Source organism: Cornus florida, unplaced genomic scaffold (genome assembly GCF_030987335.1).
Source record: "Cornus florida cultivar Cherokee Brave unplaced genomic scaffold, ASM3098733v1 CherokeeBrave_3.0.0_Hap2_Chr01, whole genome shotgun sequence".
In the NCBI taxonomy this organism is placed as follows: Eukaryota; Viridiplantae; Streptophyta; class Magnoliopsida; order Cornales; family Cornaceae; genus Cornus; species Cornus florida.
In genome coordinates this window covers 93,304,285-93,376,373 of record NW_026775571.1, presented here as the reverse complement: position 1 = coordinate 93,376,373, position 72,089 = coordinate 93,304,285, and the positions used below count along the sequence as shown (strand labels likewise).

The window sequence follows — 72,089 nt, the reverse complement described above, 5'->3', positions numbered from 1 at the left end:
TGCTTTTATCTCAGTCATCTGGATCCATATCTATGCGTGCTTCTAAGTTTGATTTTAATAAATTTCGTGAGTTAGTGAGTGCTGCTATCATTATGCATGATCTGTCATTTCAATTTGTTGAATATGAGGGCAATAGAAACATGTGTCGTTATTTAAATGAGGAGGCTCAGCCTGTAAGTAGGAACATAGCCAAGGCTGACATATTAAGGATGCATAAAAATGAAAAGGGTAGGCTTTGACATATGTTGGAATCAACAAATGGGAGGATTTCTCTAACATCTGATCTGTGGTCTTCTCTGATTACTGATGGGTACTTATCTCTTACTGCACATTTTATTGATGTGGATTGGCGCTTACAAAAAAGAGTTTTGAACTTCTCTTACATGCCATCACCACACAATGGTGTTGCTTTGACAGAAAAGATTTATGCATTGATAACTGAATGGGGGATTGAAAAGAAACTATTTTCAATTACTCTAGATAATGCTTCTTCAAACTGTTCATTTGTTAAATTGTTGAAGTCTCAACTCAATTTGAATGATGCTTTATTAAGTGGTGGGGAGTTTTTTCTCATTCGTTGTTGTGCACATATTTTAAATTTGATAGTGCAAGAGGGGTTAAAAGAGGTTGACGAATCTATCATAAAGATTCATGAGAGTGTTAAATATGTCAAAGGTTCTCAAATGAGGAAACAAAAATTCTTGGAATGTGTCTCTCATGTTTCCTTAGAATGTAAAAGAGGGTTAAGGTAAGATGTTCCTAAGAGATGGAATGCAACATATCTTATGCTTGAGTCTGCTATTTATTATCGTCGGGCTTTTTGTCATTTGCAGTCGAGTGATTCAAATTACAAGTTATGCCCATCTCAAGAGGAGTGGAGTAGGATAGAAAAGATTTACAAGTTCTTAACTGTTTTTTATGATGTTACAAACATCTTTTCTGGATCCAAGTATCCCACAGCAAACTTATATTTTCCATCTGTGTTTTCGATTCAATTGACATTGTGAGAAGAAATGGATAGTAAGGTTCAGTTTACGAGCAAGATGGCAACTCAAATGTATTCAAATTTTGCAAAGTATTGGTTTGATTATAGCATGATCCTTGCTATTGCTGTGATTTTAGATCCTAGATACAAGCTTGGGTTTGTTATTTTTAGCTAGAACAAGCTTAATAGTGATAACAACATTAAGAGCACACTAGTTCGTGATGCATTGTTTAACCTTTTTTGTCAATATTTGTTGAATTCTCCTATGGCTTGTACCACCAAATCCACATCTTCACCAAATGATGAAAGTGGGCACCGGCAAGTTGATGAGGGACAGTTAATTAAAAAGTTCATTGATGTTATGAAGGTGAATAATACTTTTGTGAGATATTAAATTCATTTAATGCCTATTTTATTCATTACATCTATTTGTTTTTCTACTTTTACAATTGTTTGATCTATTTGTTTTTCTTAATTACTGTAATATAGGAATTTGACTCATTTGAGAATGATAAATTGCTTGGAAATGCCTAAAAATCAGAGTTGGAACTCTATTTTGATGAACCAAAAATTAATAGGAATGCGAACCTTAACGTGCTTATCTATTGGAAAGCCAATCACTTTAGGTATCCAGTGCTTGCTCAAATGGCTCGTGATATATTGAACATTCCAATCACTACAATTGCTTCTGAGTCTGCGCTTAGTGTTGGTGGTCGGGTTTTTGATCAATATCGTAGTGCACTTAAACCAGAAAATGTGGAGGCTTTGGAATGCACGAGGGACTGGCTTTTTGGTTTGAAAGGTAAATAACTTATAATAAATTTCAAATTATATTTTTATTATTGCAGAAAATAGTGAAGTAATAAATTTTTTGTGTATGTTTTACTATAGATACAATGAAGCTTCAAGTGGATGACTTGATTGATAATGTGATGAAACTTAATATCAACAATGATGACCCTACTGAAGGCCAATGTTTTACCAGTGTTAGCGTGACTGAACATTAAAATCCAGCTAGGTAAAAAAGCCCTCTACATTTGTTTTATTTTTCACATAATTTGTTACATGCATTCTTTTATATATCAATCTGTTTTTATTATTATTATCTAAACTTATTTTATACTTACCTATTTTGTAGGAATTTTAACTTTTGGGTGTTTCAGAAAAGAGTGCAAGCAAATTCCAGAAGGAAGTTTTTGAGTTGTGGATCTTTGACTTTTAAGAAGATTGCATGCTACCTGACATTTCTATTAAATATTTTTATTTTGGTTTGTAATAACTTATGACTTATCTTTATTTCGGTCTGTAACTTATAACTTTTGACTTAATCTTTATCTTTGGCTTTTAATCTCTCTTTTGGACTGCATTACTACATTACAAAATTTCTAGTAATGTTTGCTAGTATTTTAATCTGTGGCCACTTTAAACAGGTTAAGCGGGTAAACATGTTAAACAGGTTAAGCGAGTAAACATGTTAAATAGGTTAAACGGTTAAACAGGTTAAACGGATAAACATGTTAAACAGGTCGTGTTTGGTGTGTCTAACACGACACATTTATTAAACGGGTTACACGTGTCGTGTCCTATTACCCGTTTAATAAACATGTCGTGTTCGGGTTTAGGATATGTGACACGATTATTAATCGTGTCGTGCTCGGGTTGACCAGTTTAGTGTTATACCATTAGTTCGACACGACACGATTATGACACGCGAACCCAAATTGCCTAAACTGATGTATGGCAGCCTTGGTAGCTTCCACTTGGCCAAATTCCAGACTGCCAAGTGCCCCACGTTCTCTTGGCAGTTGTAACTTCCTCTTCCCATCTCCTTCTTCCTCTGTCGCAGACTTCTTCCTTCTTCAGACACGATTTAAACCACTTTCTTCAACAACTGCTTCGGTTAGTGGTAGTTTCCTTAAGAAAGAAATTTCACCACTCTCAACTAATGTTTTCTTGTTTGGCCAAGTGTCCTACGATCTCTAATAGTCTTCCTCTTCTGTGGCATAACTTCCTTATGTTGAATAACATTCTAAATATATATGTATATATATCAGAGATGTATTATTTCCCACGTCCATTTAACTTTGGTAACTTCCCATTGTAGGTATTTTCCTTTGGAGCTTGGGAATGTATGGCGCCATGAACTCCTGAATTTTAGCAACTTCCCTATCATGGGTGTTTTCCAGAATATATATATATATATATATATATATATATATATATATATATATATATATATCTGTACATAAATATTCTGCCCACCATGTTCCCTTAATTTTAGGCTGAACCTTCCATACTGTCTTCATGGTGTCATGGTCACTTTTATTCTTCCACTGAGTTTTCATCGTGGGTTGCAGTTGTAATATACTTCCTTAATTTTAGTAACTTCCCTTCAACCTTACCTTATATGGATTTAGAACTCAAGGCGTCTTGGACTCCTTTTACGGTGATTACTTCATGGTAGGTTAAGTCTAATAAATATATATATATATATATATATATATATATATATATATTCATATATATATATATATATTTATATAAACTAAACAAACTCCCACGTCTCCTTCCTTTTAGCAATGTTGTCTGACTTGACTACACCATCGTTGAAATCCCTTATAAATAAGGGAACTATTAACCCCACGCTCTCCTTCATCTAACTGAGTCAACCTTTATCTTACCAAACTTGGTAAGTTTTGATTTATTGAAACCATAATAATCATTCTTTAAAAGAATTGATATACTATGGTCAGAACTATGGTAAACTCAATGGAACTCGCCAAGTGTGGAAAAATGGGAAAAAATGCAGGCCCTTGCTTTAAAAGATGGCAAGTTCTAATTTGGACTCGCCTCTTTCTATTTTAGCCAAAATAGAAAACTTCATGTAACAAGAATGGCCCACCCATCCAATTACTACGTAACTTTGAATAAATTCCAATAATGATTTATAAAAGTTGCGATCCAGTGTGGTAAGTTTCATTGGAACTCGCCACATATTTCCTCCTTATTGGTGGGTAGAATCAAATCAACCTTCAGCAACTCCAAATCATGCCTCCTCTTTTGGAAATTCCCAGTAACAATCCAGTGTGGCAAAGTCACCAGAACTCGCCATATGTCGCCTTTTTATTGGGCCAAAAATAGTGGACCAAAAATATGCCCCCCAAATTCCATGCCATGTGGAATAACTTGATGATAAGGCATGGGATTTGAATTCCGCCATCATGACCCACTTAAATTCCAACTTCCTACTTTCATACGGCTCACTACTTGGTCCCTTCAATATTAATTCCTTCCATATCTAATTTGTAAAGCACAACATATCTTAAGAAGATCTTATCCATTTATAGCAAAGAAACCTTATTCCTTTTCTCCTTAAATTTTCCAAACAAACTCCCTTAAAAACCGTCATTGGATTTGTCAACCCAAGTAATGAAGAGTTTTTACACAACACGTTATGGGCTCCTGATAAGCGCCGAATATTGCATATTCAAGCGCCCTTATTTGCATTAGTTAAGTCCATTAGTTGATCATATTGTATATTTTAGTTTCATTTGCATGTTTTTGTTTACTTTCAGGTTGGTTCCCCAAAGATAATTAAAAGTGAGGCTTTGTTGAGTTCTTGAAGAATTGAAGCATGCCGTTGCCAGGAACCTTCATTTGGCTGAGCTAGTGATCTATTGGACTTATGTTTTTACCTGTAAAAAGTGCTAAGGAGGTGGTCCAGACTAAAGCCATTGCAAGAATGTATTTTAAAGCCATCTCCAGCATTACGGGCGCTCGCCATTTTGGGAAGAAAGTTTTGGATTTTGTATGGGCCTGCAATGCATTGCAGGCCCTCGCCAGGTGCCATGATAGGCCACCCACGGGCGCCCGCTATTTTGGGCAGAAACATTGGAATTTTGCAGGGCCCCGCGGGATACTGCAGGCCCCCGCCGTGTGCCGCAGCTCACCTCCACGACACCCCGCGGGTGCCTGCCGATTTGCAGACAGCAGGCCACCAACTGCTTTGTTTCTTCTAATGTTGTCCCCTTGACCCAATGTGTGGCTCTGTATCTTCTAGGGATGGTGAGCCACGAAATTAGAGTGGTTGGGAGGCTATTTTTGGTATATAGAAGGCTTGATGCAATGATGAAATATTGTTCTAGAGAGGTTTTGGGTTGGAGCTTGCTTTAGGTGCAAAATGGAGGGGCTGAGCATCTTACCTCCTTCCTCCTTTGTGTCTATGGGTAACTAACTCCCTTTCTAGGGAGGTGATGAAGCCTCTCCTTGTAAGTATGCCTTAGTTTTGGTTTATTTTGGGGAATGATGAATATATATGTGGTTGTTTCATAATCTAAAACTTGCACTTGATTTAATGAACCTAAATTGATATAAATGATCATGTTGAATCTATTATCTTGTCTTAGATTGTATGTTCTCATGGTTGTATGGCTTGCATTTTCATAGTGACAATGAAAATGAGATTATGGAATGGTTTTAATGGCTTGGTGTTTGAAAAGCTTGATAATCCATGGCTTAAGTCTTTCCTTTGATGGTCTATTCTTGATTTTTAACTTCATGTGCTTGTATCATTTGATTGAAGGCTTGATAATCTCTAGTTTAGTGAGCATGTCTAAGGCTACACCATAGTTTAGGTAGTTCAAGCATGTAAAACTTTGATAGGTTATTCTTGCCTCTTGATTTCATGAATTTCTTGAAGATAATATAGCAACCTTGTGTTGCTACATATCAGGGCCACTTATATATGTTGTTTACCTAAGTAAATCATATTCTAGCATGCTTATATGGTAGGTAGTGGATTCACTTCCCTAGTCCTCTCTACCTAAGTTTCTTTCTTTTTAATTTCCTTCAATATATTATTTATGCACAATTTGATTCCAAGTACCAAGTGACAAACCAAATAAAAATCTACACCTCCTTCATCAAACTAAAAGTGATTTTAAAGACCTTGGTTGCCATAAACTAGCAGTCCTTATGATTCGACTTATCCCTACGATAGCCCTATTTTACAATAATTTGTGTTATTGCAAAGGGTTGATTATAATTGTAATCGGATCGATCCGACCAATTTTTGGGGCCGTTGCAGGGGATTGTAGATGGTTTTGTAACCAAGGTTCAAATATCAACTTTGGTTTGATTGTGAATATTGTGTCTTATAAATATTTTCTTGTTAGTTTTGGTGACATTGTGTTCTAAGTTTTCTTGTGAGATTCTAGGGACTCAAGGCTTGCCGAGGGAAAACTGAAAATATCATAAGTCTAGAGGACTTCAGGTAATTTTTTTGAAGTTCTAGTTTCAAAATTGTGAATATCTTGCATGTGGTTAAATTAGAGATATTTGATTATGGAGCCCTTCTCGAGGCTATTCCTGTTTTACTGTCTTACAAAGCATCAGTTCTTGTCGTGGCCATTTATTTTTTGTTTTGTTGATAATTGAGGAGAAAGGGAACATTGTATGTGGATGTTATGGTGAAGAAGTGTTGTGGTTATTGTGAAGGGTGTTGTTGATGTTTGGCCGTAGGTCATTATCTTTACCAACTCTTGAATCTCCCATTGACATAAATTCGCTTGAAAGGACTCTTAGAAGAAACTTTAGGGAATCTGCAAACATAAGAGGAATTGAACTTGAATTTAATACAATGGCCAGTAATGAAGAAAATGTCGGGAATGAGGGAATTAATAATGATAGGGCTGAAATTCCTAATGTGACACCATGACTCTTAGGGACCATTTCATCCCTACCACTTATGCCTCTCCTTCTTGCATAGTGATGCCAAACATCGAGGCAACCTAATATGAGATCAAATCTAGCACAATTCAAATGCTTCCATCCTTTCATGGCTTTGAAAATGAAGACCCCTATAAGCATCTTGACGAGTTCCTTGAAATTTGTTCTACCATCAAGCTGAGGGGCTTCCCTAAAAATGCTCTCCATTTGCATCTCTTCCAATTAGCCTTAAAAGATAGGGCAAATTATTGGTTAAACTCCCTTGCTCAAAATTCCATCACTACATGGGCTCAATTGCAACAAGAATTCTTAAAAAAATACTATCATGTGAGTAAGACCAACCAAATGAGGTGTTCTATTCTTAGCTTTGCATAAATCGATGGGGAACAACTCTATGAGACTTGGGAAAGACTTCAAGACCTCCTTAGGAAATGTCCACAGCACCTAATTCCAAAATGGCAATTGGTGCAAGCTTTCTATACTGGTTTAACCGACCCACATAGACTCATGGTTGACTCATCATGTGGAGGGATGTTTATATCTAAGAATGCGGATGAGGCTTGGACCTTACTCGAGAATTTGAGTGAAAACTCATTACAACATAATTCTCGTAGTGCTCTAAACTCAACCAATGCAAAGAACACCAATCTATGTCAACCAAAGACACTGAGGGAAGAATCTTGTCAAGTGGATGCCATAGCTCACAAATGTTATCAATTAATGGCACCACATCTCTCTCCTTCCTTGTCTCAAAATTCGGCAAGTGCGGTGTGTGCCTCATGCACTAGCCCATTCCATCTCTTAGAAGATTGCCCCACACCGGAGCAATTTCCTAATAGCAGTCAAGAGCAAGCAAATGCTATGTTTTCCAGGCCTGAAAATAATCCTTACTGCAATACCTACAATTCGGGATGAAAAGATCATCCAAATTTTTCGTGGAGGCAACCCGCCCCACAAAATTTGAATTTTCAAAATCAATGGCATCAAAATCAGCCCTCTTCTTAATTTCTAAATAGGCAATTTCAGGCCTCTTCGAGTTACCGTCCATCCTATAATCCAAATGTCTCCACTCCATCTTCGATGTTTCCAACTGATGAAATTCTCGCTGCAAATAATGGAATCCCTTAACAAAAAAATGTTAGAATCTAACAAGCAACTATTGACATCATTGCAGCCCACTTTCCAAATGGTTCATTCACATACTCAGTCAATAGCTAAACTTGAGAATCAAGTGGGACAAATAGATAATTCAATGAACCAACTTCTTTAAAGAGATAAGGGAAAACTTCCCACTCAACCATTTGAGAATCTTAGAGGGATTCATGTGATTGATGAAACCCCTCCTTTGAGTGGGCCTACTCATGAGCAAGTCCAAGCAATCACCACCATTCAAAGTGGTCGAATTGTGGACAACAAGGTTGATGGAGGAAAAGAGGAAAAATTTCTTCCTCCCAAAAATCCAAATCTTATCTCATTTAATCCAAAGTCTAGCACTAAAAATTCCAAGCTTGTCACCTCAAATGTGGAGACTTCTTATGAGCCTAAGGCTCCGTTTCCTCAACGTCTCCAAGAGTCGACACATATTGGGACCAAAAGTTGTAAAATTCAGGACATGTGGGAGGTCTTTAGGCAAGTAAAGATCAACCTTCCTCTCTTGAATGATATCAAGAAAATCCCTCTTTATGCAAAATTTCTCAAGGATTTGTGTACTAAAAAATGCACTTCCAAGAATCATTTACCAAAGAAGGTAAGACTAATTGAAAATGTGAGTGCGATCATTCAGCACAGCACTCCTCCAAAGTATAAGGATCAGGGCGCCCTAACAATCTTGTGTGTCATTGGTGACAACAAGATAGAAAGGGCCCTCATTGACTTAAGAGCGAATGTGAACTTGATTTCATATTCAGTTTACTTACAACTTAGGTTGGGAGATCTTAAGCCAACCTCTGTGGTCTTGCAACTTGCCAACAAATCGGTCAAGCACCAACAGGGCATTCTTGAAGATGTTATCATCAAAATGGATAAATTCTACTTCCCGGTAGACTTTGTGGTTCTTGATACGGAACCGGTCCATGATCCAAAGAAGTATATTCCCGTGATCCTCGGTAGGCCTTTCTTAGCTACGACTACTGCATCGATAAATTGCCGAACTAAGGTGATGGATATCGCTTTTGGAAATATGCAAGTCAAACTCCACATTTTCCATGCAACTCAAAATCCTTCCGAAGAGGATGATTGTTTTCTCATTGATGTGGTAGATGAAGTGGTCGAAGATTCTATCCCTTTCATTCTAAGTAAGGATCCTCTTGAAACTTGCATGTCTCACTTTGACTTCGCAAAGTTTGATATCAATTAATCCATCCAAGAAAGGAATTCTTTGCTCGATATTAGTGCTATCATGGACTTTCCTCCTTGAAAGGTGCAAAGAGAACCACTTCCTTAACTTTTAACTACTCCTCCTGTCCCTTCCTTGAAATCTCCACCACAACTTGAGTTAAAGCCGTTCCTGGTCCACCTCAAGTATGTGTTTCTTGGTACAAATAAAACTATCTAGTCATTATTGCATCAGACCTTTTAAAGGACCAAGAAAACAGCCTCTTAGTGGTGCTACAAGAGCACAAAGAAGCTATTGGCTGGGCAGTGGCTGATTTGAAAGGAATCGACCCTTCTATTTATATGCATCGCATTCATATAGAGGACGACGCAAAACCTTCTAGAGAGGTACAGTGCCGGTTGAATCCAAACATAAAGGAAGTGGTCATGAAAGAAGTGATTAAGCTACTAGATGCGGGAATCATCTATCCCATCTTTGATAGCAAGTGGGTTAGCCCCACTTAAGTGGTTCCCAAGAAATTCGGTCTCACCATTGTTGAAAATTCAGCGGGAGAGTGTGATACCCCCGAATTTCCGGATGCGAGTTGGCCAGGCCCACACCTGATTACCCAAGGATATCAAACCAATTAGCAATAAACGAACACAGAATACAATTAAGGAAAATAGGAATAAATAAAAATTTGCTAAAAAGAAACTAGAATGATAATCCAAATATTGAAACCTCAAAATAAAATTAAATTAATAAAGAATTATTCTGATACATCCAAATTCCCCATTTCTAATACAACTCGGGAATCCATCTGGTGGACCCCTAAAAACTCCAACACTGAAATCATCAACTGAAGAACTCCACTGCTAAATCATGAAGAAGCTCTTACGTCGTCGGAAGAATGAGAAGCCGTCTCTACTCAGCACGAACAAGTTCTAAGACCTGAAACCATCCGTTACCTGAAAAATAATAGTGGGTCAGGCCCATGAACAAGTTCTATCCTAACTATAATCCAAACAGAGACCCGATACGCAGATACATCCTAGATGTCTCAACTATATCTATATAGTCCGTAATAGATAAATATATTCCACACTACAGGACTCTCACTAAACTATGCTGAGGGTCTCAACCTGAATAGAAGGCAACATGCAATACGCACCTGAGTGGGCATGATTACCTAAGCCTAACAGGGTATACCTCAACCAACATAGCTAGCTACGCATCCTACTGCATATACGTACCCTAACCGTCGACTATGAGACTTAAGCTCAGATCGCGGTACCATACTTTATATATATCAATTCCCATCCAAACCAATGTAGTGCCGCTCAACTGTTCGTTGTCATGACACAACATCAAATTAGGATTTAAATGTTTTAATTAAATCCCTATCCTAATTATATATATAAGTTCCCTCCAAGTACAATGTTGTGCCGGTCAACAGTTCATTGCTCAAGACACAACATGTAATCAGGATTTAAACGTTTTAGTTAAGACCCTATCCTTCCTAATACAGAAATATAAACAATCATCTAGTATGTCGTTCAACTATTTTAGTTGACAGGACATGAAACCATGTAGGATTTAACTGTTTTAGTTAATCCATTCCGTATGTATGAATGGGTAGGAATTAGCATTGTGACCTAATCCATCCCTTCGTATGACACCGTCCCATACCGGTGCATACATGCAAATGATCCGTTAATGATGCAACATTATAAGCAGTACATCAAATAAGTCCACAGTATCCATATAGTTGATAAACACAAAATTTAAACAAGTCATCAACTAAAAATCCATAATCCGTCCACGTAATTAACGAGACAAAGTTTAATGTTTCATTAAGTTAAAATTCAGAATCCATCCATGTAATTAACGAGACAAAGTTTAATGTTTCATCAAGTTAAAATCCAGAATCCATCCATGTAATTAACGAGACAAAGTTTAATAGTTCATCCAGTTAAAATCCAGAATCCATCCATGAAGTTGTTAACTTAATTTATTTAACTTAAATTTCAACTAACTTAAAACATAGTCCAGCAGTTGACAACAGTAGCAATTATTAAAGTGTCAATTATGTTAAAGAATGATTTAATATCATTCCAGAAACCCACAGAGCATATCACATTCAATTATATTTAAGAATAACCATACAAATTCTTTTAACTTGCTAGCATTACAACATGCAGTTAAACATTCCCTACGGTCTGTGATTAAATAACCAAAAATCCAGTTACTGATATATTACAAGTCAGATAACCAACAGAGTATATCATATCAAATTACCTATCAAATTACCTTTAAAGTATATTTATACCGACCCCTACTACTTGCTAGAACAGCAACACACCGTCAAATCCTTCCCTCCCATGGACAACATACAAGTTAACCATTAAATTTTCCGAAGTTAGTTAAGTTTAATTACAGAGACTAACCATCTTGGGACTATAACAGATTAATTAAAATTGCTTAGAAGCCCATTACACTTTCAGAAACACACCACAGCCCCTGAACCTCAAAAAAAAATCACAGAACTACACATACTGTGTAGTTTTTTCGTAGAGCAGGCTCCCCCACAAGAGGGAGCCGGCTCTCCCTAGTCTAGTGCCTGCTCTCCCACAAGGGGAGCTGGCTCTCTTTGCCCTAGATCCGGCTCTCTCCTTTGGAGAGCCGACTCTCACTCATTTGAGAGCCTTCTGCCCTTCTGCAACTTCCACGACCTTCTTCTTCTTCTTTGGCCACTTCCACCTCTTCTGTTCCTTATTAAAACTGACCCTAAGCGTCTTAACTTACATCCAGTTATCATGTAAGTCCTTTGTTTACCACAATTTGCATTAACAGAATAATCAAAACCATTACCGATTCAACATGCTCAAACATCTACAGGTGAAACCAAACTTGCACGAACAATTTCAGTTTAATTTCAGAACATACAGATAGCTAATTTAACCTATACAAAGCATGCATTATCTATTTAATATCTGTTTAAGATCCTAGAGAACATCTAAGAATGCACAGATCACAAGCCAAAGGGAGAGAGAGAGAATAGAACTTGCCTCTGTAGTTTTGGTTTGAAACCTTTAACCGTCCTCTGTCCAGACTTTCCGACGACCTCTCAACTATCGTCCACTCCTTTGTTGCCCTAGGTTCCACCTATGATCACACCCCTTCTTTCCCTCCTTTGTTTAGCCTTGGTTCTAGGCTGAAACCCTAATTCTTCCTCCTTTGTTTTTCCTCTCTGTTCTCTCTATATTATACTGTACGTGTATAGGGTTCTAAACCTTTTGAAAACCTATAACAATATATATATATAGGCACCCAATAAAACCCTAAGCCCAATCCTAATCCATCATGGAAACCTAAATGAGTCTTAGTCTTAGTCGGCGTGAGATAAAACTACCTAGAACCCTAATCACATTACAATTTAATACACTAATAATTTATACCTAATTAACTCATTAAAAATGAATTTAATTCAATTACAAAAAATATAAATACAATTAAACAAATAAATCACTCAAAAATCAATTAACAAATACATTTAATTAATAAACCTTCTAATTCACACAACATGTAATTTAATCTCACATAAAAGAGGCAACCACCAAAACACCTAGCCACGTAACCACCTAATAATACTAAAATAAAAAATGAAAACAATAAAATAAATAGTAAAATTCTAATTATATCCCTTTTAAAACTAGGGGTATTACAGAGAGCTCGTGCCACAACGCACCACCACCGGGTGGCGTGTGTGCATTGACTACCGGAAACTCAACTGCACCACTAGGAAAGATCATTTTTCACTTCCATTCATTGATCAAATCCTAGAGAGGCTTGCCGACCAAAGCTACTACTGTTTCCTTGATGGTTATTCTAGCTATAACCAAGTGGCAATTGATCCACAAGATCAAAAGAAGACCACATTCACATGTCTCTTTGGAACATTTGCCTATAAACGCATGCCCTTTGGGCTATGCAATGCACCGGCAACTTTCCAAAGGTGCATGATGTCCATATTTTCCGATATGGTTGAAAAGTTTTTGGAAGTATTCATGGACAATTTCTCCATCTTTGGGTCTTCCTTTGACTCATGTCACCAAAATCTATCCCTTGTGCTTCAAAGATGCAATGAGACAATTCTTATTCTAAGTTGGGAAAATAGTCATTTTATGGTCCAAGAGGGCATTGTCTTGGGACATGTTATTTCAAAAAGGGGAATTGAGGTCGACAAGGCCAAAGTCGAATTTATCTCTAATCTTCCTCCTCTAAATTCTGTCCTACAAATCCGTTCCTTTCTTGGTCATACTGGCTTTTATTGCCGCTTTATCAAAGATTTTAGCAAAATATCCCGGCCTTTGTGTAATCTTCTCGCCAAGTATATTTCTTTTAATTTTGATGAAGCCTTTTTAGAAGCTTTTAAGAAGCTTCGTACTATTTTCTCTTCAGCCCCAATCATAAAACCGCCTAACTGGTCTTTTCCATTTGAGATCATGTGTGATGCATCCGATTACACATTGGGTGCAGTTTTGGGCCAGCGTGTGGATAAGTTACCACATGTTATTTATTATGTTAGCAAAACTCTATCTGATGATCAATTGAATTACACCACCACTAAAAAAGAGTTGCTAGCCGTGGTGTATGCCTTGGATAAATTCCGTTCTTACCTTCTTGGATCTAAGGTCATTGTCTTTTTAGACAATGCCGCTCTTAGGCATTTGCTCACTAAAAAAGAGACCAAACCCTGCCTAATTTGATGGATACTCTTACTCAAAGAGTTTAACATTGAAATCCGGGACAAAAAAGGGACAGACAATGTTGTCGCTGACCATCTCTCTCGTTTACTTATTGAGAAATCCTCTGAATTTGCTGCAATTAATGATTTCTTTCCGGATGAGCAACTGTTTCAGATTTCTCATTCAAGTCTTCCTTGGTTTACGGATATTGTCAACTACCTTGTGGTAGGAAAAATTTCGTCCAATTGGTCCAAACAAGAGAAGGACCGGTTCTTCTCCAATGTCAAAATTTTCTTTTGGGAAGATCCAGAGTTATTCAAGTATTGCCCGGACCAAATCATCCAGCGATGCATTCCTGAAACCGAATTGTTAAGTGTCCTAAATTTTTGCCACACTCTTACATGTGGAGGACACTTCAGTGCCAAGAAAACTGCTGACAAGGTCCTTCAAAGTGGATTTTATTGGCCCGATTTGTTTCGGGATGCTTACAACTTCTGCATGTCTTGTGAGCATTGCCAAAAACTCGGATCCATGTCAAGAAAAGACATGATGCCCTTTACCCCCATCTTAATCATAGAAATTTTTGATGTATGGGGCATTGACTTCATGGGACCATTTCCATCCTCTTATGGTAATAAGTATATTCTCGTAGTGGTGGATTACATGTCTAAATGGGTTGTGGCGAAGGCTACCAAAACCAACGATCATAAAGTTGTGGTCAAGTTCATTTAATCAAACATCTTCAGTCAGTTTGGTACGCCTAGGGCCATCATCAGTGACAGAGGTTCTCATTTCTATAACCGCTATCTCAAATCCATCCTTCTAAAGTATTTTGTCACTCATAAGGTTGCCACACCTTACCACCCTCAAAGGAGTGGTCAAGTGGAAGTATATAATCGTGAGATCAAGCATATTCTGGAAAAAATGGTTCGATCGGACCGCAAAGATTGGTCATTAAGACTAAACGATGCGCTTTGGGCCTACCGAATAGCGTACAAGACGCCTATTGGCATGTCACCATATCGACTTGTCTTTGGCAAAGTTTGTCATCTCTCGGTCGAATTAAAGCACCGTACTTTTTGGGCCATAAAAAGGCTCAACTTTGATCTTAAACAAATCGGCTCTACCCGCAAATTGCAACTCAATGAACTTGAGGAAATTCGAAATGATGCATATGAAAGTGCCAAAATCTATAAGGGAAAGACTAAAGCATTCCATGACAAGTATATTGTCAACAAGTCTTTTGCCCCAAGACAGAAAGTTTGGCTTTTCAATTATAGGTTGCGACTTTTTCCCTGTAAACTCCATTCGCGGTGGGATAGTCCATATGTTTTCTCATCCATATTTCCTCATGGTACAATTGAGCTTCATGATCCTACCAATGGATCTCTCTTTAAGGTTAATGGCCAACGGCTCAATCCTTATGTTGATGACATAGTCCCGATCCGAAAAGTAGAGAAAGTCCTATTGACGGACCCAATTTACATGGACTAATGCAACACCAATGGTTTGTCTAGCTATCGACATTAAATTTAGCACTCTCGAGAAGCAATTCTTCCAATTTCCAAGCTTCCTTCTTCCAGGTTGCCTTAGTAAAAATTTTCCAGAAATTAGCTTAGTGTAGCCAACATATGAACTTTTTTGGAACTATCTCAAATTGCGTTCCAAAAGTCACATTCGGCTTACTTAGTCATTTTAAGGTCTCAGTACCATTTTTGAAAATTTTCAAGGACATTTCGGCTATTTTCTCAAAAATCCAAAATCACGGGAAATTCACAAATAGTGCTTTTGCAAATGAGCTCCGATTCTCATTTTGAGGGTTTTACAAGGTGTCTAAGGTCTATAGGAGCTTAACTTTCCAATTGGGTAATTTTTCGACCACGGCTCGGCCTCCGTTTGGCCAATTTTTCAAAGACAAGCAAGGTAGTGCTCTGCAAGCTTGCGGGTGCCCGCCATGAAGCCGCGGGCACCCGCCAAATAGGGCAGTGAGTTCGTGAAAGCGCAAGCGCCCGCCCTGAGCTGTGGGCGCCAGCCCATGCTCCGGGTTGCCTTTTAAACTAACTTCCTAGCCCCTTTTCAAATGTTTTAACTCTTCCCTCTCACCCTCCTAGCCGACCCCAACCTCTCTATTTCTCTTCTTCCATCCCATTTTCCCCCTCCAACCTTCTTCCATCTCTTCTTCTCCCATCTCTATCATTCTTCTATCAGATCCATCTCCATCATCCTCATCATCCCATCCTTTTGCACCAACAAGGGAGGCTTTTAGTTCTTCACCTTGGGGTAAGTTTCTCTCTCTCTTTCTCTCAATTTTTGATCAATAGAGGATGGGATTGATTATGTGGAGGATTTGTGATTGTTTGGGAGTTGTATATTGCAATTGTAGGGACCAAATTTTTGAGATTTCACATCTCTTATCAACCTTTGTCTCTCTTCCTAATTATCTTGCACGTCAGGTGTTCGATAAATTGCCCAAGCCAAATCCCTCCTCAAATGGTGCCCAAAACCTTAACCAAGCGCGCTCGTTCATCCGAGGGACCATCCGAGGAACCTCCCACAGAAACGAAGGCAAAATTTGTCATCAAAGACGACTCCGATGAAGATCCAGAAACGGTGTAGGCGGTCAAAGAATTGACGGACTGTGGCCTAAAATCTCTATTCAAGCCATGCACTAGCTCTTTCTATCCGCACATCGTCCGCCAGTTCTATTTTAACATGTTATACATGTGCAGAGCTGGACATCATTAAGACCACCATTGATGGCATATCTTTTGAATTCACCATTCATGACCTTACCACGGCCTTGGAGTGTCCCTTGGCATCTCCGATGAATGAACCGGGCGAGCCTCTATATGATGACCCTCCAGCTGAGCAAAGATTGTCTGAAATTGTTGAGGAAATTTGCCACAACATGTATACCAGCAGTCACAGATTAAGCACGAATAAGTCCTTTCTCCCGTGCCGGCTATGGTTCTTGGACTCCATCCTTGCCAAAAATGTTCTACCCGTTCCCAAGCATTCTGAGCATAAAGGGGTCTTTCTGCACACCCTTTATACCGCTGAGAAGGGACATTGGTTTTGTATCCCGCAGCTCATCTGGGACCAACTTCTCAAGGTTTAGAATGACCTTTTTGTGACATAGTCAGATAATGCCCTCACTTGGGCACTCCCTTTTTCCGTACTTGGTCACCAAGCTCCTCAAGATTAAACAGTTCAAGGTCCCCCGAGCAGAAGAGAAGAACACGGAGGTTTTTCTTTTTAACATTGGTGCATGGAAGTAGAGCACTGTCTAGCTTAAGACTTCCCGTCAAGCACGCATTGGTGGTGTGTTTGATTGGGGAGGTCTCGCTGTCCCTATTGCTCCCGTGCCTACTACTCCCGCACCTATTGCACCACCACCACATGCTGTGTCCCGTACCGATTTCGACTCCCTCAACACCCGTCATGATACCATTCAGCTACGAGTTGATACCATGGAAGGAACCCTTACGGACTTTCGTAAGGAAACTCGAGAGGGGCAGCAGATGCTACAGGCCATGCTGCAGTCCTTGCTTAACCGCCCTTCAGGCGGCGCCGGTGGCTCATCCTCAATCCACTCCAATAATGGAGTGATTTTATGCTTTTAGTATCTATGTTGTTTTCCAGTCGTACTATTTGGATTTATTTTGGGCCGTGTTTGGCATTTATTTTCAGTTCCTATTTTGAACCTCTAACTGTAACTTTTTTTGCTAATTTGCATAACTACTCGATTTTTAGTTAAATAAATTTGCAGTTGTTAGCTTTATCTCTGTCTGGATTTATATGATGCTTGTTGTGCATAGATGTGTTTTGAAAGGTTTTTAGAATCAAGTTTGGGGGCATGCCTTTGGAATTCACAATGTGGCATATTTTTACACCACCACTGATTTCTCCTCCACTTGGTAATATTGTTCTTTTTACCCTCTCTATTTTTCACTAATCATTCTTTGTCTTCTCACATTGAGGACAATGTGACATTCAAGTTTGGGGGTACATTATTGCATTTTTGGTATTACATTTTTGATTTCATGCGCTAAATTGTTCATGTAAGTTAATAAATTTAATTTTTGGGAAGCAATGATCTTGTAATTTGGAACTGGTTGGAGATTGAAGTATATGTTTAATACTTTGTGTATAGAGGCAAATTATAGTTTTGAAAATAAAGAAAAATCTAAAATGATCATGTTGATTCAAACCGGTTTGTATAAATGCTTTAATTAAATTTTCGTCGAATTTCATACTCTTCTATGCTTCACACTTCACAGATGTACACCGGAAACTCAATTGTGAGGCATGCAACCCGATTTACCTTGACCATGACTCAGTTGATTTGAATTGATGACCCTAATGAATGGATATCTTTGGCATTGAAGCTTTTTTTTTTTTTTTTTTTTTAAAAAAAAAAGTTAAAATAATAATAATAATAATAATAATAATAATAATAATAATGAAAATGAATAAGGATAATGACTAGTTTAAGTTCGTAGCCTTGCTAACTCGAGTTATTAAGCCCTTGGAGTGTTCTTACACTTAGCACCCTAAAGCCATCTGGTTTGGGAGTTGCTGGCCTAACGCTTGCTACATGGGTCGATTAGAAAGCTTAAGGGACTTCGGCATTGCACGACCATAATATGTATCATAAAAAAAATTAAAAAAAAGAAGAAGCAAAGAAACAAAAGTTGTATTTTGAATAAATTCATGCCTTAAAGACTTCATTTAAAAGCAAAATTTAATGATTTGAAGACTTGTGTTTTGAAATTGGAAAAAGAAGGTAAAAGCTATATATTGGGAATCCGGTTCACTTGCATTGAAGTTAGAGTTGATTTCTACTAAAGAGATGACAATTGAAGCATTTATATAGACTATGATGTTGATGCATGAGAATTAAAATGTGTTTAGCCATTATGTAATATCAAGGCTTCATATATACATGGTAGTCTGCAAAATGAGTCTGTCTCCAATGTTTGTCTGTTCTAAGTTGCAAATGAGTTATGTGCATTTTCTTGCACCATGGTTGATGTATGTGGATAGCATTTCAAATGTTGTCATTTTTGTTAAGAGCTTCATTTTTGGTTTTGCTATGGGACTAGCAAAATATAAGTTTGGGGGTGTGATAAGCGCCAAATATTGCATATTCAAGCGCCCTTATTTGCATTAGTTAAGTTTATTAGTTGATCATATTGTATATTTTAGTTTCACTTGCATGTTATTGTTTACTTTCAGGTTGGTTCCCCAAAGATAGTTAAAAATGAGACTTTGTTGAGTTCTTAAAGAATCGAAGCATGCCGTTGCCGGGAACCTTCATTTGGCCAAGCTAGTGATCCATTGGACTTATGTTTTTACCTGCAAAAAGTGCTAAGGAGGTGGTCCAGACCAAAGCCATTACAAGAATGTATTTCAGAGCCATCTGCAGCATTGTGGGCGCCCACCATTTTGGGCAGAAAGTTTTGGATTTTGCAGGGGCCTGCAATGCGTTGCAGGCCTTCACCAGGTGCCATGATAGGCCACCCGCGGGCGCCCGCCATTTTGGGCAGAAACATTAGAATTTTGCGGGGTCTCGCGTGATGCTGCAGGCCCCCGCTGTGTGCCACAGCTCACCTTCACGACACCCCGTGGGCGCCCGCTGATTTGCAGACAGCTTGCCACCAACTTCTTTATTTCTTCCAATGCTATCCCCTTAACCCAATGTGTGGCTCTGCAATCTTCTAGGGATGGTGAGCCATGAAATTAGAGTGGTTGGGAGGCTATCTTTGATATATAGAAGGCTTGATGCATTGTATGAAGATATATCTCACATGAGAAGGCATTTCAAGGGAGGGAAATATTGTTTTGGAGTGGTTTTGGGTTGGAGCTTGCTTTAGGTGCGAAAATAGAGGGGTTGAGCATCTTATCTCCTTCCTCCTTTTTGTCTATAGGTAACTAACTCCCTTTCTAGGGAGGTGATGAAGCCCCTCCTCGTAAGCATGCCTTAGTTTTGGTTTATTTTGGGGAATGATGTATATATATGTGGTTGTTTCATAATCTAAAACTTTCACTTGATGTAATTAACCTAAATTGATATAAATGATTATGTTGAATCTATTATCTTATCTTCGATTATATGTTCTCATGGTTGTATAGGTTGCATTTTCATGGTGACAATGAAAATGAGATTATGGAATGGTTTTAATGGCATGGTGTTTGAGAAGCTTGATAGTCAATGGCTTAGGTTTTTCCTTTGATGGTCTATTCTTGATTTTTAACTTCATGTGCTTGTATCATTTGATTGAAGGCTTGATAATCTCTAGCTTAGTGAGCATGTCTAAGACTACACCCTAGTTTACGTAGTTCAAGCATGTAAAACTTTGATAGGTTATTCTTACCTGTTGATTTCATGAATTTCTTGAAGATAATGTAGTAACCTTGTGTTGCTACATATCAGGGCCACTTATATATGTTGTTTACCCAAGTAAATCATATTCTAGCATGTTTATATGGTGGGTAGTGGATTCACTTCCCGAGTCCTCTCTACCTAAGTTTCTTTCTTTTTAATTTCCTTCAATTTATTGTTTATGCACAATTTAATTCCAAGTACCAAGTGACAAACCAAACAAAACTTTACACCTTCTTCATCAAACTAAAAGTGATTTAAAGACCCTGGTTGTCATAAACTAGCTGTCCTTGTGGTTTGACTTACCCCTACGGTAGCCCTATTTTACAATGATTTGTGTTATTGCAAAGGGTTGATTATAATTGTAATCGGATCGATCCGACCAGCTCCTCGATTTCCTCCATATCAATCTTTATCTGCCGCCACTTTCAAAAAGAATAATCCGTATCCCAACATGAGTTTCGTTCATTTAAACCTAAAAACCATCAAACTTCCTAATCTTAAATACTCCCTTTTTGAATTTTGAAAACTCCCAACTACCAAACCTTAAAAGGCGTAATTCTTACTGCCTCTGTATATATATATGCATATCTATCTCTGGTCCTTACCATAAAACCTCTCCCTTTTCCCTCTTTCTTCTCTTCCAACCAAAACCCTAAAATAGCAAAATCCTAATTTTATAGAAGTGACGAACCATGGCTCCTGTCAAACTTAAGAAACCTCCTAAACAATCCACTAGTTCCTCTCTTCCAGCCCCTTCAGTTCAACCTAAAATCAAAACTCGAAGCCCTAGCCATCAAGTCTAATTACTTCTGTAATCCTTGAATCCTGCTAGGCTACATCTCAATCCTTTGGTTCCCTTAGAAGATTCTTTAGTTGGACTTGGACCGGACTTTGCAGGTGTGGCCCCTTCCGAGTTGGCAAAGTTCTACCCTTCCGGTACGTCCCCTCTCCCCTTTGATTCGGAGTTTCCTCTTATTTCAAGGAAGGGGAAGAAAGTAATACCCTCCTTCAATATAAGGAATTGGCTACCATACCGTTCCTTTTAGACTTTTTGGATGAATCATTTTTCTAAAGATGAAAAGATTTCCTCACAATGGAAAAAATAAGGAATCTTTGATATTATCCAAATTAGCGAAGCCTCCATTACACCTGATCCAAATCTACTCTTTCCAGCCCTTTTCTTTTGGTCCTCAACCATAAATGCCCTCCATTTGAAATGCGGAATGATGTCCTCGACTCTAAGGGATATTTGTTGTATTACCAGCCTCAAAACTTATGGAGATGATGTTAGTGCCACTTTCTATGTTGATCAATTCCCTTTTCCTACCAAAAACACTGGCAGCAAGAAATTTGTTTCATCTCACCTTCTTTTCATCAAACACAATGAAAGAACTGGCCAGTCGAAGAGGACGAGTACATAGCTTTCCTAATCTATTGGCTTTTTGGCTACTTACTAAGCGTTCCATCCGGACAAGTTACCAAGGACTTTGTTTAAGTTGCCATATCCTTGGCCAGGAATGGAGATTTGGCATTAGCTCCTCTCGTACTCTCCCATTTATACAGAGGTCTGAATGACCTCCTCGTTTCCAAATTCTCAAGATTTTAAGGCCCTTTTTAGCTATTCTAGATGTAGCTTAAGGTATATTTCCAAGATAGAACTTCCCCTCTTGCCATGCAAACTGGAAAAACCCTTTTGTGCTACCCCTTGGCAACAACATCCCCTTCTACTTTCAGCTTTGCTGAAAACTTTGAATACTTTTATAACCAATGTGAAACTGGGGACGACAAGTTCTTTGATCCATTTACTTTCCTTAGGCGCATGCCATCATGTATAGTCCCCTCTCTGGGAGTTTCCACCAAAAAACATACTAGAGAATGGAAGAACATTTGGGCAAGTTTTCTACTTACTCGGGACCTTCATTATAGCACAACCAATCCTAATCTAAGGAATAGCTTTTGTGGTGTCGAATTTTACAATCCGGCTCAACTAGCTAGGCAAATGGGATTCACCCAACTCATTCCCTTACCGCCATATAAATATCAGAATAAGTACTTCGATCAAAAAGTAAGGATCACAGATGTTGCCAAATTTACTGCGATTGATAAAGCTTATGAAGTGGAACGGTTGGCTTTTAACTTTCAAGGCCATCCTAGCAAACCTCAGTCTTCTAATGGGTTTACTATATGGTGGACGGCCTACATTTATTCCACTCGATCAAATAACCATAAGGCTGTTTATGACACTATTCTAGCTTCCTTCAAACCCTTGTCTTCATGTATAAATATGCTTCATTCAAAACTTTCTCTTTCCTTTTATATTGCTGTCAACTTTCCACATTCTAAAATTTGAAATGTTGAATTCCAGATGGAGAAGAAGAAATTCCTGAGGAAAGTGATGACGATGAGAGTGGAGAAAAAACTGTTGTTTACCCAGCAAGGTTGAGGTTATGGCCGAAAATGGTGATGTGAGTCATGAAAGTATTTTCTCTAGTGATAATGAAGAAGAACAAGTTGAAGAGGAAGAAGAATAAGAAGAGGATGCTTTGTACAAGGCAAAAGGAAAAGAAAAGATCTCTCAGGTATTTCTAAAATAGACTTAACTTTTCCAATTTCTGGATTCTCTAATATCTTCTTTTATAGGGACTGGCTATTGTGAAGAAAGAATTTCAACCCCAACTTTCTTCCTCAGACGAAGACTCTTCTGATGATGATGACATTTCCAAAAGACAAACTCATACTCAGTATTCCAACAAAAAACTCACCAAACGGAGTCCCTCTGGAAAAGTTACCGGAAAGGCAAAAAGGAAAATTGATTTGGAAAAAACCGAGGAGTTCAAACAGCCAAGAGACTCTCCAAAAATAAAAAAGTTAAAACCAACCAATGAGATTGTTTTGGTAAGTCTCATTTGCTATCTCCTTCACCCTTTTAATCTCTTGAAATATACATAATTCCCCTTTATACTTGATCAACCGGGCTCTACCAACATTCAGCTAGATGCACAAGTTGCCCAAGGAGAGGACTTAGACCTTCAAGCCTCTATTATGGAATGTCTGTCCGTTCAAAGTGTGAAAAAACTGCCTATTCCAATCCTTACTATTGGAACCTCTACTGCTGGTACTGGTGGAACTTCTATAGGCCCTCATCCTTCCATCCCAGAGGCAAGTCTTCACCTTCTTTCTTTTTCTCTAATAAACAAAGCTTTTCTTTCCTTCAGGCCACCTCTTCTTTGTCTACATAAACATCTTTCACAATGCATAGAGGAGCTCTTCCAACGCTGGCCGATCTATACAAGGTGATCAAGGCCACTCAATCTTCAAGCATTTTAACCTCAAGTGCCAATGTACTCATGCTTCCAAACCCCTCAGAGGATCCTATCATAGTAGCTAAAGGTAAAATTGTTATCTTATCTTGCTTGTGATGTGGAAAAAGTTGTAACTTTCCATCAAAATTTTGCCAGAATTATAGTCATCCTGAAGAAACACCCTGGATCTCCTGATTACATTCAAACTGCCTTAACTAAATTATAGCATCAGCTTCAATTCCTTGTTTCCTATATAAATTTCAGTTTTTCCTCTCTCTTGGAATATAAAAGAAAGGCTAAACTTAAGGACAAAGCCTTTGAAAGTTTTCATCTTGCTTTAGCACCCTACCCAGAGATCAAGGCACTGGTTGAGGAACTTGCAGCTAAGAAAAATACTTTGACTGAGGAGCTAAACAAAATTTAAAAGGAGTTAGAACAAGTGGAACGTAATAAGTTTGAACTATACCAGACTACTAGTGCCATTCTTATTGAATCTGAGCCTCACAGGAAAGAATGGGAAAGTCTGGTAAATGAATTTCCTTAACTTGAAGAAACAAGAATCAAGGCGCTGGCTACCCTTGAAGAAGCAAGGAAACTTTGGATGGAACTTGGAGGTGTTTTTGCTTCCATTTAGTGTGGTTCTCTTATGATACTTCTATGGTTATTAGTAAAAATAAATAAATTACTTTGAAATCTTTGTCATGGCCAGCTTTTGAAGGTTAACAGCCATTTTTGGAATATGTCATGAAATCAAAGTATCAAATGGAAATGATGTTCATCTCTCAATTATTTTGTATGTGCCTCTTGTATGTGAAATTTCTAAGTCCTTGAAACTGGAAAATCCCTTCACATATATTAATAAAAGGCATAGCCATAACATGACTTTCCATAATAAAGGAATTTTAGAAGAACAAAAGAACTTACTAGCATAGAAAGAACATGTATATACAAGCACGATAAGTAGTTCCAAGTATGAATAAAACCTGGATAATGTAGTGTAGCCTCTTTCTCACTAAAATATTCCATACTTAGAAAATCATCTGATCTTGGAAATATAGTTAAGTCTCCCTCATGTCTCTAGCCGATATACATTTTCAAGCATTTAGCTTTTCTTCTTTTAGATGACTCCTTCATACTTAACAATCAAAAAATGGCCAAAATATGGCCATTATCCTTCCTTTCCAAATTTCTAGAACTTGGAAAGGAAGCTACTAGCCAAACTACGTGGCTGATGGAATGATTGTGGATTTTCAGTTTTCATAGATGGAAGGATGATGCTCTTTCAAGTATACCCCATTCATAGGATGTTTGTGGGATCCTCAATCTATGTCCATTAATCTATAAGCCCATTTCCCAAGGACTCGTTCCGCCAAGTAAGATCCTTCCAATTAGGGGTCCACTTTCCATATTCTTTGTCTTTGACACTTGGTGGAAATCTGACTTGCCATACCAGGTCTCCTTTAACAAATGTCTTTGCCTTAACCTTCTTGTTGTATGCCCGGATGACTTTCCTCTTTTGAGCAATAATATGGTCTAAGGCATTAAGACGAACTTCATCAAGGTCTTCCCATTTTACCAACATGGCATAGTCGTAATCTACTAGAGTAAGCTTGTTTTGGAAAGCCACCCTTGCAGACCTTATGGTCATTTCCATTGGAAGAACGGCATCATGTCCATATGTAAACATATATGGTGTGACGCCAGTGCTTGATCTTTTTAAATTTTTATAAGCCCAAAGAGCCTCAGAAAGTAGGTGATGCCATTCTCTTAGATGATTCTCAATCATCGTTTCAAGGATGTTGAGAATTACCTTGTTGGAAGCTTCAGCCTGTCCATTTGATTGGGCAAAATATGGAATGAAACTGATCACTTGGACACCACACACAACACAATAATCAAGAACTTTGTTTCCAACAAAGGAAAGTCCTCTGTCAGTGGTGATAGTTTCTGGAATTCTAAACCTATGAATAATGTGCTTCTTGACAAAATCAATCACTGTTAGCTGCTCACAGGTCTTTAATGGAATAGCCGCCACCTATTTTGTGAAGTAATTTGTTGCTACCACAATATGAGTATGGCCATTTGCAGATGGTGGTGTTAACTTTCTAATAAAGTCCAAAGCCCACCCTTTAAATGGCCATATTTTTACTACCGGCTGCATGTTGATAGCTGGAACTCTTTGGACCGGGCTATGTTCCTGACATGCAGTACAAGTATTTGTAGACTCTATGCAATCTTTTAATATGCCTTTCAAAAAATAATTGTACCTTCTCAAAAGCCACCTCATTTTGATTCCAGCTTGATGTGCTCCGCATATTCCAAGGTGTGATTCTGCCAGCACTCTTATGGACTCATTCCTGCCAAGACATCTTAGCAAAAGTCCATCTTCTTTACTCTTTCTTTAGAGATATCCATCAATCAAAATATAATAAGGTGCCAAAAGCTGAATTCTTTTGTCTACATTGGCACTAGGCTCCTGCAAGAAATGGATAATTGGTGTTCTCCAATCTTCCAAGTCTAATCCATCTATGTCAACATTGAAAATCTTCTATTTCTTCTTAGCAGGTTTGATTCTTTCTATCTCATCAGCTTGGAAATGACTTGCCATCTCATACAGTGACTCTACAGAATGGAGAGTCCTTCTTTTGATTGTGATCAAGGTTTCTTCTACACCCAGTGGGACTTTTACTTGAGAGACTAGTTTTCTTAGATCATTAGCCTCCGTGTTCAAATGTCTTGGCTAATATTTGAGTTGGAAATCATCAAACTGGTAAAGTAATTCAAAGGCCAAAGAGTGGAAAGGCCTTAAATGCCAGTTAAGACATCTATATTCTTTAAAAAGTTGGCTAAGTATCAAGTTGAAATCTCCAATAATCTGGACCCTATCCACCTTTAACTCTAGTAGGATTTCTAGCCCAATAATTAACACCTCATATTCAGTTTGGTTATTTATACACTTGAAATCCAAGAAGAAAGAAAATGTGGTTTTTCTTCCCTTTGGTGAAATAATGACTATTCCAGCTCCTCCTCCATCATGAGTGCTTGATCCATCAGACATGAGAGTCCAAGGTGTATAGTCAAGGTAGAGATTATCCACCTCGTCACATACTTCTGAATTAATCTTAGTGGAAGGATGATCTGCTAGAAATTCTGTCACTGCCCTTCCTTTGACTGCCTTTTGTGGAATATATTTGAAAGAAAACTCCATTAAGGCCAATGATCATTTTCCAATACGTCCAGTGATCAAAGGCCTCAAAAGCATATACTTAACCAAATCTGTTTGAGAAATGATATACATAGCCACTAGCAACATGTAGGTTCTCAACTTCATAGCCGCATAATACATGGAAAGACACAACTTTTCAATGGAAGTATACCTACATTCCACTGGAATGAGCACCCTACTTAGATAATAAATGGCTTACTTTTTCCCCCATTCATTGTTCTAAGCTAGAAAAGTTCCAATGGATTCATCGGCGGCTGATAAGTATAATATTAAAGGCCGCTTCTTGATTGGAGGCATCATCACTAGAGGGTTGGCCAGGTTGCCTTTCAAACCTTCAAAGGCTTGCTGGTGCTGTTCTGTCCATTTGAATTCTTTAGCGCCTTTCAATTTCAGCAATGGGGAAAATGTATGAGTCTTTTCAGCATGGTTGGCAATGAATCTCCTCAAATATCCAACCTGGCCAAGAAATCTTTGTAATTCTTTCTTAGTGGCCGGTGACTTTGCTTTAATAATTGCCTTTGCTTTTTTTTTGTCCATCTCAATACCTCTTTGGTGGACCAAAAAACCCAGGAAGTTTCCAGCTAAAACCCCAAAGGCATACTTCAAGGGGTTCATCTTCAACTTGTGCTACCTCATACTTTCAAAAGCCATCTTCAAGTTATGGAGATGTTAAACCTTGGCCGATGATTTAATGACTACATCATCAATGTAAACTTCCAAGAAATGGCTGATCATGTCATGAAAAATGACTTTCATGGCCCTTTGATATGTTGCTCCAGCATTCTTCAACCCAAACGGCATGACAACCCATTCAAAGGTTCCAATAGACCCTGAACATCTGAAAGCCGTCTTGGCAATGTCCTCTTCTGCAATACAAATCTGGTTGTACTCGGAATGTCCATCCATGAATGAAAGAATTTCATTCTTAGCAGTAGAATCTACCAACTGGTCAGCAACAGGCATGGGATATTCATCTTTTGGAGTTACAATATTGATATTTCAGAAATCCACACATACCTTTAGCTTGCCATTTTTCTTAATAATTAGAACTATGTTGGAAATCCAGTCAACATACCTTATGGTTTTTATAAAACCAACCTTATATAGCCTTTCTATCTCTTATTTGACCTTTAGAACAACTTCTTGGGACATCCTTCTTAGAGGGTGCTTGAAAGGCTTGAAACCTTCCTTGATTGGCAGCTTATGCTCTACCAGCTCTCTGGAAAGTCCTGGCATTTACTCATATGTCTATGCAAAACAATCTTTATATTATTCAAGTAAGGAAATCAATTTTTCTCTAAAGGTTGGTTCCAAAAGCTTACTGATGTAGGTAGGCCAAGGGTCTTGTTATATTCCAAGATTGACTTCTAAAAGTGGATCTTGTACTTCGGCCTTGAGATCGTCTAACTTCATTGGTGCTGCCTTCAAGTCTATCAGCTGGATAGCATCCGACTTATCTTTAGTATCTTCTATAGCTGCAGTCCTTTCCAGCCATAGTTTGGCTAGATATGCTTTTAACCTGGCAAGGCAACAGTTAATCGCCTGGCCAAGTATTATATCTTCTTTAGGTTTCTCTTCCATAAAAACTTTTATTTGAAATGTAGTGCTTAACACTGGCCATGGGTAGAATTGCTGGCCTTGGTGTTTCTTGAAAAAGCTCTTTTACATCCTCTTTTGTGATAGTTCTCCTTATGGTGGCCTTCCTTGGACGGCCCTTGCTATCATTTCCAATAAATCTGATTGGAACGAATTCTTCACTATATAACTCAGCATTTGCATGGTAGACCCTTGCCACAAATGGCCGGCTATCAGCTTCCACCACTTTTACCTCATCTTCATCCCAAAATATAAGCATTTGATGGAGTGAGGATGGAATGCAAAAGTTTGGGTGAATCCATTCGCTAACCAAAAGCAAGTTATAAGCCACTGTAGACTCAATAACAAAGAAGGCTGTTATAGAAGTTCTATCTCCCACCATTAATTCCAACGGTAGAATGCCTTGTGTCTTCATTATTCCTCCCGTGAACCCACTAATAGATACATCAGTTGGAATGATGTCTTCAGGCGACTTTCCAAGTATGTGCGTGACATTGACTGGAACAACATTCAATACTAAACCATTTTCCACCAGAACTCTTGCTAGGGGCCTCCTTTCTACCAGTACCTTGATATATAAAGGTTTGAACTGCTGAGTCATGCCATATGGTGGCATTTCCAACATAATTTTCTTTAGTTTTGTGGGGCTATTTTCTTCAATCACAACTCTCTTTAATTTCTGCAGATGATTAGTGTTGCCCAAGTAATGACTCTAGAGGGGGGGTGAATAGAGTCTTAGCAAACAATGGTCAATTTTTGATCTTAATTGATGTGAAATTGCAAGGCTAATCTTTCTATAATAATTTAACAAAGCAATTTGAAATTTAAGTTACAACTACTAGCAATTTTCAAAAAAAATAAACTAATTGAACTTGAAGCAATAAATATAAGAAATAAGGAGAGAGATTGCAAACAAGTACTCAACGATTTTTGCGAGGTTCAGAAACTCCTACTCCTCGACTCAAGACCCCTCTTGAGACTTCCTAATCCACTATGGTTTCTCCTTACGGGTGGAGAGCAAACCTTTTACAAGAAGCGCTTCTTTTCTTCTAATTGCTAAGAGAAACACCTTCTCTTAGTCTTCCATGGGCCACACTAGCCCTTACAAGATTTGAAGAGAATATATGAGGTACAAGATGATCTCTCTCAGATCTGAAGTACAAGTTTCAGCTCACTCTAAAGTATGTATGAATAAATTGAAGCTCTTTACTCTTTGAAGATATGAAGTATGTGTATGATGATAAAAAGGTTCTAAGATTGCAAGGATATGTTTCTCAATGAATGCAATACCTTTTTATGAAGACCACAAGTCATTATATAGAGTTTCAGATGAGTCTGATATGTATTCTAGCTGTTGGACACACACTTTGAGGAAAAATGGCAGTTCAAAATTTGAATTCTCGCGGGTTCGGTCGTCCGAAATAAAACACTATTGAGGTTCGGTCGACCGAAACTGTTTGAGGTTGGCCATCATACTTATTTCGGTAAACCGAAGGATTCTTTCTTTTATTTTGGTAAACTGAAACTCCTTCCTCCTTTGTTCTAAAACATTCTGTGAGAATCGGCTCATCAGATTCATTTGTCCTTTTTATTTCGCTCGTCTGAAACTTCTAGAATAACTTTTCACTTACTTAGTTCGGTAGACCGAAATGAGTTGGTACTGTATTTCGGTAGACCGAAATACCTTAGAAGCAATGATTCAAACTCTTTGATAGAACCGGTCGACTATTTCAAGATATCCTTCCATTTCGGTCGACCGAAATGGAACATAAATCTTAGGAACATGTTTTGATGATGTTTAAACATAGTCCAATGTTCCTTAAACTTAATGAATGAGTAACTATGAATGATTTTGAGAGTGAGAGCTTCAAGATGTTCATATATACTTTAACAAAGTTTCCTAAAAAGCTCACCATCCTAGCTAATCCCATTTGATTAGATCTTGAAGACTTTTCTTTGAATCTTGATTCACTTTTGTCTTTTTGTCGTATCTTCATGATGCTCCTTCATTTAAGGTTTTATATGTAATGTCTTGTCTTGATGAAGGCTTTGATCAGTAATTTAGCTCAAGGTAGACATTGGTACGTAAAAAACATCATTAATAAATTATGATCATCAAAAGCCTTGGATTCAAGGTCAACAATCTCCCCTTTTTTGATGATGACAATTCATTGATGTGTTCGATAAATAAGAATAAGGAATATGAACAGTTCTCCCCCTATCAATGTGAATAGGTTTGAAAATAAGGTCATACATATAAGAGATTATAAATTTCCCCATTTCCTTGCATCTCCTTTTAACTTTATAAGTAAAATCATATTCAAGGCAAGACAATGTATTCAATATCATTCATTTCATAAATACCAAAAATATATATTTCATTTGATTAATGAATTCCAGGTACAGTCAAAAGATAGCATGGTATGATCACATCTACTTCATTTCACTACCCTATTCACAACTACAACAATTAACATAATTAGCAGCCTACATTCTCTATGCTCATTCACAGCCAACATCAACATCATTCTCCCCCTTTTTCATGCATAAAAAAGGTAGGGGGGAAGCATCAGAAATGAGGGAGTCCCATGACTCGAAGGTCAGCAAGGTCGTGTTTCACAAGATCGACTTCATTGGCTAGTTCTTCAAGTTGTTCACGCAACGCGAGAATGTGTTCACTTTTGTCTTTACCAACGGCAATTTGCTCTTTAGAAAGAACAATATTTTCTAGAAGTAGCTCACGAAGGGATCTTTCTTTAGATGGAGGGACATTAGTGGCTTCTTCTTCTTCTTCCTCTTCTTCTTCTTCTTCTTCTTTACCACCTACTACAGTATCTTCTTGTTGTTGCTCTCCCATTATAATTTCTTGGCCCACATTTGCCGGATCACCAAATTTGGGGTCATACCAAATGTTATTTTCTGATTTTTTGAGCCCCATTCGACCGAGAAACTTTTTGTCAAATCTATAGAGATTGGTAAGCTCCTTTTTATCCTCCCCCTCTATTCGTACTTTGTAGGCTCTGAAGATTATCGTAAGAGGCATGGCATAGAATAGGTGAGTTTTTTCTTTCTTGGCGCAGTCTTGCATGTGGTGATAGATGATGAAAGCAAGGTCAAACTTCTTTCCGTTCAGGATGCACTAGATTGGAAAGGCTTCCATAAATGACACATCCGAGCGACCGCCGGATTTGGGAAGGATGGTATGGATGATGACATGATAAATGAGACGAGCTTGTACTGTTAACTGACTCACAAATATTTTTTCAATGTTTTTAGTGGGAAAGTGGCTGATTTGTTAAACAACTTGGAAAGGATCAAACTCTTCCCCATGATACCAGTTATAGGCAGTATAGTAGGTGATATCGTCGTGAGGAATTTTGAGAATGCGGCGAATACTGGACAAGGTAAGGTGAATGTGAGTGCCTACAACGAAGGAATCATAAGTGTTTTGCCCTAGCTCTTTCTCAAGATGAGTGTAAAATAGCCTCACTAGCTTGGGGGATACAATCCACCCAAGCCAATAGCATCAAATAGTGAGAAGGTGTGTTGAATCAACTCTTCACTTTCACTACTATCAAAGAATTTTTCCTTTTTAACTATCTTATGAAGGAATCTGGTTTCATAGATTTCCTTGAACTCGGGTTCTCGGAAAAGACGCATATTTGAGGCAGGGTAGAAGTCAGGATTTTCAGGGTTTAGTGGGTTAGATCCTCTGGCATCCATATCATGAGAGCTTTTATGATGTTTTTCTAAGTCTCTATCAATCCTAAAAGGGTTCTTTCGAGAAGCCATAGGTTCTTTTTAGAAAGATTTTGTGAGAGTGATGACAAGGTTTTATGCAGCAAAATCTAAACTAGGATGGTATCAGACCATAGAATGCTATAACAGAGATCAATAATCAAGGAAATGAGTCTGACATGGAATTGATTGATTCTTAAGAGAGAGGAGTGGAACTTACCTCAGATGCGAAGAGAAGAGAGATGGAGTGGTTAGCAGTCACCTCTTGAGATTGAGAGAGAGAGGGCTTTTGAGTTTGAGAGGAGAAATGAGGTTCGCGGGCCTTTTAAACTCAAATCTGGGCCTTTACGTATTGGAGCCCTGAAGAATCAGTCGATCGAAATGGCCATCAGTCGTCCGATTTGCATTCTGAAGAGAATTTAACTTCCTTATTTTGGACGACCGAAATAGGGTATCGGCCTACCAAAATATTTATTTTGGTCTACTGAAGCATAGTTTCGGTCTGCCGAACTGAAGTCAGAAGCAAATGTATGAAGTGTTTATCAGTGGTTATGAATCTCTCTTTCTATTGCCATTCTAATTTCTCGACAAAGTGTGCAAAATCTGTCTTCTTGAAGTGGCTTCGTGAGGATGTTAGCCAATTGATTCTCGGTGCTAATGAACATTAATTCAATATCGCCTTTTGATACGTGATCCCGCAAGAAATGACATATAATCTCAATATGCTCTGTTTTAGAGTACTGAATGGGATTTTTTGATATGTTAATGGCACTGGTATTGTCACATTTGATAGGGATTTTGTCAAAGAATAGGCCAAAGTCCTCAAGTTGTTGTTTGATATACAAGGTTTGTGTATAGCAACTTCCAGCAGCTACATATTCAGCTTCAGCAGTGGATAATGCGACTGAATTTTGTTTCTTGCAAGACCAAGATACAAGGGACTGACCAATAAAGTGACAGGCGCCGCTTGTACTTTTTCTATCAACTTTACAGCCGACAAAATCTGTATCCGTAAATCCTACAAGTTCAAAGGATGTGTGCCTAGGATACCACAATCCTAAATTGATAGTGCCATGTAAGTATTTGAAAATATGCTTGACAGCATTTAAGTGAGATTCTTTGGGACAAGATTGAAACCTAGCACATAGACAAACACTAAACATAATGTCCGGCCTACTAGCCGTTAAATATAGAAGACTTCCAATTATCCCTCTATATTTCTTAATATCAACATCCTTGTCTTTTTCATCCTTATCAAGCTTTAAGGAAGGACTCATGGGAGTTTTAGCATGTTTGGCGTCCTCCGAGCCAAATTTCTTTAACAAATCTTTAGTATACTTTGATTGGGATATAAAGATTCCATCAATAGTTTGTTTGATTTGCAGCCCTAAGAAGAAGTTTAGTTCACCCATCATACTTGTTTTGTATGGAGGAGGCAAATTCTTTACTTAGCAAGCCATTTGTTGATCCAAAAATAATATCATCAACGTAAATTTGAATGATCAACAAATTGCCATTAATAATTTTGGTAAAAAGCGTATTGTCAATTTTACCTCTACCAAAACCATTTGAAAGTAGAAATCCACTAAGTGTTTCATACCAAGCTCTAGGAGCTTGTTTCAAACCATATAATGCTTTAGAAAATTTATAAACATGGTTTAAACTTTCATAGCTTTCAAAGCCTGGCGGTTGTTCTAGATATACTTCTTCATCTATAAACCCATTTAAAAAAGCACTCTTTACATCCATTTGAAATAATGTAAAATTTTTGTGAGATGCAAATGCAAACAACATTCTTATAGCCTCGAGTCTAGCAACGGGAGCAAAGGTCTCTTCATAATCTATACCCTCTTCTTGGTTATAGCTTTTTGCAACAAATCTATCCTTGTTTCTAACAATGGTTCCCGATTCATCCTTTTTATTTCTAAAAACCCATTTTGTGCCGATGATTGTTTTATTTTGAGGTCTAGGGACAAGGTGCCAAACCTTGTTTATTTTGAATTGAATGAGTTCTTCTTACATTGCCAAAAGCCAAGATTCATCATTTTCAGTCTCATGTATATTTTTAGGTTTGAATTGAGAAACAAATGCCACAAAGTTGCATACATTTCTTAACTGTAACCTTGTACTAACACCTTTGGATGGATCACCAATAACTTGATCTAATGGATGATTATGAACTAATTTCCATTCATTTGGATAGTTTTATTTTGATAGATATATCACTTGAATTGGTATTTTGAGAGACATCAATAGGAGACTTATTTATATTGAGTTCATTGATACTCTTCTCAAGCACCATGGGGGATTCATTAACATTAAGTTCATTCGTACCCTTTTCAAGTTCAATTTCTTCATCATTGCCCATCACACCTTTTATAGGAGAAGTTGGGGATTCATCAAAGACAACATGTATGGATTTAACCACAACTAACATCCTCTTATTATATACTCTAAATGTTTTACTTCTAGAAGAATAACCAAGAAAGATGCCTTCATCAGATTTAGCATCAAATTTTCCAAGATTGTCTTTGTCATTTAGAACGAAACATTTACACCCAAAAACTTTGAAATAGCCAATATTAGGTTTCTTTTTGTTCCACAACTCATAAGGTGTTTTGTTGAGAATTTTTCTAATGACAACTCTATTTATGACATAGCATGAAGTATTAATGGCTTTGGCCCATAGAGATCTAGGTGATTTGTGCTCATTTAGCATGGTTCTAGCTATCTCTTGAAGAGATTATTTTTCCTTTTAATAACTCCATTTTGTTGGGGAGTCCTAGATGCGGAGAAATTATGATTATAGCCATTTTCGTCGCAAAATCTTTCAATGTCTTGATTGTCAAACTCTCTTCCCCTATCACTTCTAATGGTTTTAATCTTACACTCTTTTTTGTTTTTGACTCTTTTCCAAAATTTTGAAAGAATTGAATGAGCCTCATTTTTGCGTGCAAGAAGAACACCCAAGTGAATCTAGAGTAGTCATCAACAATTACAAAATCATAAAGTTTACCACCAAGGCTAGCAATTTTCTCTGGTCCAAATAGATTCATATGAATCAATTCAAGTGGTTTTGAAGTGGTTATATCCTTTTTCCTTTTGAAGGAAGACTTGACTTGCTTACCTATTTGGCAAGCACTACAAGATTTGTCTTTTGAGAAATTTATCTTTGGGAAACCTTTGACTAATTCGTTTTTAGACAATCTTGATATTAAATCCATGCTAGCATGACCTAACCTTCTATGCCACAACCAACAATGTTCATTTGATGACATAAAACATTTAACATCTTGATCATAAAGTTCTCCTAAAAGCAAAGTATATACATTACCACTTCTAGGAGCACAAAATATTCGATTTCATTTATTTTAACAATACACTTATCCGTTTTAAAGATCAACCATTATCATAAAGTTGGCTAACGTTAAATAAATTATGCTTTAATCCTTTAACAAGCAAAACATTTTCAATGGACAATGAAGAAGAAATACCTTGCCTTTAGAATTGTCTCCAAATGTGACGCTTCCTCCGTTGTATGCCTTTAGAGAAGAGAATTTTAAGTAGTCTCTCGTCATGTGTCTTGAACATCCATTATCTAGAAACCATTTGTCCTTATAGGATGTGGAGGCCTTCAAACCATCCTACAAGAGAAATTTCAATAGTCTTCACTTGGTACCTAAATGTTGTTGGGTCCGTAAGAGTTAGCTAGACACACATATATTCCTTTAGGAACGCACTTCTTGATAATTTTCGGCCTTCTTTTGAGCAATCTTGGATAAGATGACCTAATCATTTACAATAGTTGCATCTAGAATTTCTGTCTTTACTTTTAACAAAATAGTTATCCAAAGGCTCTCTCTTTTTCAATAGGCATGCTTTTTTGTTAAAAGGATCAAATCATAATCCATTTTTGTTAAAGACACTTCTTTGAGCACCTAACATGAGTTTTAGATTTTTTGTGCCTTGAGTAAACTTTGCTAGACTATTAGTTTGGTCTTCAATAATTAATTTCAAGGATTCATTTTCATTTTAAAGAGTTTGAAGTTTGTTTTCAATGATAAGCTTTTCTCTTCTTTGAGAGGCACATTTTTTGACCATTTTTCCTAGTTCATCATGCAAATCTCTAAAGCTATCAAGTAAACCATTATACGCATCAACCAAATCATCATAAGACATTTCACATTCAGATAAAGAGTCAAGATTAGAGTCTACCTCATCCCTGTTTGCCATGAGATAGAATAGCCTTTTCCTCATCACTTTCGAAACCGTTTGAGTCATCATCTTCCCAAGTGGTTTGCATTGTTCTTCTCTTTTTCTTCTCCTCTTTATAAACAGGACAATTAGCCTTGAAGTGTCCCGGTTTTTCGCAATAAAAATAGGTAGGAGTGTCTCATTTGCTCTGTTCATTGGATGATTCACCCTTTTTGAATCTTCCCTTGTTGAATTTCTTCGTATGAAGAAATCTTTTGAAAGATTGAGTAATTAGGGCTAGATCATCATTTTCATTTTCGTTGTCGGCAACTTCCTTTTCTGTTTGAGAAGATTTAAGAGTGATTTCTTTCTTTCGATGATGATCTCCTTCTCTATCTTTTAGAGTATCGTGAGGATGTTTTGCTGGAGTTTCAAACTTCTCGTTTTACGGTGCATCCTGGTGGTACTAAAATGTATCATAATTTAAAGCGACAATATTGGTGGAATGGGATAAAAAAAAAGGATGTAGCACAGTTCGTGGCTAAATGCCTTACTTGTCAGCAAGTGAAGGCCGAGCACCAGAGGCTAGGTTTGCTTCAGCCTTTGGAGGTAGCACAGTAGAAGTGAGAGCATGTCCCTATAGATTTTGTGACAGGATTTCCAAAGTCAGTGAGGGGTAACGATGCGGTTTGGGTTATAGTTGACAGATTGACTAAATCGACCAATTTCTTGCCTTTGAGTATGTCGGATGATATTGAGGTGCTTAGCCGGTTATATTTGCCGGAGATTGTGAGATTGCATGGTGCTCCAGTGACTATCGTTTCAGATAGAGATTCTCAATTTACTTCCAAGTCTTGCGAGGGAATTCAGGTAGCGTTTGCTACACAGTTACGTTTTAATACTGCATTTCATCCATAGACGGATGGCCAATCGGAGCATACCATTCAGATTTTAGAGGATATGATTCAGGCCTGCATTCTTGATTTTAAAGGTAGTTGGGATGACCACTGACCATTGGTAGAGTTTGCCTATAACAATAGCTATCAGGCGAGCATTGAGATGGCTCCATTTGAGGCATTGTATGGTAGACCTTGTAGGTCACCAGTTTGTTGGATTGAGGTGGGCAAAATAGCCATTTTAGGGCCAGACATTATGTATGAAACAACGAAGAAAGTTAAGTTGATTAGACAAAGGTTGGTCATGGCTCAGAGACGGTAGAAGAGCTATACGGACAAACGGAGATGGCCGTTATCTTTTGTTGTGGGAGACCACGTTTTTCTTAAGGTTTCGCCACAGAAAGGGTTGATGAGATTTGGGAATAGTGGCAAGTTGTCGGCTCGGTTTATTGGCCCGTTTAAGATTTTTGATTGCATTGACAAGGTTGTTTATCGGTTAGCATTACCACCACACATGGATAGGGTCTATAATGTCTTTCACGTATCTATGCTTCTAAAGTATGAGCCGGATCCGTCGCATATTTTGAGTTGGGTTGACGTCGAGATCGACGAGGGTGTGACTTACGAGGAGGATCCAGTTCAGATCCTAGACCGACGAGACAAGGTATTGAGGGACAAGACGATCCCATTAGTGAAGGTTACGAAATCCTTTTAAGTTGGGGAGATTTGTAGTGTCCCCGGATTTTTCAGTATTTTTCGGTATTTTATGTTTTTATTTATTTTTCATGCATCATTTTGCACGCCATATGGGACCTGGTGATTTTATTGCATTATTTTAATTATTGGGACATTAAAGTGTTATATATATGTGTGTATATGTTGGTTAGTGGAAGACGATATTTTCATGAAATATGTGAGGTTTTTGTGACATTGGAGGGCATTTATGTCATTATGGTGGATAGTGGACTTTGACCTTGACTTAAGACATTAAAAGACTCATTTTTGGACCACTCACCACAACCATCTTCTCTCTCTCTCTCTCGGCATTCTCTCTCTCTCCTCCATTTTCTTTTTATTTCTTCCTCCATCTTTTCTCTAAGATTTAGCACAAATGGGTGGGATTTGATCAATGACATAGTTGGAGAAGTTATAAAGCTTGGAGAAGGGAACGTTTTGACACCAGTCTTGCGTCATTTTGGTGGGATTTCATACTTGGATCTTAAGTTTGTATTTCTTCTTTTGAGGTAGGGAAGTCTAAACTACAAAGTCTTGGGTTTTTGTGAGTTTTCTCTATATGATTTTGTGTAAAGCATGCTTATGTGAAATATGTGTTTTGTTTGATGAAATTCTTGAGATTTTGTTTTGCTTCACATGATTTCATGTTATATGTATATGTGAAGATGTGTTTAATTTGGGCAAAAACATGTTATTGTGATGATAATGATATGTATGTGTTGATTTCTTTGAGAAATTCCATGATGATATCATATATAGTTTTTCTTGAGAAATGATATATTTATTGATGATGGTATATGTATCTTAAATTCTTAAGAAATGATGATAAATAATGCATAACATGCATATCATGGTCATTGGTCGGGTTTAGGTTGGAAAGGATGTTTTGATGGTTTCCAACTATTTTGAAAAGATTGATTTTGGAAAGTTTTGAAAAGATTTTCAAATGGTTTGTGAAAATGGATGCCATGGAGTTGCTATGTGGTCCAGGGTTAGCCAACCTAGAAGGGGGAACGAGACGGCTTGGACGTGTATAATTGAACTACCTAGGCCTCAAATGACATTTGGGAGACTCCCTAGGTCAGGGATAGCTAGTCAATTCCCTTCGTGATGCCTAGGAGTTGCCTAGGGTCGGGTTGTGTTAACATTTTCGATGTGAGTTGTGTTATGATGGAAATGGTTTTGGGAAAATGGTGAGAGTGCATTCGTGGCGTTCGTCTCATTATCGAAAAGCATGGAAGTTTAATGTTGATGCTTGATTATCGTTTTTCTCCCCAATTTATATGACCCCTTTCTCTTCTGTCATATGTTTTGTGTGCAATTCACGAGACTACAAGAGGTGTATATTAGGCTATCTCTACTGAGGCGTTATGCTCACCCTATATTTAACATTTTCAGGAACTGGCAAAGACGTGATAGATGATGTACCCCCACAAGCTTAGATGTAGCTTGATGATCTCTTCTGAAATCATTTTGTAAATGCATTCTTTTGAATTTTAAAAACATGTAATGACCTTATTCTTTTATCGGTTTCAAGTGAAACCGTTGTATTTGTGGCCACGGAGGCCTTGGCATGTAACCTTATTCTTTTTATTACATTTTATCACGTCAAAAATGTAATGAATGTTTAAATACAAATTTGACTATCAGTGATGAATGTACGAAGGTATTTTGATGATTCAATGTGATGTTTTGAGGTTAATGATGTCCATGGGTCCTCATTTATATGTTTAGATGTTTTAGGGTTGCATTTGAATGGGTTTGGGAAGCAAACATTTCGACCTTTTCACCATGGGGCGTCATCTAACCGGTTAAATAGGGGTATCTACCCGGTTAGATGAATGGGCAATATGTGGGTTTGATGGGATTCTTCCATCTAACCGGTTAGATGGGTATATTTAATCGATTAGAAGGCCATCTACCCGGGTAGGAGCTCCCATTTACCCGGTTAGATAAATGGGCAGTAGGGGGTTTAGATGGATTCTTCCATCTAACCGGTTAGATGACTATCTACCCAGTTAAATAAACCTATCTACCCGGTTAGATAGGCCCTCCATTTTTGACCTGTACACTGTACTAGTCATCTAACCGGTTAGATGATTTTTTATTCATTGTTTGACCCCAGATTTCTCTATAATTACCCAATTACCCCTAGATTTCAACTAAAGCATAGAATAACCATAGAAAATGACGATTTTACCCCTAATGAGTTTAGAAGCCATAGTGAACGTACTAAATGTCTATTTTACCCTTTTGGGTTCAAAACCATTATTTGACCACGATAAATGATAATTATACCCTTATGGACTCTAGAATTATTATAATGACATGAAATGACCGTAGTACCCTTATATGACCTCGACTTCGGGTAAGGACCCGGATAGCTAACCGGACCCCCGATTTGGGTCATTACACTTAAATGGTGCTTGTATTGTAGCGCCGATACACTTGCTCTAAGGGGGGGAAAAAAAAAAAAAAGGCTAGAAGTGTAAGCCATTTTTTGAATTTCTTAATTGTATTTAGCAATTCGACGATTGCATCTAGGAATGGGCAAATAATCTATGAATCTGATCCGATCAGTGCGGATCGGATTGGATTGCTACACTCACGGATTGAGCTGTTAAAAATTCGATCCAATCCGTGAGTCCGATCCGATCCGATCCGTGAGATATATATATATTCAAATAATTTATCAGTTAATTTAATTACTTGATGATCATTTAATGAACTCTAGGAATGTATTAGTTAATGATCATTTTAATATATGAATTAATGGTGATAAATTAAAATTTTATCTATTGGGTTATGGTTAAAAAATAAATAGTATGGAATATTTAGGAAAACTCCCAATCCGCGGATCCAATCCGATCCAATCCGTGGGATAACAGATTGGTAGTGGATTCAAAAAATTTCAATTTGTTCGAGGCGGATCGTATTAGGATTGATTCCTAATTTGATCTGTGACTACCCCTAATTATGTCTATTTACGGTGTACAAACAATTATTGGAACTAAATCATAAAAAACATATGCATTATAAATTGTACAAAGTGGATAAATATTTTTTTTTCTCCAATAATAGTGACAAAAACAAGTGAAAATGACTTTTTTTTCCTTTTTAAATTTTGAGTCTTGACGTAAAATTGATTGTTGAAGCCTTTATGACCTAAGCATGCTGATAGATTTTCTGCGCTGATCCGAAGTGTTTGTTTCTAACCCAACAGAAGAGTTTTTTTTACTGGAAACAACCAAATAAGCAAAACTCATCTCTACACTGTGATGTAACTTGTTTTTCAGTGAAATACCATCGTTTAGTGCCTCAAATGGGGTTTTTGTCCCATAGGAAGTCTATCGAATATTTCAAAATTTTTGTTAGTTGTCTAAACGAACTCGGATTGTACTCATATGTCGAATATTTCAGAATTTTTGATAGTTGTCTAAATGAACTTGGATTACACTTATATTTTGTATTAAGTAGTTTTATTTTATCAGGTTTCTTTCTCTATTTTTTGAGAATTTTTAGAGAAACTTTATTTTTAGGCTTATTTTCGAGTATTAGTATCTTTTCGGGATTAAGTTTCCTATTGTTATAAAGATTCGTGTTACTGTTAGTTTCCTTATAGATTAGAGTTTTCCTTCATTATAAATATGTGTAATGCAGAGATCAGAATCATTCATTTAATTATCAATACAAATATTAGATTTCTCAGAATTTATATTTCGTTTTGTGGATTTAAGACACCCTACTTTATGAGTTCAAAGTAACCCATTCCTTGTGAACAAATTTATCATTTCCACTTACTCAAGTTTTTGAAAAAACAAAACAAAACCACATTATTAGCTATGCAAAGCGTTACCAAATGTGTTTTCATGAATTGTTTTGTTTATATTTTTAACTAATTTTCTATGTGTTTTCATGACTTGTTTTGTTTATATTTTTTACTGATTTGCTATCAAAAACAAAAACAGAAAACGACAACCAAAACAAGCCCTATTTTTGTTAGTGTATAAAATTTCAAAAATAAATTTAAAGGATAACTGAATAAATAAAAAAATAAAAAATAAAAAGACTATTGTTATGGCATGTATGAGTGCAAGAAGAAGAAAAAATAAATAAATAGAAAATTATATAGGGTAAAACTGTAAATTTAAAATAAAATAAAATAAATAAAATAAAATAAAATAAAAAACCTTGGACCTATTGCCCTTTTGCAAATTACGACAGGCGCATCACAAAAGATTATTTTACCCTTTTTCACTAAATTTTTCATTTCTTATTAAATTATTTTTATTATATATTATGTTATCTAAATATTATTTATACTATTTATCTTAATTTTATTATTAGTATCAATTTATCATAATACTGAAAATAAAAATACATTTCTAACTACCATTTTCTATTTTTACCTTATTATTAAAATTTTATTATTTATAATAAATTTATAATAAAATTTATTATACTCAGTTTAAACTTTTTGATTGTGGAAAAATACCTCTTTCTCATAAAATATATTGATTGAAAATTAATAAATCATTTAAATAAAATACATTTTTTCATGCAATATATTCATGAAATGTTTAGAAATTAATTAAATTATTTTTAAAAAAATTACTTAAGATTTTTATTTAAACAATTAATTTTAAAAAATATAGGTAAATTTATACAAATTTAATAGAATATATATTATCAAAATAGTATGAATTGTTTCATAATTGATTTCTATAAGAAAAATAGGTCAAATGTAATTCAATGAGAAAGGGTATTACGATCAGTTAATGAAGTATAGTCTAGGCATTGAGTCATTTTACAACAAAATATGATAATTCAGGGGGTATTATGCACATAATATTCTTCAAGGGGATTATTTGCAAATTCGAACATAATTTAGGAAAAATTTTTGTACTTATGCAATTATATATATATGAGACAGAACTTTAATGATAAGAGAGAAAATTCAGGGCATTGTTGACTTTTCACACTCGATCACTTTCCGCATACTAATAGGTTTAAAGGAGGTTAAAGTAATAAATGCTGAACAATATACTATGTATAATTTGTCCAAAACGCATGAAGGATTAGCTTAATTTACTCAAAGAATTAGTTAGAGATTTACATATTTATGAGACTATATTGAATTGGTTAGTATAGTTTAATTATATGTGTGAGTTTTTGTTTAATTAAGTATGATTATTTTAAATGAAAAGTATATTTTATTGGTTGTAATCTTTTCTTTTAAAATCTTTGTTTGTTGCTAATAATGCGTCAGACATTTATGACTCTTTAGAAGGGACCTAATAGAGTTTTTTTTTTTCATACTTTATGATAGTTCTTGTCGAAAGAGATAGGTCCTATATATATATATATATATATATATATATATATATATATATATATATATATATACATTCAAATGAGATAATTTCTTTTTTTGTATTGTCAAAAGAGACCTAAAATATTTAAGATTAGAGATAAAGAAAGGAATCTAAAAGAGCAGTTGTGTCATTTGAAAAATAATCATCATTTACTTGTAAAGTTAAGATTAGAATTATGATTTTTAAATTGGCTAACTTTTTTTTTTTTTTTGAAAAAAGATAAAGTAAAAAATTTCATCATGTATCTAAATATTACTGTATCTATCATTATTTATTATCTATTCTCCTTTTATTTATATGTTTTTTTACTTTTACTGATTGTATAAAATGATAAATAAAAAAGTACATATTTTACATTAATATTTTAAGGAAAATATATATTTTTAGATGAAACTGAAATGATTAAATTTGAATTTAATAACGTATACAGTACTAATCAATCATGTGCATCCTACGTGGCAAATCATAAATGCCTATACATATAGGTGGTGAGTTTTGGGGTTGGTATAGTAGTGGAACTGCAATGTTATACTACAAAAATTAGATGAAAAAAGAGAAATAAATAAAAGGAACAAAGATATGTCAAACGACGTCGTCTATCGTCTGTTATCTTCACTCTTGCTCGCTTCGTCCAAAGTGAATTCATCAACACACGACCTGAGAGAGAAGGAGATTGGCTATGTTGGTTCAAGAACACCTAAAAGAGATCAGGTAAGTTCCTAAAAACATTGACTATCACACTTCATCTCCAATTATTTTTATATACCGTAAAACATTATTTCGTTTGAGATGCTCTTCTCTTTAGATTTAACAATCCAAACACTGTATGTCCTTCAAATCAATCCATTGCCTTCATTTCTCAAATCCATCTTAACCTCCATAAATCAACACTCATTTACAGTCAATTACCTGTCTAGAAACTGCTATTTCAACTTCCAAAAACTGTTGTGGTTTGTGGAGTCAGATTAATTTTTAGGAATGTTTAATTATATGGAAACTTCAACACTGCAAAATTTTAGGGAAAATTCAGTTTTCTGATCTGTTTTAACTTCCTTATTGGTTTAAGAAAAGTTCAATTTCCTGATCTGATTTTAAATTCCTTATTAGTTTTGGATTCTACAAAAGGCAAGTTCTTGTAGGACAAGTTTGGGACTCTATAAATATCAACTCTAATCAGATTTTAGAGTGTGTGAAAGTTAGAGATAAATTTGTGCCGATACAAGATAAAGCAATTGAGATTGAAAGAAAATTCTCCATTGTAATTTTTCATCTTCTTCATAGTGAATTTGTTCGGTGTGCTCCATGGACGTAGCCCTAAGATTTGGGTGAACCATGTATATCTTGTGTTCTTGTGTGTGATTTTTTTTATTCTTTGTGATTACTTGTTTATTCCTTGAACAGTATTGTTTATTTTGAGTTTTCACCACAACAACTGGTATCAAATCCGGTTGATTGTGCAGTGCAACTCTAACAACTGGTATCAGATCATTTGGTTGAGAACTTTGGGCACAGAAGGTGTTTGATGAAATTTCGAAAGTTTTTTTATTAGATCTGTCCATTTCAGTGGGAGTAATGGCATCAGAAGATAAGACATCCACATCCATGATCGAGAAGTTCAATGGCACAAACTTCAGTTTTTGGAAGATGCAAATTGAAGACATTTTGTTTCAGAAAAATCTGTATCAACCTTTGGGAGAGAAGCCAGAGGATACAAAGGATGCAGAATGGGAATTACTTGATAGGAAGGCTCTTGGCACTGTCAGATTGACGTTGTCAAAATCAGTCGCCTTTAACATCAAGAACGAGAAGACGACGATGTCTCTTATGGCAGCCCTTTCTAGTGTGTATGAACAGCTTCTACAGCGAACAAGGTGCACTTGATTAAGAAGTTGTTCAACATGAAGATGGTCGAAGGTGGTAAGTTCAATGAACATCTAAATGCGTTCAACGAGACAGTTGGGCAATTAGAGTCTGTTGATATCGACTTTAAAGACGAGGTCCGAGCATTGCTAATTTTAGGGCAGTTACCCGAGAGTTGGAGTGGCACAGTTACAGCGATCAGTAGCTCTACAGGGAAAACCAAGTTGAAGTTTGATAAAGTTGTGAGCATGATTCTGACTGAAGAAATCAAGAGGTAAATAGTAGGGGTTTCTACTAGTGGTTTGGCGTTGAATATTGAAAGCAGAGGCAATGGTTTAAACAAGAAGAAGGGCAACAATAATAGAAACAGAGGCAGATCCAAGTCAATAAATGGAAGGACACAGTCTCAAAATTTTAGGAATTCCACAGATCTCAGTGACATTGAGTGTTAAAATTATGGAAAGAATGGACATTACTGTGTTGATTGCTAACTTCCAAAGAAGGGAACCGAAAGAAAAACTGGAGCAAACGTTGTCTCAGAAGAATCATATGATGCATTGATATGCTCTTTGGAGAGCAAGACGGAGTCATAGGTTTTAGATTTCAGCGCATCATTTCATGGCACCTCAAGCAAAGAGCTATTTAATAGCTATGAACCGAGTAACCTTAGTAAGGTGTATCTTGGTGATGATCAGCCTTGCAACGTCATTGGTAAGGGTGAAGTGTAAATCAAGTTGAATGGGTCAGCTTGGAAGTTGAAGGATGTGAGACACATCCCTGACTTAAGGAAGAATCTGATTTCGGTGGGATAATTGTTAGATGAAGGTTTTGTTATAACCTTCAATGGAGACTCTTGGAAAATTTCTAGAGGTGCTATGACCATTGCACGTGGTAAAAAATCTGGCACTCTCTACACAACTACCAGTGTTTGTGGGTCTATAACAGTTGCAGAAAATAGAGAAGATTACAACCTTTGGCACCAGTAACTAGGTCACATGAGCGAAAGGGGGCTCAAAATTATGCACTCAAAGGGGAAACTACCAAGCATATGGGCAATTGGTATTGACTTCTGTGAGACTTGCGTGATGGGCAAGTAGAAGAGGGTCAGTTTTAAAAGAGTGGCAGAGATCTTAGAAAGGAGAAACTTGTGCTAGTTCACACAGATGTTTGGGGGCAACCACTGTTTCATCCATTTGTGGAAAATCCTACTTCGTGACTTTCATTGATAATCACACGAGGAATGTATGGGTTTATTTTTTGAAGCACAAAGCTGAGGTAATTGATGTGTTCAAGAAGTAAAAGACCATGGTGGAGAATGAGACAGGTTTGAAGATTAACAGGTTGAGGTCAAACAATGGTGGTGAGTATGAAGACACTGGGTTTAAGAAGTTCTATTTTGATAATGTGATCATATTAGAGAAGACTGTACAAGGAGCCCCACAACAGAATGGGGTGGCAGAACGGATGAACCGAATATTGATAGAGAGAGCTAGAAGCATGTGCATACATTCGGGTCTACCCAAACAGTTTTGGGCAGAAGCTGTCAATATAACATCCTACTTAATTAATCGTAGACCATTAGTGGCTTTGAAGTATCGAATACCAGAAGAGGTATGGAGTGACAAAGAGGTAAATCTTTCATAGTTGAAATTTTTTGTTGTATTGCATATGCGCATATTAGTGACCATGCTAGGGGAAAGCTCGACCCCAAGTCACTAAAATACATCTTTGTTGGGTATGGTGGAGATAAGTTTGGTTATCGACTCTAGGATAATTAGAACAAGAATATCATCAAAAGTAGAGATGTGAATTTTAACGAGAAGGTGATGTACAAGGATAGAGATGTAGCAAAGTTAACTAATCTGGTACAAAGTAAGCCTGAGTTTGTTGAGTTGGATGATAATCCAGAGAGCATTGACGTGGAGCAGACAGATAAGGGTTCTTGGCCAGAACTCACAGAGCATAGTTCACCGCAAATTCTAACTCCTAAAGCCTACACCCAAAAGGTCCACGCGACCTCATGTACCGAATAGGAAATATTTGGATTATATGTTACTCACAGATGATGGTGAGCTTGAATGCTATGATGAGGCATGTCAGGTTGAAGATGCTAGCAAGTGGGAGCTTGCAATGGAAGATGAGATGAAGTCCCTTTATCTCTAACAAAACATGGGAACTAGCCAAGTTGCCCATGGGGAAGAAAGTTCTTCACAACAAATATGTGTATAGGGTAAAAGAGGAACATGATAGTTCCAAGAGATACAAGGCAAGAATGGTGGTCAAAGGATTTCAGTAAAAGCAAGGCATTGACTACACAGACATTTTTTTTCCGGTTATGAAACTGAGTACCATTCGCTCAGTTCTTAGCATTGTTGTAGCAGAGGGGTTGCACCTTGAGCAGTTAGATGTCAAAACTGTTTTCCTCCATGGTGACCTTGAGGAAAAACTTGACATACAACAACCAAAGGGTTTCTCAATCAAAGGGAAAGAGAAACTAGTGTGCAAGTTGAAGAAAAGCTTGACTGGTTTGAAGTAAGCCCCGAGGCAGTGGTACAAGAATTTTGTTGGTTTTATGAAGCAACATGGCTACAACAAATGCAACGCTAACCATTACTGTTACTTCAAGAGGTTTAAGTCAAGTTTCGTTATCCTTCTACTTTATGTTGATGACATATTAGTGGCAGATTCTGATTTTGAAGAAATCAACAAATTGAAGAAGCAGTTGTCTAGTGAATTTGAGATGAAGGATCTTGGTGCAGCGAAGCAGATTCTTGGGATGAGGATTAGAATAAACAAACAGAAAGGTACTTTGCAGTTATCTCAGGCTGAGTACGTTGAACGGGTTCTGAAGAGGTTCAACATGAATAATGTTAAGGCGATGAGTACTTCCTTACCTAATCACTTCTGATTATCTCAAGATCAGTGTCCGAAGACAGAAGATGAGAAAAACTTCATGGCTAAAATTCCATATGCCTCAGCCATTAGAAGTTTGATGTATGTCATGGTGTGCACAAGGCCAGACATTGCATATGTAGTGGGAGCAGTAAGCAGGTTCATGGAGGATCCGGATAAGCTACATTGGGAAGCAGTAAAGTGGATATTGAGATATCTACGGGGTACCACAGACAGATACTTATGTTTCAGAAGGGGCGAAGTAAAGCTACATGGTTATATAGATTCAGACTTTGCTGGTGAGGTAGACCACAGAAGAAGTACTACCGGGTATGTGTTCATGGTAGGTATAACTACAGTTAGTTAGGTTTCGCAAATATAGAGGATTGTAGCGTTATCTACTACAGAGGTAGAGTATAGGGTAATGACAGAGGCTGGCAAAGAGATGATTTGGTTACAAGGTTTATTGACAGAGTTGGGATTTGAACAAGTGAATAATGTTTTGCACAATGATAGTCAGAGTGCGATACATCTGGCAAAGAATTCAGCATTTCATTCAAGGACCAAGCATATAGGACTTCGGTATCACTTTATCAGATCTTTATTAGAAAATGGGGTGTTGACACTTGAGAAAATACTTGGTACCAAGAATCTGGCTAACATGTTGACCAAGACAGTGACCATGGAGAAACTGAAGTTGTGCGCAACTTCAATCGGTCTTCTAGCTTGAAGACAAAAAGAAGCGTACCGACATGTATAGGACATGCATGAGAAGAAGATGAAATGGGTTTACAAGTGTTCCAGCCTCTAAGTGGGAGATTATTGTGGTTTGTGGAGTCTGATTAATTTTTAAGAATGTTTAATTATATAGATACTTCAACACTGCTGAATTTTAGGGAAAATTCAGTTTCCTAATCTGTTTTAACTTCCTTATTGGTTTAAGAAAAATTCAAATTCCTGATCTGATTTTAAATTCCTTATTGGTTTTGGATTCTACAAAAGGCAAGTTCTTGTAGGATAAGTTTGGAACTCTATAAATATCAACTCTAATAAGATTTTAGAATGTGTGAAAGTTAGAGATAAATTTGTGCCAACACAAGATAGAGCAATTGAGAGAGATTGAGAAAAAATTCTCCATTGTAATTCTTCATCTTCTTCATAGTGAATTTGTTCGGTGTGCTCCATGAATGTAGCCCTAAGATTTGGGTGAACCATGTATATCTTGTGTTCTTGTGTGTGATTTTTTTTATTCTTCGTGATTGCTTGTTTATTCCTTAAACAGTGTTGTTTATTTTGCGTTTCCGCCACAACAACTGGTATCAAATCTGGTTGATTGTGCAGTGTAACTCCAATAAAAATGTCAATTTTAAAACCCTAGACAACCCAGATTCAGTTCTCAAATTCTTCACGAATCATGGATTTAGCAAGACTCAGATCTCATCAGAAAATGCTCAAACCTTCTCTTATCGAATCCCAAGAAAACCCTTTTGCCCAAATTCAAGTTCTTTTACTCTACTGGCATTTCCAGCACTGAGCTCGCGAAGATAGTATCCACTAGACCAGTTCTATTGGAACGAAGTTTGAGAATTTATTTCATTCAGATGATAAGTTTATGGTAGTCTTTAAACAATTTCCTGCGATTCTATTGTGCTGCCACAATACAATTACATTTCGCAACATTAAAATTTTGAGACAACTGGGTGCCAGATTCAAATATTGTATACTTATTTACTTCTTAGCCTAGGTCACTCAGGATAACGACGACTCTAAATTTTTATGTCAACACAATGGGTTGGAAGTCATCCCTAATTGCCCATCGTCAACACAATGCAATTAAGCAACTAAATGATTTCATAAAAAAAAGAATTGTTCAAGTATATATATATATATATACTCGTATAACACCAGATTAATTTCTACTCTTGGTTTTGGCATTCCCTGTCTACGCAGCATTTTCAATATATCATGTTGATAGGAACACAAAATTTGTCTAAGCTTCAATAGAACTTCAACATATGCATTTAAATTTCTTTTTTCTTTTTTCTTTTTTCTTTTTTTTTTTGAAAGGCTATGCATTTAAATTTTATGGAGGGAAAAGACTCAAAAGTTAAACTGGCACTAAGATGTGATTCTATGAATTTAACGCAGCCATATATGTGTGTGTATATATATATTAGAATTTATATATATATATATATATATTTGTGTGTGTGTGTGTGTGTGTGCGCGCGTGTGAAAAATGATTTTTACACTGATACACACACGTAGAATATCAATTTGAATGAATATACATGTACGGTGGATGTCGAAATTTAAGGCGTTCAATTGTGTGAAAATTCATGGGAAAGAAATCAAACTAAGGGAAAAGTCAAACTTGAAGTGTAAGCCATTTTTTTAATTTCATAATTGCATTAATCAGTTCAATGATTGCATCTATTCACAATGCACAAACAATTATTGGAACCAAATCGTAAAAAAAACATATGCATTATTAATTGTGCAAAGTGGATAAATATACATATTTTTTGAACTAATAGTGACAAAAACAAGTGAAAATGATTTTTTTATTATTTTTTTTTAAAAAATTTGAGTCTTGCTGTAGAACTGATTGCTAAAGTTTTTATGGTCTGCTGACAGATTTTCTGAGCTGATCCCAAAGTGTCCAGTTTTGGAACTAGGATCCTCTGCTATAAATGGATCCTACTGTATCTATGCTGTAGTGCAAATAATGTCATTTAAGGTATGTTTTTTAAAAAAGTAATTTAAAAATGAAACAGAGAAACAACGATGTTAATGGTAACTTATAAATATAAAAAATTCAAAATATAAAACGTAAAAAAATTGGCATTGCATTTTATTACATTTTTGCCGGGACTTGTGTTGTGTAATGTTTTGTTTTCAAGCCAAGCATGATCCCTTTCCTATTAGCTATTCTTTGTTTGGATTCACAGAGGTATTAAGGAGTGCGTTTTAGATATCTTTTACTGAGCCATTATGCTTACTCTTTACTTCTATTTTCAGATCACGTAAGGGATGTTGTGGAAGACATTCCCGCCACACGCATAGATGGAACTAAGATTATGAGTTGTGATGTCTTTCTTTGTATAAATGTATATGTTGTAAAGTTTTGGATCATATTATGTAGAAGCGATGTAATTTTGGCTTATTAATTTTTCTCTTAAAGCTTGTATCCTTGGTCATTTGAGACATTATGGCATGGTTGTATATTTGAACAATGAATGCATGATAAATTCAAGCCTTTTGTATTATTACATATATGATTTTATATATAAGGTTTCTATGTATATTTAGACCATGGTTGTACACACTCAGGATAGGTTTGAAGTGTTTGGGTTAGCATTAGCACTTAATGAGCAATGTAGGAACCAAGTCAAAGTCAAAATAAGGCTTTATGCTCTAGCATAGCGCCTATAATGGTGAAATCCCAATAGTAGTTTTCTACATATTGACCAGAACTTCAAACGACCATAACTCCCTCATTTTAAATCTAAATTGGGTTGTTCTTGAGTCTAAACTGACCGACTTGAAGTCAGCTTTCCAATGGTACTAATTCTAGCCATAGATCCCATTTGTGGAGAGAGTTATGGGCTCTTTAGTGCAAACTACTCCAGAATTTTTTGAAACCAAAAGGTGTAATTGTGTGGACCCATCATTCTTATGTCTAGAACCTTATGGCATGAGTCCAAATAACCAATTAAACTTATGTTGACCTTGTATGACTCACTTAGAGTCATCTCATTCACTTTCATACCTTAAGTTGACCATTTTAACCATGGGTGTTTTCGGTTCGAGTAAAGACCTGGTCAGCATTTCGGACTCCAGGTTTTGGGGCATTACATTTATTATACTCCATTTAAAAATTTTGATCGTGAAAAAATACCTTATTTTTCATAAAGTATATTGATGAAAAATTAATAAATAATTTAAATAAAAAATACATTTTTTTCATGAAATATAATCATGAAATGTTAAGAAATTAATTAAATTTTTTTAAAATTTGTTTTTCCTAATTGGTACTCACACACACATGTCTCTTTTGAGACTTGAACCCCTGACCTCCCTTTGGGAAGTAAGAGACTGATACCGCTCGGCTACTGGCCCGTTGGTATTTTAAAATTTTCTACTTAAGATTTTTGTTTACACAATTAATTTTTAAAATTATAGGTAAATTTATGCAAATTTGATATAAAATACATTATCAAATTAGTATGAATCGTTTCATAATTGATTTCAATAAGAAAAATACTTGTAGATCAAATGTAATTCATGATCATTTAATGAAGTATAGTCTAGGCATTGGAAAATTTTGTAACAAAATGTGATAGTTTAGGGGGTATTATGCATATAATATATTTCAAAGAGATTATTTGCAAATTCGAACATAATTTATGGGATTTTTTACACTTACGCAATTATATATATATATATATATATATATTATATATATATATATATATAAAGAGAGAACTTTAATGATAAAAAAGGGTTTGATTGAAGAAAGAAAAATCAGGACATTGTTGACTTTTCACACTCACTTTCCGCAGCCGACTAATAGGTTTAAGGGAGGTTAATGTAATAAATGTTGAACAATATACTATGTGTAATTTGTTCAAAACTCATGAAAGATTAGTGTAATTTACTCAAAGAATTAAATTAGAGATTTACATATTTATGAAACTATATGGAATTGGTTAATTAGTATAGTTTAATTATATGTGTGAGTTTTTGTTTAATTAAGTATAATTATTTTAAATGAAAATTATAGTTTATTGGTTCTAATATTTTCTTTTGAAATCTTTTGTTTGTTGCTAATAATGCGTGAGACATATATGACTCTTTAGTAGGGGTGGTAAATGGGCGGGTTGGACCTGGTTTGGGTTGTATTAAAAATGGGCCGGTCAAATATCGGTCAAGACCCATATTTCATCTGTTCAGAACGAGATAAAAATGTATAGGGTCAACCCGTTAATTATTATTATTTAACTATTTTTTAAAAAAAAATTTAAAATTTTAATTTTTTTAAATTTTTAATTATTTTTTTAAAAAATTTAATTATTATTTTTAATTTTTTTTTAAAGTTTTTAAAATTTTATTTAATAACAAATAAAAAAATAATCTCAAACTCAACAATATTTATCAACTCGTTTTAGAGAGAAAGAAATGAAGAAAAGAGAAGAAATTTCTAGAGAGATAAACTTGAAAAGAGGGGATTGATGAGAGACAAATTTAGAGAGAGAGGATTGTGAATGGAGAATTTTAGAGAGAGATAAATGAGTTGAGGACAATATAGAATAGATGTGTATTGTGTGTTTATTATATGATGGGTGAAATATGAATTGAATATATTTTGACCCTCAAATTAAGTGGTTAAAAATTATCCAACCCATTTTTGAGTCATTTTAAATATAATTCACACAAAACCATTAAAAAACGGACAGATATGAGCGGGTTAATGGATTGTGACCCATTTTGCCATCCCTACTCTTCAGAAGGGTTTTTTTTTTTCTTTTTTCTTGTTTCTTTTGTTTCCCTTCCTACTTTATGATGATGGGTCTTGTCAAATGAGATAATTTATTCAATAGAAATTACTCAATTTTATTTTTTTTAATTTTTTATTTTGTCTTATTGAAAAAGAGAATTTCTTTTTAAATCCTATTTTTCATAACCCTTTTTTTTTTTTTTTTTTTTTTTTTGGATCTTGACAAAAGGGATAATTTTGATATTTTTTTGAAATTTTTTTCCGTCAAAAGAGATTATTTATTCAATAGAGATAATTTTTATAATGAGTATCTTTTAATTTTTGGGTCCACTCAAAGAGGCAACTTATTCAACGAGAAAAAACTTTTATTTTGGATATATATATTTTTTGTTCCTATATATATATATATATTTTAATTGAGATAATTTCTTTTAGTGTATTGTCAAAAGAGACCTAAAATATTTAAGATTAGAGACAAATAAAGAAATCTGAAAGTGCAGCTATATCATTTGAAAAATATTTAACATTTACTTATAAAGTTAAAATTATTATTATTATTATTATTATTTAAGAATGGAGTGCAAATATAGAAAAGTAGAGTGTGAATATGAATTTTAATTTGGCTAAAAAAAAAAATTATTTTGAAGGAGTATAAAGTAAAAATTTCCATCCTGCATGTAAATATTATCTATCATTGTTTATTATCTATTCTCCTTTTATTTATATATTTTTTATTTTTATTGATTGTATAAAAAGATAAATAAAAAAGTACATATTTTACATTAATATTTTGAGGAAAATATATATTTTTAGATAATATATTAGATAAAACTGAAATAATTAAATTTGAATTTAGTAGTAAAAACTAATAACATATACAGTATAAATCAATCACGTGCATTTCACGTGGCAAATCATAAATGCCTATTCATAGGTGTGGGGTGGTTTTGGGGTTGGTATAGTAGTGGAACTGCAATTTTATACTACAAAAATTAGATGAAAAAAAACAGAAATAAATAAAAGGAACAAAGATATGTCAAACGACGTTATCTATCGCTGTTATCTCCATTCTCGCTTGCTTCGTCCAAAGTGAATTCATCAACACGACCAGAGGAGGAGATTGGCTATATTGGTTCAAGAACACCTAAAAGAGATTAGGTGAGTTCCTCAAAACATTGACTATCACATTTCATCTCCAATGATTTCTATATACAGTAAAACACTATTTCGTTTGACATATTCTTCTCTTTAGATTCACCATTCCAAAAACTGTATGTCCTTCAAATCAATCCATTGCCTTCATTTCTCAATTCCATCTCAACCTGCACAAATCAACCCTCATTTACTGTCAATTACCTCATTAATTCATGTGGGTTATGTCCAGAAACTGCTATTTCAACTTCCAAAAATGTCAATTTTAAAACCCTAGACAACCTAGATTCAGTTCTCAAATTTTTCACGAATCCTGGATTTAGTCAAGATTCAGATCTCAGATCTCATCAGAAAACGCCCAAAACTTCTCTTATCGGATCCCAAGAAAACCCTTTTGCCCAAATTCGAGTTCTTTTACTCCACTGGCATTTCCGACACTAAGCTCGCGAAGATGGTATCCACTAGCCCAGTTTTATTGGAACAAAGCTTGAATGGCCATATCATCCCGTCTTTCAATTTGCTCAAGAATTTATTTCATTCAGATGATAAGTTTATGGCGGTCTTTAAACGATTTCCTGTGATTCTATTGTGCTGTCACAATGCTATTATATTCCGTAACATTGAAATTTTGAGACAACTGGGCGTGCCAGGTTCGAATATTGTATACTTTTTTACTTCTCAGCCTATGTCACTCAGGATAAAGCCAGATAGATTCAATGAGTTATTGGAGGATGTTAAGAAAATGGGTTTCAACCCTTCCAAATTCCAATTGGTTATTGCGGTTCATGCATTGATGTCAACATGGAAAAGGAGGATGGAGGTTTATCAGAAGTGGGTTTGGTCTGAGGAAGAAACAATGTTGGCTTATACAAGATATCCATGGTGTATGACAATATCCGAGGAGGCTGGACTCTGAATTTTTATGTCAACACAATGGGTTGGAAGTCGTCCCTAATTGCCCATCGTCCACTATTAATGGCACTGAGCTTGGGTAAGAGGATCATTCCCAGGTGTTCCGTAAGTTTTGTTGTCGAAAGGTTTGATTAAGAACCCCATTAGTGCAGCAACATTTTTGGAGTCCACAGAGAGTTTGTTCCTCAAGAAGTTTGTGACCTGTTATGAGGAAACTCCTCGGTTGTTGAAACTATATCAAGAAAAAGTGGACCTTTCAAAATGACATGGTCATGATTAAGAAGGTAAGAGTGGAACATATCTTCTTAATCTTTAATTTGAAGCATTTTTACTCGAAAATTGCTAATTTAATTCAATTCTACTTCAAGACAACATTTTGTTTCAATTTTTAAGCAGTAGCTGTGGGATTTCATAATAATCTGCGCATACATTGTTGTGCTTTATGAATTCTTTATGAATTTATCTCTTATTTTGTGGATTCAAAACACCCACTTTGTGGATTCAGAGTAACCCGTTCCTTCTGAACAATCTATCGCTTTCCGCTACATAAGAAATATGAAAATATTAATAATCAGAATCCATTCTTGTTTTTTTTCCTCCCTTTCTTTTCCTTTTTAAACTATATTCCTATTTTTTAGTACGTTACTGTGATTATTTAACTAATAGTTCAATTGACTTTGTAATCTTTCCCATGCAATTTTTAAGATAAGTTTGATTTTGGTGCCTCAATTTTGGGTTTCATTTTTATCAAAAATTATTAAATATTTGTTATAAACAGAAAGAATTTAAGAAATGAAGATTGAGTTAAAGTCACCATTTTGAGAAGTAAGCTAAAATTGTAATTGTTCAAAGCAATAAAAGCACAATGATAGCTGAGAATGAACACCCAAACCAGAGAGGAGGTACTCTCTGAGAACCAATAAACAGAGTCCAAACAAGCTCAAAACAGCAGCAAACAATGAGGATTACATTCTTCTCAATTTGCTAAACAGTAACAAAGAAGGCTCCCTCACAGTATCAGCAACATTCCATATCATTTGCCTAGCACCCTGAGGAACATTAAAACCAACAAGAAGACTCTGATTTCTAACTGTTTGATCAAATTTTCCCACTGAATTCCAATCCCAATTATTTATCAAAAAAAAAAAATTCCAATCCCAATTAAAAAGATCGACAAACCATTTAAAATTGCAATTGAAAAACAAGTTGCTCTACCAGTTCCACTGGTATCAAATATTCAATTAAAGTGTAGTTGGAGGATAATAATAAGAGAGAAAAAATCACAAGAATTTGCATGCTAACGGCCAGAAATTGTTGTAACAGTTACATTATTTGCAGAAAAATTCCTTTGGCTCTGTTGAGAAGACTGTATATTTAAGACACCTTGTATTTCAGTAAATGCAGTTTGCTTTGGAGTTGGAAGATCTGCAATTTCCTTACTAAGATCGAAAGAACAGTAGAAATAGTAGGCCTATTATTGGCGAATTCTTGCACACACAATAGTCCTACATGTATGTATCTCAAGATCTCCACTTGGAAGCATGGATCAGAAATTGTTGGATCTATAAACCTTACAAGCATATCTTCTTTCCACAATTTCCATGCCTGGAGAGAGTAACAAACCCATGAAATGTTGGATTAGGAATTTGAATGTAAAGGAAATATGGAGTGACTGAGACAAAGAATCTTGTGAACCTACAAATCTTAGAAGGCTCGATGACTCTTCATCATGATAAAAGCTAGTGTTTTTTCGCCCACTTACAATCTCTAATAATGATTCACCGAAGCTAAAGACATCAGATTTTTCCGAGAATCTCCCTTCCATTGCATATTCAGGAGCCATATAGCCACTATATTATGTTATTATAGCCCAAATAATTAAATTATTTGAGTTGAAGTGGCCCATGGGAAAGAACGATTATCACGTGAATGATTAGTCATTTTGGACAAAGCAAAAGCTACTTACTAACTTCCAACAACCCTTCCAGTGTTTGCTTGGTCTTGGTTGCCTCCAAAAATCTTTGCCATACCAAAATCTGAAATTTTCGGATTTAGATTTTCATCCAACAGAACGTTACTCGTCTTTAAATCTCTATGAATAATCTTTAATCTGGAATCCCTGTAAAGGTAAAGTAGTCCTCGCCCAATCCCTTCAATAATGTAGGCAAGTTTTCTCCAATCTAGGAGTTTTTGCTTGATTGGATCTATAAGAATATTGAAGAAAAGAAAAAACAAGTAGCTTAAAGTTATAGGGAGAATAAAATTGTTGTTGAGACCAAATTTATGGTTTAGTATATCAGTATGCTCCCAAAGACTACAAGAAAAGGCATTCCGTCTTCTCATCACAAAATGTTTCTGTTGATGTTAAGGTTATGAAATTGAAATAACTAGAAATAACATAAACAACTTTATCATGAACTAACCAAAGACAAATGCGTCCAAGCTTTTATTTGGCACGTATTCATAGATCAACATCTTTTCTTCTCCTTCCACACAGCAACCAAGAAGTCTAACAAGATTGCGATGCTGGAGTTTGGAAATTACCATAACCTCATTCATAAACTCCTCCAGCCCTTGTCCAAAGGAACTCGAAAGCCGTTTGACAGCTATATCTTGTCCGCTTGGCAATATCCCTTGAAATTGAAAATTAAACTGATTTATTTCTTTTTAGAGTACAAAGTAAAGCTCTTGATAAACATGCATTACCTTATACACTGGACCAAAACCACCTTGCCCGAGCTTATTGGCCGCATCAAAATTTTCTGTTGCAATTGCCAGTTCCTCGAAATTGAATAGAGGTAGGTCTTCAAGTTTAATTTGGTTCAGATTATCTCCAATTAAGTTTTCATTCGAACAATCTGGATTCACTCCCTACTTTTAGTAATAGGTAATGTATATAATATCAGCAATATGTGCTAATCTCTTGAGCAAAATTTAAAGGGCATATACCTGTTGGTCTAGCCATCCACCTCCAGGAAAGATAGATACCGATTGCAATGGTTAATGACCCTATGACCACTGCAATTATGATAACTAGTTTTGTGCTTCTCTTTTTTCTGTAAAACACAAGACGCTTTTAGAGAGTACTTGAGTTAACATGGATTAAAAAATTGAGAATTTAGACCATTTCCGTTCTCTCTTTTTCTGTGGGCAAATGGGTAAAGGTATTAGACTTGTGCTATTATAATAGAGTAGTGAATTTGTTATCCAAAATATGGTCTAATTATACTATATACTATAGTATTATTTATTTAAATATTATCTGTAAATATAAAATAATAATCTATGAATATATAATTTCTTATAATATATAGTTTAATATAATCAAATAAAACTATAAAATAAATGAACTTGATTAAAAGTCGAGGCTAGAATTTAATTCTATGTCCTTAAGACAGATTTGCCCCGCTATGGTGCTAACGGACTCAGTGGCGTCTATCTCCCAAGATACAGCGACTTGTCTTCCTTCGATGGTAGCACTGCAAACCAAAGGAATAGGCGAACCGGCTCGGTGTAGTACTCTCTGACTCGAACTCAGACTCAGAGTGACTGATTAAGGCTCGAACCCATAGACTAAAGAGAGGAGGAAGAAGAAAAGAAGAATTCTCTGAATTTTGGTGTGATTTGGAATGAACCCAAGGAGGGGTATTTATAGGCTAGATGGTGCCTTTTTCGAATGGGTGCAACCATTGGTTCACAATGGTTCAGAAAAAACTGTAGGTGGTTTATTTTGCAAAAGGATGCAACCATTGGTTCATAATGGTTCAAAAAAAACTGTTTTATGGTTTTAATTATAAATTAAATACTAAAACTATTTTAATCCATTATGAAGCATAGCAAACAAGCCCAATTCGGCCATCTTAATAAGCCCAGCAAAATAAAATTAAAATCTAATCACACAAGCCCAATTTCGTTTAATAAAAAATTAAACATATTTCACAATCAAGCCCCGCCCCGCCCCAGCCCAAGCCCAGACCGGACCGGGTCGGGTCAGGCGGGCGGCACACGCGTGTGTGGTAGTTGGTTCGGACCCAAGCCTGCCTAGGTCCTCCCCCTTATAAAAACTTGGGTGCCTTTGGACCCAAACCCAAATCCCATACTAGGCTTATTTAAACTTAAATTAATTTTTCGATGTAGGACAAACATTTCCCATATTTTGCAAACCCATTTAGGCTTTATCAAACACCTTACTTTGGAGTTAATTTCTCATTCACCTAGAAACGGATTTAAGAAAGTAAATATACCACGTTCATCTCTTTGCAGAGAGGAACGCGTTCGTCTATAGATTCGCAAAAAATTCTTAACGGAATCTATTCAAAATCTCTTCCAAAGTTTATGTTTTTAATGCCCCTGTTTCCAACAATCCCCCACATGAATGGAAATTTGCGTAAATTGCAAATGAAGAAAATACAGACACTAGAGAGAGTACTATTGGAAAGTAACTGCATTGGGATAGGTAGCTTTTGGCCTTAAACCTTCCCTAGTGTATTACTATCGAATTTACTGGCTAACCAGTAAACATGATGTCTTGAACTGTTCAGCCGTTGATGTAAACCAAGACAATAGCAAACACAGTTCCTTCCCACACAAAGTCGGTTCTCACGGTTGTGTTCATATGGCCATGAACAACTCCTGGTATTTCATGAGTGCTCTAGAAAACTTAGCCTTAGAAGCTCTCATAGAAGCGGCCCCACTTCACACTCATATAGGTGACTTCTTATTAAGAGTATCCTACTATACCCCACTTGAATGTTTAAGGTATAAGAGTCATTAAAAGCATAACTTATCCTACTCATCGCTGTAGGTAGCACTGTCTCATCATATAAATGGATAGAAGATTAAATCTTCCCAGTGCTTCTGGTGAGCCATTCAGAATTTCTGTTGTCCTTTTGAACCTAAATCTTGGGATCTCCAGTCAACTAGGTTGGGTTTCCATTAAGATGACTCGTTAGCTTTCGGCTTTAATCCCATTCTCCTCGATGAACTATACACTTACTCTCTTGACAAACCTTTTGTAAACGGATCCGCTAAATTATCTTTTGACCTGATATAATCTATTGAGATTATCCCACTTGAGAGCAATTGTCTAACGGTATTATGTCATCGACGTATATGTCGAGACTTACCGTTATACATATTACTTTGTGCCCTTTCAATTGTTTATTGACTATCGCAATGTATACATATAGCGGGCACAAGCTTAGGCCAATTTGGAATATCGTCTAAGAAATTACGAAGCCACTCAGCTTCTTCACCAGCTTTATCCAAAGCAATAAATTCAGATTCCATAGTAGATCTGGCAATACAAGTTTGTTTTGAAGATTTCCAAGATATGGCACCTCCTCTAATAGTAAAGACAAAGCCACTTGTGGATTTAGAATCTTTCGTATCTGATATCCAATTAGCATCACTGTATCCTTCAAGTACTGCTGGATATCTAGAATAATGTAACCCATAACTTATGGTATATTTTAAATACCTTAGAACCCTGATTATTGCAGTCCAATGGTTCTTTCCTAGATTACTTGTATATCTACTCAATTTATTAACTGAGTATGCTATATCTGGTCGTGTGCAATTCATCAAATACATTAAGCTTCCTCTAATGTGAGAATACTCAAGTTGTGATATGTTAGGACTAGTATTTTTCGATAAATGAAGATTTATATCAACAGGAGTTTTTACAAGACTACTATCTTCCTTATTAAACTTTTCTAATATTTTCTCAATATAGTGAGATTGAGATAATACTAGACCATCTAATGTTCTAGAAATCTTGATTCCTAGTATGACATCAACTATGCCTAAATCTTTCATATCGAAATTTTTGGTTAACATCTTTTTAGTAGTTTTGATTATAACATCATTACTACCCACTATTAGCATATCATCCACATATAGGCACACAATGACATATTCATTTTGAGTGTTTTTCACATAAGCACATTTATCACATTCATTAATTTTAAAACCATTTGACAACATCACTTTGTCAAAATTTTCATGCCATTGTTTAGGTGTTTGTTTCAATCCATATAAGGATTTTATAAGCTTGCACACCTTCTTTTCTTTTCCTGGAACTATAAAACCTTCAGGTTGTTCCATATAGATTTCACCCTCTAATTCACCATTCAAGAAGGTAGTCTTAACATCCATTTGATGTATTTCTAAATTTTGCAATGCTGCAATAGCTAGTAACAATCTAATGGATGTTATTCTTGTGACTGGTGAATATGTATCAAAATAATCCAAGCTTTCCTTTTGCTTGTATCCCTTAGCAATAAGTCGGGCTTTATATTTATCAATTGAACCATCAGGCTTCATCTTCCTCTTGAAAATTCACTCATACCCTAATGCTATGTTTGGTTGGAGGGAAGGATTGAGGGGGGTGGATGAGAGGACGAATGGATAAATATTTTTGTGTTTGGTTGGAGGGAAGGGAAGAGAGGGAGGAAACAAGGAGAGATGAAGCATCCCTCCTTCCTTTTTGTTTTTCTATCAGCCCACTTTTGGGAGGAAGAGATAAGAGAAAGAATGCATAACTACCTATAGATTTATAATTTATAATTTTAACCTTTTCAAAAATTTTGAAATAAATATCTACCTTTTATAATTTTATATAAAAGGGTGTATTGGTAATAATACATGAACTCTTATTCCTTTCCTTCCAACCAAATAAGAAAAAAATATCACTTCATTCATCCTTTAAATTATCCATTCCATTCAACCAAACATAAAATGAGAAAGACACCCTCCCTTTCCTAGGGATATCTCATTCATCCCTCCCCCTATCTTTTCTATCCATTTTTCCATCCCTCCAACCAAACGAAGCATAAAGGTTTATTACCAGGAGGAAGATCCACCAGCTCCCAAGTATGATTTTGCATGATGGATTCAATTTCACTATTTATGGCTTCTTTCCATAAAGGAGCTTCAAGAGAAGACATAGCTTCCTTATAACTTTGTGGCTCATTCTCCAATATATATGTCAGAAAATCAGGACCAAATGACTTAGACGTTCTAGTTCTTTTGCTACGTCTTGGTTCTTTCTTATTTTCATCTTCTATAGACTCTTGGTCTATATTCTCTTATATATTGCTAGCAATATCATGATTTCTTTTAAGATGATTTTTACAAAGAAATATATCCTCAAAGAAACAAGCATTCCTTGACTCAATAATTGTATTGACATGAATGTCAGGAATGTCTGATTTATGTACAAGGAAACGATATGCGCTACTATTCTATGCATAACCTATGAAAATACCATCAAAGGTTTTTGGTCCTATCTTAACTTTCTTAGGAGTAGGAACCGCAACCTTAACTAAACACCCCCACACTTTTAAGAATTTATAGGAAGGTTTTTGACCTTTCCATAATTCATAAGGTGTCACATTTGTTTTCTTTTGAGGTATTTTGTTACGAACATAATTAGCAGAGAGTAAAGCTTCCCCTCACAAATTCTGGTGGGTTAAACCAGAACTTATCAACATAGCATTCATCATTTCTTTTAAGGTACAGTTTTTGCGTTTAGCAACACCGTTTTGTTGCGGTGAATAAGGAGCGGTAATTTGGTGAATAATACCATGTTCTGAGCAAATGTCAGCGAATGGTACTTTGTATTCACCACCTCTATCACTTCTAAACACCTTTATCTTTTTGCCAAGTTGATTCTCAACCTCATTCTTGTAATGTTTAAACATTTCCAAGACTTCATCTTTACTTCTTAACAAGTATACATAACAGTATCTTGTGCAATCATCAATAAAAGTAATGAAATACTTTTTCCCACCTCTAGTTGGCACAGATTTAAAGTCACAGATATCACTGTGAATTAATGCTAGAGGTTCAGTATTTCGCTCTATAGAGTGAAATGAGGTTCTAGTCAATTTTGCTTCTACACATGTTTGACATTTTTTATTTAAATCAATACTAAATTTAGGTATAGACTCCATGTTAATTAATTTACGAATCGTATCATAATTAATATGTCCTAACCTATCATGCCACACATCAGATGATTCAATCATATAAGCAGAAGAAGCATTAGTTTTATTATTATTATTAATAGCTTTGGGTATAACAGTCATTACATTTAACTTAAATAGTCCATTACTTAGATACCCTTTGCCCACATACACCCCATTCTTAGTCAGCACAAACTTGTCAGATACAAAGACCAGCTTAAACCTATTCTTGCTTAGAATTGACCCAGAGACCAAATTTTTCCTGATGTCTGGTACATGCAACACATTATTAAGAGTGAACTCTTTTCCTAAGGTCATTAGTAGCTTGATCTTTCCTTGTCCTTCAACCTTAACAGTAGAAGAGTTCCCCATGTAGAGTTGTTTTTCATTATCTATAACTTCATAGGTAGTGAACATCCTCTTTTCAGAGCAAACATGATGAGTAGCTCATGTGTCCACCTACCATTCTCTATTGTTGCTCACCAGGTTGATTTCAGAAACCACAGCTGAAAGATTTAGCTCTGACACATTAGCTATCAACTCATCTTCTTCAACAATATGCACCTCAGTGGTCTTTTTCTTGGGGTTGTGTTGTGTTTTGTGGCTACAACAGTCTTTAGCTCGGTGTCCTAGATTGCCGCATATGAAGCACTTTCCAGTGAACCTCTTGTAGTTTCCTTGGCTGGGACCTTCGCCAGAGTACTTCCTTTTCTTATTCTTCTGTCCAGCTTCCACTACATTTGCCTTTGACACCATTGAAGAATTCCCGACTTTCTTTTCAGATGTGCAGTTATCTTCTTCAATTCTTAGCCTGACAATCAGGTATTCGATCCCCATTTCCTTACGCTTATGGTTCAAGTAGTTTTTGAAATCTTTCCAAGTAGGTGGCAGTTTTTCAATGATTGAAGTTCCTTGAAAGGATTCACTTAATGTCATCTTCTCAGTATGTATCTCATATAGGATCAGCTGGAGCTTCTGCACTTGGCTCATGACTGTCTTGGAGTTTATCATTTTGAAGTCCAGAAATCGTCCGACCACGAACTTCTTCAAGCCAGCATCCTCTGTTTTATACTTTTTATCTAGTGACTCCCAGAGCTCTTTAGCAGTATTTATTGGACTGTACACATTATATAAAGTGTTGTCCAATCCATTCAAGATGTAATTCTTGCATAGGAAGTCTCCATGCTTCCATGTATCAACAGCTCCTAGCTTGGTAATGCCAGTCTCACCCTCATCTAGCACTGGGGCAGTCTCAGTTAGATACTTGCTTAGATTTAGAGTTGTAAGGTAGAACATCATTTTCTGTTGCCACCTTTTAAACTCCGTCCCATTGAATTTTTCGTGCTTTTCCCCATGACTAACGGGAACATTAGGTATAGTAGTACTCGTACTTGCCATTTGTCTGATTAAATATATTAAATATACAGACCACAGTCAAATTTACATAAATAAAATAACAACAATATTTAAATAATTAAAATATAGTATGAGCAGAATCTGTCTTAAGATTGTTATCGAAAATATGGTCTAATTATACTATATATTATAGTATTATTTATTTAAATATTATCTGTAAATATAAAATAATAATCTATAAATATATAATTTCTTATAATATATAGTTTAATATAATCAAATAAAACTATAAAATAAATGAACCTGATTAAAAGTCGAGGCTAGAATTTAATTCTACGTCCTTAAGACAGATTTGCCCCGCTATGGTGCTAACGGACTCAGTGGCATCTATCTCCCAAGATACAACGACTTGTCTTCCTTCGGTGGTAGCATTACAAACCAAAGGAATAGGCGAACCGGCTCGGTGTAGTATTCTCTGACTCGAACTCGGACTCAGAGTGACTGACTAAGGCTCGAACCCAACTACTAAGGCTCGAACCCACAGACTAAAGAGAGAAGGAGGAAGAAGAAAATTCAAAAGAACAGAAGAATCTTCTAAATTTTGGTGTGATTTAGAATGAACCCAATGAGGGGTATTTATAGGCCAGATGGTGCCTTTTTCGAATGGGTGTTCAAGAAAAACTGTAGGTGGTTTATTTTGCAAAAGGATGCAACCATTGGTTCATAAAAAAATTGTTTTATGGTTTTAATTTTAAATTAAATACCAAAACTGTTTTAATCCATTATGAAGCCCAGCAAAGAGGCCTAATTCGGCCATCTTAATAAGCCCAGCAAAATAAAATTAAAATCCAATCACACATGCCCAATTTCGTTTAATAAAAAATTAAACATATTTCACAATCAAGTCCTACCCCGCTCGGGTCGGGCGGGCGGTGCATGTGTGGTAGTTGGTTTGAATCCAAGCTTGCCTAGGTTCCCCCTTCTTAAAAACTTGGGTGCCATTGGGCCCAATCCCAAATCCCATACTAGGTTTATTTAAACTTAAATTGGTTTTAATAATTTTTCGATGTGGGACAAACATTTCCCACATTTTGCAAACTCATTTAGGCTTTATCAAACACCTTACTTTGGAACTAATTTCTCATTCACCCGGAAACGGATTTGAGAAAGTAAATATACCACGTTCATCTCCTTGCAGAGAGGAACGCGCTCATCTATAGATCCGCAAAAAATTCTTGGCGGAATCTATTCAAAATCTCTTCCAAAGTTTATGTTTTTAATGCCCTTGTTTCCAACAAAATTTCTGTCAGGTGGCTTACATGATTGTTCAAATTCGAGTGATATATGTTTATTCTAAATCATCAAGCAAAACTTACAGAATAGGCATAAGAGGATTACTTGAAGCACATATTATTGTTATTTTATTTTTTTAAGGATGATGAAACACACTTACCAAGTTCTGAATATGCAACACGAATGTAAAGATCTGTTCCACCATAGGAAAATTCCTGTATGTCAATTAAGTCTCTACTCCAGTGCATACAACCAATGCCGCTATAATATGAATAAGCTATACAAGAACAATTACTTAAGCACTGGATTTTGCAACTTGTCTTTTGAAACAAAATGACAAGTCGGCAAATGCCGGCACTTTCACTATCTTTAGCTTCAGAAACCCATCTTCTTTGCCCTTCACTACCATCACTGTTGTTTCTCTCACATTGCAATTGTCTGCTCCTTGCACATCCACTGGTCCAATTTCCTCTACTCTATTCCTCCATATCTCTTGGATCAAACCCTCGTAAACATGTGCAAATTGGTGAACGCTGCACATCGCAACTTCCAAAAGTACCACACTTGCCATATGCATCACATTCAGTTTGTTGAGCCGACCACCAAATGTCCCATGTTTCCTTTCCTTTTTCCTGGTACTTCAGAGTTAGAGTTCCATCAGAACTTAAGGTCACGTATAACAGAATAGACTCATTTTTTAAGTGTAACTTGCATCTACGATTCCTTCCTTCTCATCTGCAACTTCAAATTTGAAGTAGTTTGCTGAAAGCATGTCAGGTATGCCAATAAAAATCTGCTGATTCCATGGACCACTCTGCCAGTATGGATGACTACCATTCCATATATATAATATTCAGAAGATTGATGGCTAAAGTGATCCTTCCACTGGATGGATCTGAAGGGCTTTTCCATGAGGTCATCTGAGTCTTCTTACCTGTAAGCTTGTTGGCTCTAAGTTTCATTTCCGGCAAGAAAGAATCAGACCCATATCGTGTTTCCATTGGACTCATCTCGCAAGATAAGGTTCCCGGAATCTGAAAGCTGAGCACTTGAATTCATCAAAGAATTTGGCACTTCTGATGACCAAACAATCTGTTTCTGTCCATCCAAGACTACGAGATTCCCATCGTTGGATATTGCCAGAGTCCCAGAAGAGTCATTCAAAGGTTTATCTCTATTGGCAACCCATACCACAGCCTTGGCTGGGATGTCGTTGTACCAGATACCAACATACCGGTTAGTAGAATTAACACTAGGGCTAAAAAATCCCAGTTTGAAGGTGGCACCACTGGAGACTATAGTTTGAGGGTCAAGGATGGGTTGAGTTGATGTAATTGTGTCAATGGTGGGGGTGCAAAATTGTATAAGAACATGAATTAGAAGAAGAGTCATTTAGCTTTTACCATGGTCCATGGCAAGTCGAATATTTTTATTGGTAATCTTCAAGTGAAGAGTGAAGACTAGCTGAAGATGGAAGGAAGGTGATATCTTCAAACCTATTGCCAAAAAAGCATATACAAGTTCCAGTCAATTCTTCATTTCCTCCTGAATACGGTGGAGGAACCTCATTAATTCTTCATGTTGGAAATGCATAGTGAAAGCTATGTGTCTGAACGCAAAAAAGACTTTTTGTGCCGTAATTGGTGTAATCTGTATGTGTGTGTATAAGGAATAAGGATACAAAGTGTGTTACACATGCTGTTACTTGGTGCAAGTCATTATTCTTTTTCACATTGCAAATAATTAATAATTTAGTTAATTGATCCAAGGGTTTTTTACTTTAGTTTTTCCATTTTGGTAGACAAATCTAATTCTTGAAGCCTTTTATTAGTTACGAGTATTTCATTCCTTATTTGTGGCTTCATAGGTTTCTTTAATTAACTGGAGTGAATATATAGTTGCTTAATTTCGCTTGGGTTGATAAAATCAAATTCTTTCTAGCTAGACAAAGAGTTGTGAATTAAAATTCTATGGGTCGTCCGATGGGCCAGCTCTTTGAGTCTGTTGAAGGCTTTCCGCGTCATGTTGGATTGATGGTACCACCCGAATTATTCCTGGTTGACAATACGGGAAGAAATTGGAAATCGTAGTGCATGATCATAGTTGCGACACTCATATTATTTAATCTTTATCTCAACAATATTTAATTTTATTTTCAATACCTTTTAATCTTGTTATCAACACTTTTAAATTTTAGCTTTTTAATCTTGTTCTCAAAACTTTTCTAAAATAAAACTAAAATAAAATATTTTAAAAAATTACTAAAATATAATTAAAAAATAATATATTGAACCCATAGGTTTAATTATGTTCAATTTTAGTTATTTATTTTTTGGAATTAAAGTAGTTGATGTCTTCTATTCTAGAAATTTGTTAATGACTTTGAACTCTTTTGTCGGATTCATAAATATCTTTTTCATCTTCTTTTCTTGCACCACCAAAATCAATATCTGAGGTGAGCATGGAAATAAATAAATATAATTATAATAAGATGTATGTTAAAAATAACGTTTTAAATTTTGATTTTAATTTTTTCTTTGTAGACAATGACTCATTAATTAAAATTCTTTGGGTCGTCTGATGGGCGTCATGTTGATAGGATTGATTGTACCACTCGAATTTTCAACATATCATGTTGATAGGAACACAAAATTTGTGTCTAAGCTTCAATCCACCTGCATGCCTCACTCATTTAAATTTTTTTATTTTTTATTTTTTTGAAAGGGTATGCATTTAAATTTATGAAGGAATAAGACTAAAAAGTCAGGCTCGCACTGAGATGTAATACCAGAAATCCCAATAAGTGGAGAGGAGAGGAGGAGAGGGGGGAGCCTTCCACCTACTACCCCTCTTTGATTAGTAGCCGGTCGCGCTACGGACTTCAAGTGTCTACGTGGAAGCGGGCAACCCAGGTCGGACTTACTATGCGGGTAGGAGCCTACAAAATGGAATGTTTTTTGTGTTTTTTTTTTAGCCTTTCTCATAAGTCTTTGGGAATAGACAAAGAGGGGTGGCGGTGAGAACGTGGACAACGACACCATTGCCACCGACAAGAACAATGACTATATATATATATATATATATATATATATATATATGAAAAATAATTGTTAGACTTAATTTTTTTAATTGGTTAATTATGTAACAAATAAAGAATATTTAATTAGACAATTCACTGCAAGTGTTTGGTGTCAGTATCACTATTGTATATATTAAAATAATGTATCAGTTAATTTAATTAGTTGATTATCATTTAATGGACTCTAAAAATATAATATTTAATGATTATTTAAATATATGAATTAATGATGATAAATTAAAATTTTATTTATTGGGTTATGGTTAAAAAATAAATAATATAGAATATTTAAGAAAAACCTCAATTCGCAGATTCAATCCGATCCGTGGGATAACGGATTGGTGAAGAATTCAAAATTTTCCAATTCGTTTGAAGCGGATCCGATTAGGATTGATATCTAATCCACTCAGTGACCACCGGATTGATATCTAATCCAATTAGTGACCATCCTTAATTGCATCTACTCACGGTGCACAAACAATTATTGGAACTAGTAAAAAAAACATATGCATTATTAATTGTGCAAAGTGGATAAATATATTTTTTTCTCCAACTACTAGTGACAAAGACAAGTGTAAATGACTTTTTTTTCCTTTTTAAATTTTGAGTCTTAACGTAAAATTGATTGCTGAAGCCTTTATGACCTAAGCATCATACAGATTTTCTAGGCTAATCCCGAAGTATCTGTTTTTGACCCGACAGAAGATTTGTTTTTTTTTCACTGGAAATGGCCAAACAAGCAAGACTCACCGCTACACTGTAATGTAACTTGTTTTTCGGCGAAATATCATCGTTTAGAGCCTCAAAACGGGTTTTTTGCCCCATAGGAAAGTTTGTCTAATATTTTGGGATTTTTGTTAGTTGTCTAAACAAACTCATATTTTATATTTAGTAGTTTTATTTTATCATGTTTCTTTCTTTATTTTTTGAGAATTTTTAGAGAAACTTTATTTTTAGGCTTATGTTTCCTTATGTTATAAAGATTCGTGTTGCAGTTAGTTTCTTTATGGATTAGAGTTTTCTTTCATTATAAATATGTATAATGCAAATATTAGAATCATTCATTCGATTATTAATACAAATATCAAATTTATTTGAATTTATATTTCGTTTTGTGGATTCAAGACACCCTACTTTATAGATTCAAAGTAACCCGTTCTTTGTTAACAAATTTATCGTTTCTGCTTACTCAAGTCTTTGAAAAAACAAAACAAAACCCCATTATTAGTTGTGCAAATCGTTACCAAATGTGTTTTCATGACTTTTTTTGTTTATATTTTTTACTACTATAATTTGCTATCAAAAACACAAACAGAAAACTAGCCAAAACAAGCCACAAGTGTATAAAATTTCAATAATAAATTTAAGGGCAAATTACACTGACCTCCCCTGAGGTTTCGTCAATATACAGAGATCACTCCTCTTGTATGTCAAATTACACGGACCTCCCCTGTCAGAACTTTAGGTTGAATGGTGTTAACTATTACTGTGTAATTACATTTCTATCCTTATTTTATATATTTTATTTTGTTTCAAAATTTCAAAGACGAAAATACCCATCTATATTTATTATTACTTTTCAAGTCAGAAAAAAAATAATAAAAAAAATAGATTATTTTTTGCCCTTTTTATTTTCTAATCCGTCTCCTCTTTACAGCAACCATTTTTTCCGGTGACTTCCATATTTGCTGACAACCATCACCCTATTTGTGGATTCAAATGCATAAAGATCTTCTTCTCAAAATAGCTTTAGTAAAGATAACTTATTGATAGTAAGAGGTCACGGTTTGGTCCATTTTTCTTGTAAACTTAAGGTCCTCAAAGAAACTCCTCCAACAAGCTGTCTTTCAATACCCCATTATGTTGTGCTCTCCTAGAATCTACTAAAACCCACCCCAAATTTCTTAGAATCACCTACAATTGTCGCAATAAGCAAAAAACTTACACATTTTTAACCACTAAAGTCAACCATCAGTCCACATAAGAACAAGACCACCAGGTCCACCAACTGGATCAACCCAAAACATATGATCAAAAACTACTTGTCTCATTACTTTTTCCAAATCTTTTTTTATTATTATTTTTCTCCAAAAGGAATCTAAAGTGTACTTTGTTGATCAATATGGATGTGCAATATGAGCAGGGAGCGGAAGAGGGTATGGTCGTCAGAATCTCGTCGCCGACGGCAAGTTGCAACAACCCAGTTCAGTCCGGTGATTACTCAGATCATTAAGTGTCAACGAATTTACCAGCGAAGCTCCAAACTGAAATGTACATGAACTCCGACTACCTTCATCGTCAAACTTATATATATATATATATATATATATCAACAGAGAAATATAGGATAACATATATGTACATGGATAATAAACACATAAGCTATAGAATTCACCGTTGTCTCTCTTTTCATCCTTGCTCGCCGACTGCAAACCCATCTTTCCTTGCTCTCGTTTCTCGCCCATAAGATAGCCACAGTTGCTGGTAAATTTCGTGGCTGCAATTTAGACCCATTGGGTGTTCTGGATTTTTTGATATGAGGGCACCATTGTCCTTCTGAGTTTATAAGTCAAGAATAGTGTTATAAATTTGCAGTGATTATTGAGGTTAGAAATGTCATTTCAAGTATTAGAAGGGTAAAATTATTTTTGTACTGATTTTTTTTAACGGACATAAGCCTAAACCGTTAGTTGTTTAACGACAGGGGAGATCCGTGTTATCAGTATATAAACTTCAAGGGGGTAAGTGTTATTTGGCAAATAAGAGGGGAGGTCAATGTATGATGACAAAACCTTAGGGAAAGTCAGTGTAATTACCCCTAAATTTAAATAAAAAGTGAATTAAAAAAAAAAAA

At 35.8% G+C, this 72,089-nt stretch overlaps 1 protein-coding gene and 1 pseudogene across 1 annotated transcript; both read right to left on the bottom strand.

Moving 5' to 3' along the window:
- Positions 1-26,909: 26,909 nt before the first annotated feature.
- LOC132277675 (uncharacterized mitochondrial protein AtMg00860-like) lies at positions 26,910-27,305 on the bottom strand. Its single transcript, XM_059779520.1, has one exon. The coding sequence runs from the start codon at positions 27,303-27,305 to the stop codon at positions 26,910-26,912; it is 396 nt and encodes a 131-aa protein (XP_059635503.1).
- A 29,503-nt stretch (positions 27,306-56,808) lies between these two features.
- On the bottom strand, positions 56,809-63,879 carry LOC132277660 (G-type lectin S-receptor-like serine/threonine-protein kinase At1g11330; annotated as a pseudogene).
- Between the last annotated feature and the right edge of the window lie 8,210 nt (positions 63,880-72,089).

Coding starts and splice junctions, on each gene's coding strand:
- LOC132277675 (XM_059779520.1), bottom strand. CDS start 27,305: ATGAACCCCTTGAAGTATGCCTTTGGGGTTTTAGCTGGAAACTTCCTG.